This window comes from Rattus norvegicus, chromosome 7 (genome assembly GCF_021556685.1).
Source record: "Rattus norvegicus strain SHRSP/BbbUtx chromosome 7, alternate assembly SHRSP_T2T, whole genome shotgun sequence".
NCBI lineage: Eukaryota > Metazoa > Chordata > Mammalia > Rodentia > Muridae > Rattus > Rattus norvegicus.
This window is the reverse complement of record NC_141540.1, coordinates 21,850,641-21,922,729: the sequence shown is the minus strand read 5'-3', so window position 1 is coordinate 21,922,729 and position 72,089 is coordinate 21,850,641. Positions and strand designations below refer to the sequence as shown.

The 72,089-nt window shown below is 44.4% G+C and overlaps 1 long non-coding RNA gene and 2 pseudogenes across 2 annotated transcripts; all 3 read right to left on the bottom strand.

Moving 5' to 3' along the window:
- Positions 1-16,681: 16,681 nt before the first annotated feature.
- On the bottom strand, positions 16,682-17,477 carry LOC148004511 (uncharacterized). The gene is made up of 2 exons (XR_015624454.1): positions 17,354-17,477; positions 16,682-17,190 (listed from the first exon to the last, which is right to left on the bottom strand). It is a non-coding gene; the product is annotated as an uncharacterized LOC148004511 (long non-coding RNA).
- A 4,462-nt stretch (positions 17,478-21,939) lies between these two features.
- LOC148004510 (putative sperm motility kinase W pseudogene) lies at positions 21,940-35,013 on the bottom strand (annotated as a pseudogene). Its single transcript, XR_015624453.1, has 9 exons — positions 33,416-35,013; positions 26,889-29,576; positions 26,610-26,750; positions 26,133-26,350; positions 25,776-25,904; positions 25,574-25,688; positions 24,606-24,759; positions 23,286-23,323; positions 21,940-22,656 (listed from the first exon to the last, which is right to left on the bottom strand). The product of XR_015624453.1 is annotated as a putative sperm motility kinase W pseudogene (transcript).
- A 708-nt stretch (positions 35,014-35,721) lies between these two features.
- Positions 35,722-37,880, bottom strand: LOC148004509 (nucleolar RNA helicase 2 pseudogene; annotated as a pseudogene).
- Between the last annotated feature and the right edge of the window lie 34,209 nt (positions 37,881-72,089).

Below are 72,089 nucleotides of genomic sequence, written 5' to 3'. Positions count from 1 at the left end.
TGTTTCTCTGCCATTCGGCATTCCTCAGCTGTGAATTCTTTGTTTAGCTCTGAGCCCCATTTTTTAATAGGGTTATTTGTCTCCCTGCGGTCTAACTTCTTGAGTTCTTTGTATATTTTGGATATAAGGCCTCTATCTGTTGTAGGATTGGTAAAGATCTTTTGCCAATCTGTTGGTTGCCATTTTGTCCTAACCACAGTGTCCTTTGCCTTACAGAAGCTTTGCAGTTTTATGAGATCCCATTTGTCGATTCTTGATCTTAGAGCATAAGCCATTGGTGTTTTGTTCAGGAATTTTTTTCCAGTGCCCATGTGTTCCAGATGCTTCCCTAGTTTTTCTTCTATTAGTTTGAGTGTTTCTGGTTTGATGTGGAGGTCCTTGATCCACTTGCACTTAAGCTTTGTACAGGGTGATAAGCATGGATCGATCTGCATTCTTCTACATGTTGACCTCCAGTTGAACCAGCACCATTTGTTGAAAATGCTATCTTTTTTGCATTGGATGGTTTTGGCTCCTTTGTCAAAAATCAAGTGACCATAGGTTTGTGGGTTCATTTCTAGGTCTTCAATTCTATTCCATTGGTCTATCTGTCTGTCTCCGTACCAATACCATGTAGTTTTTATCACTATTGCTCTGTAATACTGCTTGAGTTCAGGGATAGTGATTCCCCCTAAAGTCCTTTTATTGTTGAGGATAGTTTTAGCTATCCTGGGTTTTTTGTTATTCCAGATGAATTTGCAAATTGTTCTGTCTAACTCTTTGAAGAATTAGATTGGTATGTTGATGGGGATTGCATTGAATCTGTAGATCACTTTTGGTAAAATGGCCATTTTTACTATATTAATCCTGCCAATCCATGAGCATGGGAGATCTTTCCATCTTCTGAGGTCTTCTTCAATTTCTTTCTTCAGAGTCTTGAAGTTCTTATTGTACAGATCTTTTACTTGTTTGGTTAAAGTTACACCAAGGTACTTTATATTGTTTGGGTCTATTATGAAGGTTGTCGTTTCCCTAATTTCTTTCTCGGCTTGTTTCTCTTTTGTGTAGAGGAAGGCTACTGATTCATTTGAGTTAATTTTATACCCAGGCACTTTGCTGAAGTTGTTTATCAGCTTTAGTAGTTCTCTGGTGGAACTTTTGGGATCACTTAAATATACTATCATATCATCTGCAAATAGTGATATTTTGACTTCTTCTTTTCTGATCTGTATCCCCTTGACCTCCTTTTGTTGTCTGATTGCTCTGGCTAGAACTTCAAGAACTATATTGAATAAGTAGGGAGAGAGCGGGCAGCCTTGTCTAGTCCCTGATTTTAGTGGGATTGCTTCAAGTTGTTCTCCATTTAGTTTAATGTTAGCAACTGGTTTGCTGTATATGGCTTTTACTATGTTTAGGTATGGGCCTTGAATTCCTATTCTTTCCAGGACTTTTATCATGAAGGGGTGTTGAATTTTGTCAAATGCTTTCTCATCATCTAATGAAATGATCATGTGGTTTTGTTCTTTCAGTTTGTTTATATAATGAATCACGTTGTTGGTTTTCTGCATATTAAACCATCCCTGCATGCCTGGGATGAAGCCTACTTGATCATGTTGGATGATTGTTTTGATGTGCTCTTGGATTCGTTTTGCCAGAATTTTATTGAGTATTTTTGCGTCGATATTCATAAGGGAAATTGGTCTGAAGTTCTCTTTCTTTGTTGGGTCTTTGTGTGGTTTAGGTATAAGCGTAATTGTGGCTTCATAGAAGGAATTCGGTAGTGCTCCATCTCTTTCAATTTTGTGGAATAGTTTGGATAATATTGGTATGAGGTCTTCTATGAAGGTCTGATAGAATTCTGCACTAAACCCGTCTGGACCTGGCCTCTTTTGGGTTGGGAGACCTTTAATGACTGCTTCTATTTCCTTAGGAATTATGGGGTTGTTTAACTGGTTTATCTGTTCCTGATTTAACTTCAGTACCTGGTATCTGTCTAGGAAATTGTCCATTTCCTGCAGATTTTCAAGTTTTGTTGAATATAGGCTTTTATAGTAAGATCTGATGATTTTTTGAATTTCCTCTGATTCTGTAGTTATGTCTCCCTTTTCATTGCTGATGTTGTTAATTTGGACACACTCTCTGTGTCCTCTCGTTAGTCTGGCTAAGGGTTTATCTATCTTGTTGATTTTCTCAAAGAACCAACTTTTGGTTCTGTTGATTCTTTCTATGGTCCTTTTTGTTTCTACTTGGTTGATTTCAGCTCTGAGTTTGATTATTTCCTGCCTTCTACTCCTCCTGGGTGTATTTGCTTCTTTTTGTTCTAGAGCTTTTAGGTGTGCTGTCAAGCTGCTGACATATGCTCTTTCCTGTTTCCTTCTGCAGGCACTCAGCGCTATGAGTTTTCCTCTTAGCACAGCTTTCATTGTGTCCCATAAGTTTGGGTATGTTGTACCTTCATTTTCATTAAATTCTAAGAAGTCTTTAATTTCTTTCTTTATTTCTTCCTTGACCAGGTTATCATTGAGTAGGGCATTGTTCAATTTCCACGTATATGTGGGCATTCTTCCCTTATTGTTATTGAAGACCAGTTTTAGGCCGTGGTGGTCTGATAGCATGCATGGGATTATTTCTATCTTTCTGTACCTGTTGAGGCCCGTTTTTTGACCAATTATATGGTCAGTTTTGGAGAAAGTACCATGAGGAGCTGAGAAGAAGGTATATCCTTTTGCTTTAGGATAGAATGTTCTATAAATATCTGTTAAGTCCATTTGGCTCATGACTTCTCTTAGTCCGTCTACGTCTCTGTTTAATTTCTGTTTCCATGATCTGTCCATTGATGAGATTGGGGTGTTGAAATCTCCTACTATTATTGTGTGAGGTGCAATGTGTGTTTTGAGCTGTAGTAAGGTTTCTTTTACGTATGAAGGTGCCCTTGTATTTGCGGCATAGATATTTAGGATTGAGAGTTCATCGTGGTGGATTTTTCCTTTGATGAATATGAAGTGTCCTTCCTTATCTTTTTTGATGACTTTTAGGTGAAAATTGATTTTATTTGATATTAGAATGGCTACTCCAGCTTGCTTCTTCCGACCATTTGCTTGGAAATTTGATTTCCAGCCTTTCACTCTGAGGTAGTGTCTGTCTTCGTCTCTGAGGTGTGTTTCCTGTAGGCAGCAGAATACAGGGTCCTCGTTGTGTATCCAGTTTGTTAATCTATGTCTTTTTATTGGGGAGTTGAGGCCATTGATATTCAGAGATATTAAGGAATAGTCATTATTGCTTCCTGTTATATTCATATTTGGATGTGAGGTTATGTTTTTGTGCTTTTCTTCTCTTTGTTTTGTTGCCGAGACGATTAGTTTCTTGCTTCTTCTTGGGTATAGCTTGCCTCCTTATGTTGGCATTTACCATTTATTATCCTTTGTAGTGCTGGATTTGTAGAAAGATATTGTGTAAATTTGGTTTTGTCATGGAATATATTGGTTTCTCCATCTATGTTAATTGAGAGTTTTGCAGGATACAGTAACCTGGGCTGGCATTTGTGTTCTCTTAGGGTCTGTATGACATCAGGACAGGATCTTCTGGCCTTCATAGTTTTTGGTGAAAAGTCTGGTGTGATTCTGATAGGTCTGCCTTTATATGTTACTTGACCTTTTTCCCTTACTGCTTTTAATATTCTTTCTTTATTTTGTGCGTTTGGTGTTTTGACTATCATGTGACAGGAGGTGTTTCTTTTCTGGTCCAATCTATTTGGAGTTCTGTAGGCTTCTTTTATGCCTATGGGTATCTCTTTTTTTAGGTTAGGGAAGTTTTCTTCTATGATTTTGTTGAAGATATTTACTGGTCCTTTGAGCTGGGAGTCTTCACTCTTCTATACCTATTATCCTTAGGTTTGATCTTCTCATTGAGTCCTGGATTTCCTGTATGTTTTGGACCAGTAGCTTTTTCTGCTTTACATTATCTTTGACAGTTGAGTCAATGATTTCTATGGAATCTTCTGCTCCTGAGATTCTCTCTTCCATCTCTTGTATTCTGTTGGTGAAGCTTGTATCTACAGCTCCTCGTCTCTTCTTTTGGTTTTCTATATCCAGGGTTGCTTCCATGTGTTCTTTCTTGATTGCTTCTATTTCCACTTTTAATTCCTTCAACTGTTTGATTGTGTTTTCCTGGAATTCTTTCAGGGATTTTTGTGATTCCTCTCTGTAGGCTTCTTCATGTTCTCTAAGGGAGTTCTTCACGTCTTTCTTGAAATCCTCCAGCATCTTGATCAAATATGATTTTGAAACTAGATCTTGCTTTTCTGGTGTGTTTGGATATTCCATGTTTGTTTTGGTGGGAGAATTGGGCTCCGGTGATGCCATGTAGTCTCGGTTTCTGTTGCTTGGGTTCCTGCGCTTGCCTCTTGCCATCAGATTATCTCTAGTGTTACTTTGTTCTGCTATTACTGACAGTGGCTAGACTGTCCTATAAGCCTCTGTGTCAGGAGTGCTGTAGACCTGTTTTCCTGTTTTCTTTCAGCCAGTTATGGGGACAAAGTGTTCTGCTTTTGGGCGTGTAGTTTTTCCTCTCTACAGGTCTTCAGCTATTCCTGTGGGCCTGTGTCTTGAGTTCACCAGGCAGGTCACTTGCAGCAGAAAAGTTGGTCTTACCTGTGGTCCCGAGGCTCAAGTTTGCTCGTGGGGTGTTGCTTATGAGCTCTCCACGGCGGGAGCAACCAGGAAGATCTGCGCTGCCCTTTCCGGGTGCTTCCGTGCACCAGGGTTCCAGATGGCGTTTGGTGTTGTCCTCTGGAATCAGTAATGTGTGTAGAGTGCAGTCTCTTCTGGTTTCCCAGGCGTGTCTGCCTCTCTGAAGGTTTAGCTCACCCTCCCACGGGATTTGGGTGCAGAGAACTGTTTATCCGGTCTGTTCCTTCAGATTATGGCGGTGTCTCAGGCGTAGCGGTCCTCCTGCTCCTGGGCCCTCCTCTGTGGGAACCCAGTTTCCGTTTGGGCCTGGGATGTGGGCAGGGGTGGGCACTGTTGGTGGTCTCTTCCGCTCTGCAGCCTCAGGAGTGCCCACCTGACCAGGCGGTGAGGTATCTCTCCCATGGTGTCTGGGAGCAGAAAGCTGCTGCCGGCCGGGATCCGCGGGTTTGGGGTTCCCGGTAAACACAGGCAGTGCCCGGTCCTAGAAGAATTCTGCCTCTGTGTGTCCCGAGTTCACCAGGCAGGTCTCTTGTAGCAGAAAAGTTGGTCTTACCTGCTGTCCCGAGGCTCAAGTTCGCTCGCGGGGTGCTGCCCACGAGCTCTCTGTGGCGGGAGCAACCAGGAAGTAAGTTATTTATTTATTTATTTATTTATTTAGTATACATCATACAGCTTTCTGCCTATATGTATGCCTGCAGGCCAGAAGAGGGCACCAGACCTGATTATAGATGGTTGTGAGCCACCATGTGGTTGATGGGAATTGAACTCAGGACCTCTGGAAGAGCAGACAGTGCTCTTAACCACTGAGCTATCTCTCCAGCCCCAGAGCTAGGAACTTTTTACATTTGGTGTTTTCCTTTACTAATCTATCATTTCTTTCTTTCTTTTCTTTTTTGCACATCACTCCTTTATTATACTGATCTGGAAAGAGAGTTAGTTGTTATGCCCAAACGAGTTCTGAACCCACACATCCTCCTGGTATGCATAGGAAACTGTGGACTGGGACTTTGTGCACTGCTTATAGCTGCAGGTGCAGAGGTTAGAGGTCATTCACTGGGAATCAGTTCTCTCCTTTTGTCTGAGACCTGGGAATTGAAGTCATGTCTTCAGGCTTTGTAAGAAGTGAATGTCTTTATGTGATGAACCATCTTATTAATCCAAGTATTTTAGGGTTTGGTGATGTTGTTTTCTGGTACTGGAAACTGAATTTAAGGCCTCATATATATTAAGCAAGCCGCCTACCACCAATCTATGTTCCTAGCTCTGTATCCTTTATATTCCTTTGAGTTTGCATAATAAATCTATAAGAAGTGCGACTACAAGTCAAACTCCAAAAATTCTGGACAAATTTTTTTTTTAAAAAAGAAAAAGAAATAAAGAAGAAAAGGTTTATTTTTCTTACAATGCAAGTTAGAAAATATAAAAACTGTCCCCACACTATAGTTTTTAAGTATTGCCTCCTTTGTGTGTGTGTGTGTGTGTGTGTGTGTGTGTGTGTGTGTGTCAGGAGAGCAGTGTGAGCATCACAGAACATAGCCCTCAGACTGCCAGGCCAACAGTGTTCCCCAACCTTCATAGGGCAGCACTGTCTACTTCCATTCCTGTTAGGAGCTTCTTTCATTGTCTACCCTCCTACTCCCTCTTAAAGTTCATCCCAACCGTTATCTAAAACTGTGGTGAGTCATATTGTGTATCTATGCAGGGGAATGATGTCACCAGGGACTGAATGTGTCTCGTTGAATCCTCTGAGGTTGAACTTAGCACATGAAAACGCTGGAAGAGAGTACATGCTTGGGGTGTATGCCCCTGTACTCGTGTACTCAGTCTTCTTCCTTGTATCCAGAAAATCTTTCTCTTTCAATAGGACCCTTGTCTACCTCTTTCTTCTCCACGAAATTGCAGGGTTTCATGCATCATTGTAGTGTGGAATAAGAGTATTGACATGATTTTTCCAATGGATATTATCAGAATAGATGGACAATTATACAAGACACCATCTAATAGCAAGTAGATCTACAGAAATGATGCCTCCTCTCGGGAAAATAAAATTTATGCTTTTTTCAATGGTCTGTTTTGGTGCTATTGTATACCAGATAACATTCTAAGCAGTTTTTCTCAACTTCACTTTTAATAAACAAAACCTCCTTGTAAAATTATTTATAATATTCTGGTTCTTCAATGTGGCATTTCAGGCTTGGAGCTCTTACATAACAATTAGTTAATTTTTTAATTGATGTAATAAAATCCCTGACAAAAGAAAACTCAGGGTTTCTTTGGGTTTACAACATTACTATACATTTTATATCTCAGGGAAGGATATGTTGGCCAGACAAGGAGGTAGTTGCTTCTACTGTGTCTGCAGTCAGGAAGCAGAAAGATAAATCTATTCACTTTCCCCTTTCCTTCAGTCTGGGACCCTGTTCCATGGAATGGTGCCTTTGCATTCTATCTGGATGTTTCTATTTCAGGCAAACACTTTTGAACACAAATTCACGAATATGTTCAGAGGTCAGTCTCTGACTCAGTTACTTTAGCATTGTTATAATATGGCACTATGACCTTGGCAATTTAAAGAATAAGGAGTTTCTTTGTGGCTAATAGTTTTGGAAAGTAGTACCTGACCATCTTGTCAGGGTGTATGGCTACAGGAAGGCAGTTATGGTATGTCAACAGTAGCTAACAAATTATTTCTTGAAGCACAAGCTAACTGGGAAAGATTTAGGCTTTAAAATCTTTTCAGGGGAGGGTGGGGAGGGGAACACCCATAAGGAAGGGGATGGGGAGGGGGATGTTTGTCCGGAAACCGGGAAAGGTAATAACACTCGAAATGTATATAAGAAATACTCAAGTTAATAAAAAAAAACTTTTCAACTGGCTCTTAATGACATACCTCCTCCAACAAGGTCACCCTTCTGATTTAATCCTAAACAGTTCTACTCCCTGGAGACCAACTATTCAAACATGTGAGCCTTTATGGGCTGTTCTCATTCAAATGACTACAGCTACTATTTTATCTGAAACTCAAATAACTCAAATAACTCATCTCAAATAACTTTTCCCAAATGACTCAGATGAGTGTTGGAACTAGAATTTCCATTTAGACCATGAATGAACCTGTCTTATTAACCAGTACAAAATACCTACAGTATTAATCCATGTAGTATATTGATTATATCAAAATAGTGGTTACAATATCTTGTGACTAAGCTGACTCTTTATAATCTAGAAATGATAGCCAAGCAAGACGAGAAACATGGTAGCTGACATATGACAAGAATAGTGCTGAAACCAGATTCCACTCCACATACTTTGATCTTAAACGATAGGAGAGTTGGAGAATTTCATTAAGATGACAAAGGAAATCCTGTCTGCCTATATGGAGATTTCCTTCATTCTTTTTCCCCCCAGAAATAGGTCCAGCTCTCTTAGTTGATTCTCATTTTTAGACTCCCACTATATGACATCACGTAATGTCAAATAGTCTTGTTATCCCTCAAAATGTCTCAGTGAGGGTCCTCAGCATATGAATAGGGTCACCAAAGCTTAGAACTGTCAGTAACTTTTTATGATTATGTAGATAATAGGCATTAGAATCCAAATGATTATTGAAGGGATCTTAGAGAAAACATACATCAAAAGAGAGTCCCTTGGAAAGGCTTACAAGGATTAGTGCCATAAATATGGATGTGCATGATTAAATATATGTCATAACTTTTCTTTTCCAAAGATACTTCTCATGACTGCTTTAATGGGTGTACCAGAGCTGTGAAGCGAATGAAACATTTCCTTCTGTGAACTCTGGGTATTCTTCCCCTAAAATATACCACCCAGACAGGATGATATCGACCAGATTACACAGGTACACAGAGAATGCTTGACATGCTCACTTTGAGTGAATCACCTTTCTCTGGATGGCAGAATTAGGCAGGATCAAATCCAATAAGCATTGAAAGTCAAGAAAGAATTCTGACGTGTGTAATGAGGTCAGACAGGTTCAATGCCTAGGGCAACTTGGATCTGTTTCTCCTTTAATTAACCTTGAGACTTTATCTTATATTATAATGGTAGTAAATTAACAAAAATGCAGGAAGTAGGAAACAATAATAACATAAGGGGGAATATTTCTTGTAGTAGAGCTTAAATGATTGCCTTATTTCTTCATTTACCCTGTCTTAAGAACTATAACAAAAATGCCATTGTCTTCCAGGTATAGCCAGTGTGTCCCTGCATGATGTCAATCATGCAATCATTTTTCAGGCAGATGAGCTCAAGAACTTGATTCATGGCTTCAAATGTGGCTCTGTGGATGCAATTCTCTCTCATAAACGCTAGCATTTCTGTAGGAAAATGCTTTCTTTTGTTTATCGGTATTCATTTTGTTCATAAGTATAAATTGCTTTGCTAGTTAATAGGCTTATAGATCTCATTGGTCCCTAAATATTTTGATTTGTTTATCTTACTAGTTCCTGCCAGTCATATCGGCATCTTCAGAAACTTGGACAGACTCCACCAGCCTTAAGAAAGTTTCCTTTTTCCCCTTTAGTGAAAATTGTAAAGATCTGTTTCTTCAAGATATGAAAACAGGGACTGGAGAGGTGGACAAATGCTGAGAGCACTGACTGCTCTTCCAGAGTTCCCTAGTTCAATTGCCAGCAACCACATTGAGGCTCACAACCATCTGTTATGGAACCCGACACCTTATTCTGTTATGTCTTAAAACGTCAGCATACATTGTTCTTTCATGAAACAAATATATATATATATACATATATATATATATATATATATATATATATATAGAGAGAGAGAGAGAGAGAGAGAGGTTTTTGTAAAAAAAATGTAAAGACGCATCTTGTCTCAAGACATACATGCATGTGTGCTCCCCTCACATCAACTTAACAATCAAAAATTCTTAAACAGCATACCAGAAGTCACCCAAGAAAAGTCCCCAGAACAGGGTCAGGAACCTCCCATATAAACAAGAATTTCCCTAGAGTCACAACATAATTTAACAGATTTAGGACTTGTTCCCATCATGCCACATAATTTCCATGATCTTTTCCCAAACAGTAACAAGATATGTGGACTTCTTCCCATGTGGGTATCCAATGAACAGAACTGTTTCTCCTGCTGTTTCATTATATCAAATGTCTCTCATGTGGATTCCAATAACAAGGCTACTTCCTATACGGGTAAATGTTCATCTACAACATGCAGGAATTTCTGGTATGTGGATTTGTGATATCTAGGAGTATCACAAACACACACACACTCACACACACACACACACACAATATAAACAACTTCTTCCTATTCAAGTAGCAAACATCCAAGACTGCTTTTTATGTGGGTCCCTGATATGCAAGAATTCTTTCCATGTGGGAATATGATATCCAGTGCCTCTTACCATGAAGGTATAGTATTTCCAGGACTTCTTTCACTGTGGGTGAGTGAGATCCAAGACTTAATTTCATGCAAGTAAAATATATACAGGACTTTATCATTTTGGGTTTGAAGTAAACAGGTTTGTGCCCCACCTTTTTGGATGATATCTATTGCTTCCGTCCATGAGAGTACCATATCCAGGATTGTTTTTTTACATATGTGGATAATATACACGGCCTTTCCTATGTAGGACCGTGATATCCAGAGTTTTTATCCATATACGTTCCAAATTTCCAAGACCTCTTTTCCTTCCATTGCAGGTACATGATACATAGTATTGCATGAATTCTTCCCATGCACTCCTTACCATGCATGTACGAATATTGAGGAATGATTCTCACACAGTAACATGATATCTGCAATTACATCCCATGTGAGTGCATAAATTTAAGGACAGCTTGCCTTATTAGTCCAACATATCCAGAGCTGGTTCTTATGAACGTATATGATATCCATGACTGTTTCCAATGCTTATACAAGACATATAGATCATTGTCCTATGCAGTTGTGTAACATCCTGGACTTCTGAACATACCCATACACTATAAGCTCTCAGAGGCCAGCCCTGATGATGACCAGGTCCCACAGAGGAGGTAAGGAGTCAGAGAGAAAGAAGTGAGTCAGTCATGGTGGTTTGGAGGAATCTTGCAGCCTGACTGATTGGCAGTCTGGTTGCTTCTTTATTTATAGAGAACTCAGTAGGCAAGGATAGATTCACGTTCCAAAACATAGAAAATATCATTTTTATACCCAAACACGTTTAATCTCTATTGGCCAGAAGTTAGGCAACATTCATAAATCATGACAGAGCAGAGTTATTTTTTACAATTATTGTCCCTCCTTAACCCCAGAACCCAACAGTTAGGATATTGTGGATTCCAGAGCACTGGACAGAACAACATCGATGCCGGCCTGGGTGTCATGTCCTGAGCAGTGGAGCAGGGTGCTAATCGTCATTAGGCCCAAGAAAAACTTTGAGCCAAAGCTAATACAATTATTATTCAATTTCCAACATAGTACGATGTTTATATTTATTTATTTGTAGAATTTATTCATATGTACAATCTTGTTCTTTGGACATAGGACACCACTTCATGAGAAAACTTTTCTAAGAAATGGAGGTCTTGACACCTCAGTATCCTATCATTTTTTTCAAACCATCCTCTGTTTGTCAGAAGAAGCTGGAGATGACTCCAGGCCATCTAACTTTCTTGCTGTATCTTTTCCTGCAGAGTCTTGGTATATGTGGCCACCAATCTTTTATGCCACATGAGTGCCTGAGGCTATAGTAGTGAGAGGCTTTTGCCTGTTCTGCTGCTAAATTTTCTAGTCCACTGAATCTTGTTCACCTTTTTAAGTTTAGTTTGCTCTGATTACCTTGCTGCTGAGTAAGTACAGGGCAGATGTTCCAAGAATATCTATGAGCCAGAGACCCACTACGTGATCTCTGGTGTCTTTGAGTTACAACCTTCAGAGTGCAAGGATATCTTTCGAGTAGGGCCAGAAAGGCTAGCTCCCTAAAAACAGTAGTAATATGCTCAGGACTGTTGTGGGAAATCTTAGAAACAACTGAGATATCCCTCAACAGAGGAATGGATACAGAAAATGCAGTACATTTACACAATGGAGTACTATTCAGCTATTAAAAACAATGACAATGAAAGTTGCAGGCAAATGGAAGGCACCAGAAAATATCATCCTATGTGAGATAAACCAGTCACAAAAGATCAAATGCGTGCACAGTAAGTGTATATTAGGAGAAAAAGCTTAGAATACCAAAGATACAGCTACCAGACCATGTGAAGCTCAAAAGGAAGGGGGATTAAAGTATGGATTCTTCATTCCTACATAGAAGGGATAACAAAATAATCACAGGAGGTAGAGAGAGGTAGACACATGGAAGCGAAAGGGAGGGGGTGGGGAAAAGGGGAGCAGGATCAGGTGTGAGAAGAGACAGAGAAATACAGAGGAACAGAAAATTACAAGAATGTGTGCAGCAATGCGGAGTGGGGAACTAGGGTAGCCACCAGAAAGTTGAGATTCTAGCAAAGCAAGCGGCTCCCAGGACACATGGGGATCACATTAGTTGAAATACCCAACAGTGGGTTTCGAGATCCTGTAGAGATCATATCCAGAGGTTAGGCATGGTTCACCCCTCGGGTATGGGGCCACCCACTCATCTCAAAAATATTAACACGGAATTAATTGTTCCTACCTGAAGGAAATGCAGGGACAAGAATGGAGCAGAACCCTTGTTCCTTAAGTACCTTGCAGGGATCCCTGCCCCTAGTTGAGAACACTGTCCTGTATCAAGGCTGAACTGCAGAAACATGCCACACAGCTATTCCACCTAAGTCTGGGGTACTCATCCAGTGGGTTCACAGGAGCTCCATGCTGAAGTATGCACATGGAGTCAATTATGGGAAGGAGTGACTCAAGGGCTGCTGATGTCCAAATGTCTGACTCAGCTCTGGCTTCACCTTACAAAATCTGTATTTCTGGAGCCTCAGGTAACCCGATATTAGCCATGCTGGTCATTGTTTTGGCTCATAGGCATCTCAGATGGCTGGGACTATGCATTGCCTCTCTCTTCAACTACCTACTGTTCATCAGTCTGAAATGAGATGATAAACTCAACAGCAAAGGACACTGAAGTACCTATAGGCTTTGACTCAATGAGTAAATGTCAGCCTGCTTGATCCATGAAAGCAAGAGCTTCTAGTTCTGCATCTTCCTTTCCTTTGCTCCTTAAGACTCCATGACCAAGGCAACAAATTTATAAAAGATAGTGTGTGATGCAGACTCACGTTTACAGAAAAAGTACATTGTGCACAGCAAGGGCATAGTGAGAGGAACAGTTGAGAGCTCTCTGGACCACAAGCGGGAGGCACATTGGGAATCACTGGGAATGACTTGGGCTTTTGAAATCTATAAAACGAACCCTAGGGACACAGCTCTTCCCCAAAAAGCACTGCCTTATCCTTCTGAAACAGGTTTACCCACTAGGAACCAAATACTGTATCACATGGTTCTATGGGCACCAAACCCCTAAAGAGATCCTTAGCATCATCAGAAGGAAGGAAAAGGCCCTGACGCAAAAGTCTAGACCAACACTGTGGAGATGTGCTGAGGGCACTGTCCATTTCATGTTCACATGGAGCATTTTTGCAGAAGTTATAAGGGAAAAAGGAACACCATGTATATAAGTCTGTAGTCTGGGTTGGGATTTCATCCCTATTGTCCAGAGAGCTGTTTTTTGCATCCAAAGGACTCCTATGTACCAGTCTTGGTTTAATTTCTAGTCTATGTGTCAGGATTTTCCCTGGACCTGTCAGCAGAGGCCAAGGAAAATACTCAACCTCGCTGCATGGCCAGCCTCTTCAGAAGGACAAACCTCAGGAGTAATCATAGCTCCCTGGGCTTTACATTGTAACATTAGCCTGTCCTGGCCTTGCAGGGACCTGACAGGCATAATCCTACCACCCTGGAAACACAGAGGAGCATCAGTACAACATTTGTCTCGATATTGCTGTTCTCCAAAAGTAAGAGCATCCAAATTTAATGTTCACATTCCACGCCGTGATGACATCTGTATTTTATTTTAATCTTTGATGGCTCCTCCTGGGAAAACATTCTTGCCACGTCTGTGAAGAACATGACCAGAAAGTATCTGAACAGAACCTAACATCAAATAATGCCCCCAAATAAAGCCCAAACCACTTATTAAATGCAGGAAACACTGGACACTTACTAGAGCAGTAAGGAGTGGACCAGTTCTGAGAGGGGAAGACAAGAGATATAGTGGCCAAAATCAGTAGGCATAGTGTCTAATGTTTATGACCCAAGGTTAGAGTGAGGAATGGATGGAGACCCACAAAACAGTGTCAGGAAAATAAACAGGCCATGGGTAAGAGAAAGCAAATAAGACACATTGCATGCACAAGTGCATTCACAGAAGCTTGCACATACACGCATACACACACACACACACACAGAGAGAGAGAGAGAGAGAGAGAGAGAGAGAGAGAGAGAGAGAGAGAGAGAGAGAGAAAGAGAGACTGACTCTACAGGACATGGTGACACGTATGGTGTGTCATCCTGGCTGGTTCCTTTTCTGAGCTATAGTGAACAATGCAACAATGATGCTGGATGTCTGAGGATCCCTGCATCACATCGATGGATCAGACAGCTGTCCTATTTTACTCCTTCTGAGGGACAAAATAGCTGGCAGCCAGTTGGGTGGCCCCAGTTTCATTTCCCACTATCAATGTGTAAGCCACCATGATTCTCCCTGTCCTACCCGTTGTTTGTTGACCTTGGTTTCCTTGTTACCTGTCATGGTGGACAGGGCACAGGTCACATAAAGCACTTTAAATTCCTCTTCCAGGATGATGAGGATGGGGAACACTTGTTTATGTATCTACATTTGAGGGTCTGCTTTGGAGGACCATGTCTTTAGTTTTCTAGCCCCTGTATTCATTTGATGACAGGGTTGGTGTGTGTGTGTGTGTGTGTGTGTGTGTGTGTGTGTGTGTGTGTGTGTGTGCATGTGTGTGTGTGTGTCCACATGCGCACTCACGTGTGTAGCTTTATGTGGGTCAGTGGTGTCTGCCACAAGACAGAAGAGCTGGCACGGATGAAATAGGTTTAAAAAATTCCAGGAATTCTCCTAATTGAAAAGTGTAGGCATTAGTTACAACTCAGGCCTACTGGTCTCAGAACAAGTGACATGACATTTCACCAGGATGATGATGTCACTTAGGGACAACACCTGAGATCCTCCCCCCTGCAAATGAAGCATCCTAACTTCTCAGATTGAGCCAAAGGGCAGCCTTCTTCCCTGTATCTCACCTCACCTCACCCCATGATGTTTTGAAGTTCCCTGTTCACAAGGAAAAAGGTCCATGAGTTATTTCACCGAGAATCGTGAGAGCATCCATTTACTGGGCTGCAATTCTCCCAGGAAGAGTTTTCTCTTAGGAAGTGTTCCTTACTGGATCTTGGCACCATCCAGCAGGCTGGGTTTGAGGTTTCTCTGCAGGTTCTTAGCTTGCTACCGAAGATTCTGTTGGCTATTAATTGCACACTATATCCTGCCCCTGACGTTGTAACTCTGGCTCTGGTCCTGGGGATCCATATAATGTGTAAAACACTCACTGGACAAGCACTGTCGAGTCAGGAACCAAATTCCTGGCCTGTGTCAGCTTTGATAGATTTTTCTTTGTGGTGTAACCCGTGTGGTCCTCTTGAGCAACTCTCAGGTCAGTCTTAAGTGCATCTCAGGGTGTGAACTCAGCATGCAGGCTTAGGGTGACTTTGAGGTCCATGCTTAGCACCAGGAAATAGGCAGCAGAAGGGTTGAGTAAGAGGCCTGGCTTAGATGAATCCCAGAGTATCATTCTTGATAAGACTCCCGGACTGACAGGTTTATTTTGGCCTCTAAGAGCAGGAAATCCAAGGTTAAATATTTCCCTGATACACTATGGGAATGGTCAGAAGTCCAGGCCTAGGGATCTGGTCTCCTGTCCCTAGTCCAGCACATAGGTAGGAGGAGAATACATTCTTGCATGCTCTGCCTTTAACGTGAACAAAGACCATGTGATTTCGGGAACCAAGGCAGTTGTTTCATGATGCTGTGAGTTGCAAGAGAAAGAAGCAGCTAGAGCCAAGGTACAGGTAGAGGCTGAGGCAGGCCATGCTTTGGTTCTGCTTCAGAGCAAGAAAGCCCATCAGGCCAGCTGTGTAGCTACATACATAGCTCATGACACCTGGCACTTGATCTCAGTGTGTCCTATACTTCTGCTGGCTTGTCAGCCATCCTGTGTGGTACTCAACCTATCCTGTATATTCCAGAGATTTCCCCTATGCCCTTGGTGTGCCAGTTCCTATAAGGACAAGCTATCTTGTGGCTGTTCTGGTGTAGTGCAAGATGTCATGTAAAGCACTTTCCTCTTGTGAGCATTGACCCTTTGTTCCCGGTCACATTCCTGACCTGAATCCTCCATACAGAGGCAGATGTGCCCTTCCAGACTGATAGCTGACACCTAGGCTGCTTTGGGCCAAGAATACAATCACACACTCCCTCCCGTGTTCCTCTTCCTTTAATTCTAGATGTAGAGGGTGGTGTCATGTCAATATCTCCTGGAACCACCCATGACACCACCCTAGGACCACTGTACTGCTCTGCTGCCCTGCACTAGTATTCTACTAATGGTGACATCCTATGGAGTTTGACAGAGAGCATGGCAGTCACAGCACTATGGGTCATGGAGGCCATGATATGTCAATAAGAGTCTCCAATGGTCATTTCAGTGAATGGCAGCTCCCAAATTCTAATGTTGGAATCCCTGAATGATTCCACGTAGGTGTAGTGTTGGTGAGTCCTGGACCTTTAAATAAATCTGTAAGATTCTCATGTCAGACACCTTGTCCTTGGATTCATTTCTGAGTGTTATCTGTACTGCTTTGAGCTGTGGGTATCTGAATTTGTAGGGGTGAATCTTGGAAATATCAGGCTCTGAGCCTTGTTCCCAGTCAAACAAGTTTTAAAAGGGCCAATAACCACAAAGGACAGAACTTCAGTTTTAATGGTAACTGTGAGTCCAGTCTATTTCCAGCCCCTTCAAGGGGTAAAAATCTTTCTTGGACTATATGTCAAGTGAGATAGCATAAGGACCCAACACTTCCAAAGTCAGGACTTGCAAAGTTATACCAAGGAATGTATGAAAAAAGGCCTGTGGATACCTGGGCACAAGATTCGTGAATCTGTTATCCACAGACACAAGTTTCACAATCATAGTCCTGGTTGCAACAGCATCAGCCACAGGCTTCTCCTGTGGAGTGGGGCCTTCTTCATGATCTAGGCTTCAGACGTAACCTTTGACCTGAGTCTGTCAGAACCTCTGAATGCTGGAAAGTCTGAGGAGACTTTGGTCCTTGCACCTTTATCCTGTGCACACATGCTTTCAAATATTTCTTAAAGATGTGACTTGGCCTTAGATGGGCCAGGCTTCTTGGATGTAGTCCATCTTCTAGGCCTGGGCTCATCAGGTAGAACAATCTCTTCAGTATCAAGAAGCTGAATGTGGAGAACAAAAGGAAGGAGATTGTGTAAATGGAGGGAATATTTTTTTCAGAAGATATGTTCCCAGCTCTTTCCCAATAGTTTTTGAACATACCAGACATTCTACCACTCTACCAATGAATAAGAAAACCCTCATTGCCATTCCTGTCCCTCTAACCTGATGTCTGAAGGATCAGAAGCTCTGAAATGTTAGCCAAGGAGACATGCAGGAGCTGAGGGAGTCCGACAGGGAGCTTGTGTGTGCTCTATCCACTGTGTCATCAGCAGCCTTTTTTTTTTTTGTTTTTTTTTTTTTTTTTTTTGGAAAGAGTTGATTTCTGCCATGCTGCCTGTCCAGAGGCTTGCTAGACATCCTGTAGAAAATGACAGGGTTTGAGCACTCAGAAATTCTGCTATTGGTTGCCCAGTTTTCTTCTGTATGGCCTGTACTATGGAACAACATGACATCTCCAGGTCTTTGTTCTCCTCCCTACAATGGGGTAAAAACTGGAAGCAACCTGTCAGGGGTGTCCTCAAGTACACATCAAATGCCTGGTCACTTGTGGACAGACCATCACTGGGGATCAAGTTTTACAAAACTTTGAGAATGGGGTGAGCACAGAGAACATGAAGATCCTGGGTACTGAGGGAGAGAGACACAACTACACCTTCAGGGACCTACGCCGAGTTATAGAAAGCATCACCTGTGCTATCAATGTACAGAAGACAGTCAAGGAGACCCACTGCACATCCTGCAGTAACATAACCAAGATTCCCCCTGGAGACTCAAAAGCTCAAGTTCTGTGACACAAATATAAACACATCCAGAGGTGAAGATGATGGCCAAAGGGTTTTTCTCCATAGCTGAAAAATGTTCAAATGGTATTTCTGAAGAATGACCACTCTACTGTGCACAGCCCAACAGTCATACAACAGAGTTTATATTTTAATGTGATTGTGTGCTCTCTCTTTTTCCTGGTCTCATAGGAGCATCGTGAAGATGTAGGGACACATTGCAGATATGCCACTGTCCAGAGTTTTCTTCGCAGAGCAGTACCTTGCTAAAGACGCAAGCAGGGCTCTAATGACCCAAAAGACTTCTATAGACTTCTTACGCCTTTTGTGCAAATGTGGGTGAGGAGGGTAAAATAAACTTTCTGAGCACTTACTTAACAAACAAAGGGTCTAGATCAACTTAGTACATTTGATAAAAGTCGCCTGGAATCTGCTCATCACGAACCAGAAGAGACTCTTTCCTCCAATGACGGACAGATCTCTATCCTCCACCAGGATTGGCTTATGAGGGCACAAAGATGTCATTGCCATCCAACAATGATCTACTTTCTGGAAAATGAATTCTCAGAGATGGATGGAAGGTTTATACATGATGATAAATGTTGGGAAGAAGTCTGGAGGGATCACATGACTTGGTGATGCCAAAGGCATGGCTCAAAATGGAGGCACACAATGGTCTACAAAACAGTATCCGTTGAGAATCCTAACTCATCAACCAACCCATAGAGAGAAACTTATAACACACTAGACTGTGCCTTGATCAGAATCAGTGTGGTCCAAGATGAAAACCTGTGAGAGAGTAGTGAGGAGCAAGCCAGCTAAGCGTCCAGTTCTCGTTCTGTACTGCCACCCACAGTAGAGCAGTGTACATATAAAGCTTGACCAGATTCCAGACTGTGGGTACTTGTCCTGCCTCACTCTACTCAGGTACCTTGAACTCAGGAAATCCCCACAACTCAATCAGCTTCTATTTAGGGCATATGCCAGCCGACCCCTCATTGCAACATCATCCAAACTTTGTAATGTTCCAGATTATGGGAAGGCTGGTACTTCAAAGAAGGGAACATGACATAGTCTTAGAGACAGCAAGGACACATGACAGATTAGGTGATAAAACCCTAAAAGATGACAGTTACCTACAATAAAAGGATCATTTGTGACATCCAGTAGGACCATCTGTCTTTACACAGTTCTGGGAATGCCAAAGACTTTTAGTAGATTTGTCTTTCAGTACTGGAGAACAACTGTTTGGACTCTGCCTGGCTATGCCTGAGCCTAGCCTTTTAAAAAGGACTATTTAGGCTCCACACTAACAAATGAGTTCTCCAAATCTTAAGCACCATCTTGAGCATCACACATTTGAACACATCACTGGGAATTTGATAGAATTTCACAGTTTTTTTTCTTTACTCACGTCGGTCTCATGTCTACGAGTTTCCTTAACAATTAAGCCCATGACACAACATTACAAGTGGTCTTTTCAACTGCTTCTTGCAAGCTATGTTATACTGACTGCACATCAGACAATACAAGTGAGAGGGCCTTCACAACAACCATCTGAGAAAAAGGACATAGTCTGCCTGCCTAAAGCAGCAGGGTCATTGCTAGGAACCAGGAGGAGACATCCCCAGGAAACACTGGCCAGATGCGACAGAGCCAATCTTGGGGGTTTGATAACTCATAGGGATGGAGCAGTGGTTCAGGAGTATAATGGCTTAGAAAAACAGCATTTACAGTTTTTGAATACATCTTGTATGTAGAGTTTTGTGTTGATTTTCATGAATGCTCATATGTACCAAACAATAGTAAAAGCATTTAATGGCATTATGAAGAGCACATGGCATTTCAGGATGCAACCTCCAAAAAAAGTGGTAGTACCAAGCCAGATTGAGTCCACCTTTGAGACTGGGAAAGCTTAGAGTACAGCGTAGCATTCTGTGAACCCAGAGAGCATGGTTGCAATGTAGCCACAATGTGCAGCAAATGGAGGCACAGCAACATTAGAGACCACACTGACCTGTATCCCAGTGGCTGCCTATGTTAAACTCAGAGGATCCTGGGATTTCCAGGGACCAGAAAGAAACAGATATGTGATCCACGGATCTGTCGTGAGCCAGAAGAAATTGACAACCCTGCTCACATCTATAGGAGAAGGAGCCCACCTCTCCCCCGAGTTTTAAATAGACAGAAGCCTCTGCTATGAAGAGTATGGGGCATTGCCCCTTTAGAGACATCCCAATGTCATTGCTTCATGTCCCGAGAGGATATGTTGCTCACAAAGGTCAGCTTGCAGTCATGGTCTCCCTCTATTTTGGTCTTAATAGCTAAATTCTCTGAGGATCATCATGAGAGGATCTGTCACCTCTGCATTCCCTTCAAGTGCCAGCTCATAATCTGGACCTCAGAGAATTGAGAGATGGATTAAGTGCTCTAAATAGTTTGGAGGTGAGATCTGGGCCATGTCTGGAAAGAATGGGGTGTGAGTTACTGCCTTTTGCAATGGATGGAATTGCGGCTTTGGCTCACCTCAAAAGGCCAAGGACATGATGGAGAAGCTGTGAAGACTTACATGGTGGAGGGATATCCTGAGATATCATTCCCTTGTCTACTATACATGGAAACCATACAGAAGGAAGAAGATGTCCACACGGCTCACAGTACAGCCTGCTGTGACAGGCCTAGTTGAAGTGAAGTGGGCTCATTCTAGCGTTGTTAGGACACTGGGCATGGCCGACATCTGCCCATGTTACACAAGAACGAAGCCTGCTGTGACAAGTCTAAATGTGCAGTAAAGCAGGCTTACTCTAGAATTGTTAGGACACTTGGCATGACCAAGAACTTTCCCTGTTACACAAAGAGGGTGGTATGAGTTGGAAGATATCGAGACTGTGTCAAAGTGATGGCTGTGAGAATGACTGAAATGGCTGTGTCTGGGGAGGAGACTGTTTTCAAAATAAGCCAGGAGGGAAGGAAAGATCCTGAGTCTGTGGCCTGTCAAGCAGGGACTCAAATGTGGCCCTTTCCTGTGAGACTTGATGAGTTTCACTGTTGTTGGGGCAGTCACTGTCAGGAGAGACCTCAGAAGGGCCTTGGTTTCCCCTTCACACAAGGACACAGTGTATTACTTAACTCAGTCATGGACAGACATGGGTACATTTACCAAGACACAACCAATACCCTGTCCTTCCATATATCAATAATTTAGAATCATTGAGTTGTTATTCTAGTCAGTATCTAACTCACACCTGCATCACATAGGATAAAGATGTACAGGGAACATCCCTTACAACAGTTGCAGGGAGAGTGGTGGCTCTTGTCATTTGCAACAATGTTTCCAACCTCACTTGCTTAAGATGTGGTACAATCAAAGACTCAGCTCTAATTACAGGGACCTCAGACTGCTTGTAACAGTTTCTTTTTACATGAAATAGATACATGTCCTCCATGCCTCCTGAGAACAGAACCTCAGGACATCAGCTATGTGTGGTATGAGAGGCAGGACTGAGCTCCACTATGTACCCTCTCCTCTCAGAGTTGTTTGGAATCCCAGTATCTCAGCAGCAAAGACTAGGTTTCCTAAGATGATCATCTTACCTGCATCTAATAGATGAGGTCCATAGTGATGGTCAATTCTGATTGCAAGGGGAGACTATGGAAAGACCATATGAATGGCAATCTCAATCTTGTCCTTCCGATTTGTGGTGAACCTCTGAGAGCCTCATGTCAACAATCATCCTAACTGTAACACCTTCACTCATCTTCTGGGAGGTAGGACTATATAGATTTGTTAGTGATGCCTAGAAGACAGAGTTGGAAGCATTACGGTGTTAGCCCTCAGACCCGTTTCCTTCTGAGGATTCCCTTCTACCTTGTTGTCCTCATGTCAGAGGCACATTGATCCTTGAACAGGTTGTTGGTTATTTACAGGAGATGGAGGTCCCAGCGAGAAGTCACGTGTTTTTCAAAGCATCATTTGTCCATCTCAAACTCTCTGTCACAGTCAGAGCTTGGCCTTCACTCTTTTGACACTTGCTCCAACTTCGTCACTGAGTGCAGCACACTAGAATAGGCATGACCTTTGGAGAGATGTGGTATATTAAATGTTAAAGGTGGAGATGGAAGACAGAAAACCCAACATGGGTCAAGATCATGTGAGAAAGTCCCGCCCTTTGCTTTCTGGACTCCCAACTTCTACAGAAGTTGTGAATGATACTAACAAGAAAGGAATGAAAACAAGTCCTGTTCTAAGTTTTAAGTTCCTTCTCACCACTGAGTTAAGATTGGGGTTACTGGCTTGGACTTCTCAGGTAAATAAGAGTACATTGTGTATGGGCTCTGGGTACCCTCGTGTGGGCTTACACATCATAAAGTGTTATAGATGGAATAACTTACCCATAGAAAATTCTGGAAAAATTAAGGTAGAAAGAACAGTGGCAAATAAAGTACTATGCTAAGAGTCGACATGACTTAACATTAGAGAACTAAGCTGAGAGATTGAGGATCTCCAAATCTACAACCAAGACAACTCCAGTAGACAGAGAAGATTGTGTTGTTGCGACGGGTATCCAAAGGAGAACAGCACATCTGTGGGCCAATGCCTAGGCTCCTACTCCCGAGTCCAGTCAAGTATTTCTCCAGCATGTACTGGCATAGCCTCAGATCCTTCGGGTTCTTCACCTACAAAAGCTTTTCCAATAATAGGTAGTAGAGTTCAGTTACTAGGTCCTTTATGGGTCTGAGAAAGACCTCACTTGAGTTAAACTTTGACCTCCACAGGCTCTCCAGGAAATATACATGCTACCTGCCCCCACATGCATTCACACACACACACACACACACACACACACACACACACACACACACGCAGAGAGAGAGAGAGAGAGGGGGGGGGGAGAGATAGAGAGGGGGTAGGGAGAGGGAGAGGAAGAGAGAGAAAGAGAAAGAGAGACAGAGATAGAGCAAGGGAGAGAGAGATAGACAAAGAGGCAGCTAGGCAGGAAAAAAGAGAACGGAGAGAGTCAGAAACTGATGCCAAGAATGAGAAAAAGACAGAACAAAAGATATAAAAACCAGAGAAGAGAGAGAAGAGACAGACTACAGACAGGATGTAGGGGAGAGTGAATAGGTAAATGAGAAAATATGTAAATAATTTAAAATGCTTTGCAGGGCTACATGTTCTCAGTGCCCACACCATCTGTTTAAATTAGGGTAAGGTGTATAAGCATCATACATACCTAGTAGCACTGATTTGGACTTACTATAAGAAGCACAATCTAGCTGCCATAAATGCCATGAAAGCCCAACAAGTTGCTAACCTTTATTGGTGGGAGGGGCTCCACAACTGTCAAATGACCTGGCAGAGGAAACAGAAAAAGAAAAAGATCAACCTGAAGGCCAACAAGTCTGCTGTGAAATTTTTATCTCTGCCTAGAAAGTACTAGTCAATGACACAGTACATACATCATAGTGTTGAGCTGATGGCTGAATGGAAACACTGTCAGGTATCATATGGGGAGAAACTGAGAGGGCCAGAAAGGACACTCTACAAGATGTCAGCTTTGACCCTAGGTAAAATGAGAAGCTAAAGCCTCTAGTCACAAGTCTGACAGTTTTCAATGTTGAGCGGCGAGGTGGCCACTGGGAGAAATTTATGATCTTTATTTATAACTGTCAATTAGTACAGGAAACGTGACCTGGAGGGAGACTCTTCACAAAGGAATTCTCTAGATGATGTTCTCCTGTGAGCAAGTCTGTAGAGAATCAATTTCATGATCTTAAATGACATGGGAAGTAACAAGAACTTTAGCAGTGCCATTCCCTAGGCTTAGGGAAAGACTTCATAAGAGCAGAGGCCTTTAGATGAGCACTAGCAAGCAAGCCTACATGCATGCATTAATTTCTCTACACTCCTGCCTGTGGATAGAACATGGGTAGCCCCTTTGTAGTGCCTTGGCTACACTGTGCTAATGCAGTATACCAGGAAGTGTTAAGTCACTGGATTGAAATGAAACTAAGAATATTTTGTTTCAGATAATCACACTGACACTTAAAAACAACAACTCAGACAACAGTGGAAGTTATCTGGTGGTTCTCTTAGTCAGTCAAATTTATCAAACGGTAGCTCCCAACTCCTGCTCGGTGGGACCAGGTGGGCATGGCTTCTCTCCCTATGAATGTCTGATCTCCATTCATATTCTAAGAACCGCATTCAGGGTGTCCTCTCAAGGGTTAGAGAGACTGTCAGTGCCTGTCATATGTCAGACGACAGCAGAGAGGAGTTGTCAGAACTCTGAACATCTCTCCACTAATGACCTTCTAGGAAGTACCAATAATGTCAAGAGGCATTCTGATACTAAGCTCATTGCTTCCTGTGTGCCACCATGTTGCTGAGAGACAATTAGTGAGCAGCATCCTTCCTAAAGCATGGGGGAAGAGCAAGAGAAGAAGGCACTCTGCAACAGTTGGATACACAGATTTCCCACATTTAAGGAATAACCAAAAACAGAAAACACCATCACATTTGCACTTGGACCTTTCCCAAGCCCTAACCAGCAGAGGAATTCTAAATCTTGGCACTGAAATGGATGACCTATATGATACTTGATGGTGGCAACCAGGGAAGGGAGGGGCCATACCATGTTGATCATATATCCACACTGCAGATGCTTGTGACGATGCAAATGAGGTTGCTTGACACATTGTTGGTGCCCTCCTGTCTGCAGACACAGGCTTATGTTTGTCCTGCCTGGTAGCCACATTGAGCAACTTCTTGTGGGAAAGCACCAGGATCTGCAAGGGACAATTGAGAGTATGGAATACCATGGGATGATAAGGACAGCGTCCCCACTACTTCTTCACATAATGACACTGTACTGAGACTCTGGAGAGAAGATGTGTAAATAGACGAGAGGGTGAGCATCCCAGGAAGACAGTCACAGGGATCAAGTGCCCAGAAGTAGAGGACAGCAGAGGGTGTGTATATGGTAGAACATTAGAGGATATTCCCATGTTCCTACACAATCAGGTCAGTTCTGGTATTGAGTATTTAGTTCTAGTATTTAGAAAAGAATCAGAAAAGATTTAATCAAAGAAAAGTGGTTTTCTGTGCTGATAACTAATCACAAATTCTATGGTGCTGAAGGATACAGGGATGACTGTGTCCAGTGGCCCCATCTTGTGCTGCTTCTAGGCATCACAGAAGACCAGCTATTCAACACACTGTGTTAGTCAGATTCCTGTTTTACAGCACTAAGCACCCTCTATAGAAAAGGAAGCTGGATCCCAGAAGTCAATCAGAGTGGGAGAACTTTCCTGAAGTGCTAGGCAGGACTGCAAACTGACCAGTGAATATCGGAGTGTTCAGGGAGAGCATTCATAACCTATGATGTTCAAAGAGTGAGGAGAAATCTGCCCACACCAAAGATCCTGAAGGGTCTGTTCATGGGACACGCCACCCAGGGAGCCCTCAGTCTCTATCAGCACTTCAGGGCTCTATTCATGCTAGGCCTACTAATTTGATGCTGTAACTAAAGGATCTTTGGGAAGTGGGTTGAGATCAATCACATAGTGAGAAATCCACATGGGACCTCCCCATCTTCCTCACCTGGTCTTTCCTTTGAAGTGTAGACACGGTCCTCTCTGAGACAGAATGTTCCAGGAGATTGTAAAGTGTATTTTTCCCATATTGAACTAGATTTTTAAATCAATAGCAGCAGTACCTACAATTGCAGTTCAAAATCAGAGGTCAAGTGGTTTTGCCTTCACTGAGAGATCAGGTCCAGACTTTCAGGTCAGACTCTGCTCACCAGTGACAAATAGGGAAAGACTTTGGTGCACAGCCTCGGGATTTGGGCTCCAGGCTGTGTTGCTTCAGTCAGAAAAGCATCATGGCCCTCGACTGCTTCATTGGATGTCAGAGTCATAGTTGGTGATATCTAAAAAGAGGACAGGGACAGAATGTAAGAGAACAGAGGATTCGGCTAGGTCATTCGACCTGTAACAACCCAGTGTGTTATTTGTAGAGGTAAGAAAATTCCTGGACAGTAAGAGGGTGTGCTGAGGGAGACTGAGTGTCTGCATGGGAGATAAAGCCAACTACAGTGCTGGTGTACAACCAAGGTTCAGGATTACCTCTGGTGACAGTTTTTATCTGCACTCCTTACCGGCTTAGAAACTGACATGCAAAATCAACGATGGTTAGCCACATGCAGCAACATGGGCTGTTGTTTCTGGGATTCCTACACTGTCTCTATCAGGATGGCCTCCTCATCTTCTGACAATCCCACCACCAGCACAGCAGTAGTGCACACTTCAGGCCTTTGGCAGGTAGCAATACCCAACACTCCCAGGGTCTGTGCTCTGCGTGGAGAACATCATTTCACTAAGAGATGAAACACAATAAATTTCCTTTTAGGGTGTCCATAAATATCTATCACAGTATCACAGACACTCGTCAGGTCCAGTCATTCATGATGGCTGCCTGTCACATGGCTGCCATTGCCTTCCTTCTCATGCCTTCTTTCTCTCCAGGCTCAGTTCGACAGAGCTGTCTTCTCAGGGACAGTGTTTCCCAACAACCTGTACAAGGATGGGAACTGACAGTTTCATTACTGTTTTTACCTGTTTTGATGCAGACTTACCTCACCACCTCTGTCTTCCTGGATGTCCTGGACTCTGCCAGAGTGTCAGCAACTTGGGCACAGTTTGTTTGTCACACTAATGCCACTGGGATCTGGCTTCTCCTGAGAGCCTTACACGTCACAATGCTTACTGAATGGCAACTGACAAAAGGACAGATGACACCAATTCACATAGACAGTTTACAAGCTGTACTCACATCTAGAGTGAATCTACATCCTTACTCCTTGGGGGTAAGAATGACAGGACTGTGGAGAGAGTAATGGCTTCCATGATAGTACCTGAGGACTGGAGCCGGCAAAGTCCAGGATGTGAGGAACAGGTTGCATAGCAAAACGTGGAACCCAGCTTTCTCAGACATCCCACAATTTGAACACCATCCCAAGTAAAAGCAGTGGTAGTGGTCAATGGTCCAGAGCCAGTGACTGACCTACAGAGGCCCTCCTCTGTGCTCTTCAAGTCTCAGGACTGGGAAGCAAGGCTGGGGAAGAGTCAGGGAGAAGTTGTCATTCGCTAGCAGGGCTGTCACTAGGAAGACACCAGAATAGAATGAAGGTCTGAACAGGGCCTCAGGGATTGTACCATGTAGCTTCCAGGTACATTTTTGGCCCCGCATCACTTTTGCCTGCAGCCTCCCACGGTCGCATTCCTCCTCTGCTTTCTGTTTCCTTGGTGACAGAAGGCTAGGTCTCCTACATGCACAACCATCATATGAGCTTGAAGGGCAGAACAACCTTGTCAAGGATACATGGGCTTTAAGAGGAGATGGTGACAACATTGCAGCTTGAACTGAAGGCAAACAGATCCAGCTACACTGTTCATGTCGAAATTCACTCATACAGGCATTAGAGTGTTCAGCAGCCTCCCTTGTCTTCGGGCTCCACATCATGGCACCCTGTGTTCTATATGTACTCGGGCGTTCCTCTTGTATCTTTTTGTCCTAATGAGGACAAACTTCATTCCTTAGACCCCAGAGTCCATCCAACGTACTCACATTCTCGCACACTGAAGTCCTCCAGAGCTGGATTCTGGACAGAATTCCTGGAGAGGCCTCAGAAATCTCTGTACAGTCTTGGCTTCTGATCACCAGAATATTAATTTGATTGGATCAGAGTTCCAAATATCTGTTTTCTTCTCTTGACTCAGTTGAAGAGTACAGGAAACAGAATTAGCAGAGTGTTCCAGGCAGTTTAAGAAGTCTGTAGGAGCTAACCTGTTCAAGCTCCCTTAAAAGACAATGACAATGGGAAGGAGGAGGCCTCCTTGGCTTTCCTGTCTGCAGGGTTTCTCAACAGGGTTTCTCAGGAGTGACCTTCACTGATAAAGGTTATGTTTGGTTTAGCAGGAGGTGACCCTCAGGGCTCCTGATGGGGTTACAGGTCATCAGAACACCTGTCTCTTTATCCATCATAACTTTTGGCCTCTAGTGGTTTGGCAGTGTCCCTTGCTCTCAGGAAGTGTTCTAGTACTTGCAGACAGCATGTTTCACAGTGATTCAGGCCTTTGATGTTCTCTTTCAAACTGGGTGCCCTTCAAGAGTTCAACATATGTACATGCTCTGGGCCTCTTTCTTCCTGATAAAATTCTCCACTCAGGAAAGATTCTGGTACAGGCAGACATCCTATTTCACAGTCTTTCGAGCTCAGAGGTTCTCTCAGAAAAAGCATGACTTTTAAGTGGTCAGGATATATACACTATTTTTCTCATGTGGACCGATGTCCACATAGACAAGACTATTTCATTTCCTGGGTAATTACACAGAGTGAGGGATCTTTCTGTGCACCCCAGAAACTTACTACTCCCCTCTTCTGGTCAGATGCATCGTCCATCCAAACCTGGTGGATTCCTGCATGCTGGTTTGATTCATATCCAGAAGGAACACTCAGCTCTCACCCTTGCAGTCCACCTCCTTTGAGGCCTGAGCATCTTAGTCAGTATTAAAGGGAACTCATTGTTTTTTTGCACCCAGCATCCTACTCTCATAGTCCTCATGTCCTTAGTGTTCCCGCAGCGACATTAGCACAGTGTTGAGGTAGGCAGGTTGGTTCACATGGAGACAGGGGAATCCTCACTTCATTGTTAAGGGCAGGATGGCACTGTTAGGTAGTCTATTGGCTCAAGTGCTTCTGCCGTAGATATGGACAAACACAGCTGCTCAGCCCATCCTGCAGCTGTCACAGGATCTTCCAGAGACTGTCCATCCTGAAGGTCCATACGGACAATGAGGACATGGAAGTTCAGATCGACTTTTCAAATGTGTTCCATGAATTGCGGAACAAGATTCGATCAGAGCATGGGAAGGAAAGGTCTTCATGCGGATAGGAGATAGAAGGAATTGGGGAATGAAGATAAACGAGGACCAGCTCATGTATCCTATCAGAATGAGTGTTATTTGGTCTTGAGGTACAGGGATCGAAGGCTACTGCTCACGTCTTCTTGCCTGATTTCAGATGGTTTGGGTGGCTACCAAAGAGGCCCTGTTCTTGTAAATCAAGTTTGTGTGGAGAATCCTCTATCATTATGTACATACCTCATTAGGGGATAGGATGTTGTTTTACTGTTTGGGCGTGCAGAACTAAAGTGTGGGAACCAGTCTCTCCCTGGTCTACTGATGCTGGTGTCCATTCTTGGCAGATGCTCCACAGTGATACAGGAATCACAGAGCTCTGGACATTGGTGTTCTTCTGAGATGCAGGGAGACTTTGAGGGGGCCCATTAGATAGTTGACCATTGTTCCTCTGCCAGGCATAGATCATCACTATAGATTCCATATGGACACTTGTCCCTGAAAACAGCAGTCTCTCATTTTTTCTGCATACCTTGCTCAGGTAGGAGGATTTTAGTTTGTGTTTGCAGTCCAGTGTTGCTAATTTGAGTTGGGATCCTTAGCAACAATGAGCCACTTTCCTTGTACTCAGGAATCCATGAATGTCCTGGCCTCAAATGCACCATTATCTGCAGGAGGGAAGCTGAAGGAGGGAAAGAAATTAGTTGTGAGGGGGACTTAAACCCAGGTGCCCAGGACAATGGCAGAATCATCCTTTCTCAGAACCTCCGACTGAATGAGACCTCCCTTTGTAGATTATAACTAGGGGAACTGTGAAAGCACTCAGGAGGGAAGGACACTAGAGCAAGTACAGAGAATGGAGAAGTTATGGATCCTTTCCCTTTTCCTGAATGACTAAAGACTGTATTTGAGAGGGCCAGTGGCCATTAAGAACTGCTAAGGCCATTGACTGCTGGATGTCAGCATGTTGTGTATCAGGAAGCTAATGGATCAGCATGTCCTTTAGGGTGAGAGGGAAGAGTCCACATGTGTTGTTGGGCTTTGTCTCATGCTGACTCTGGGATACAGAGAGTGCAGACACGCTATGTACTGTCTGAATTTAGGTTCCAGAGGGACTCTATTGACCATCATCTGCAGATAAACACAGCAGCTACAAATCCTAGAACTTAAACAAATGGAGGATAGAATTGATGAGGAGATGGTGAGTGGCTGAGACACCTAATAGATACCTGAGTGAAAGTGTGACAAAAGACAAATTCAAGTTTTCCACAGATCCAAGTGACAGGACAAGTGCACACCCTGACGTGACTGGCATGCAAGAAAGGGATTGCCCCTCCCCACATGGGTTGGACACTTTCCTGGAAATTTGGTCAACTTTAGGCCATTTGAGATTTAAATGTTTGTTTACATTATGCCACTGTCAGATTGTCCACTGCATTTATAGTACATTTTCATGATTAATAACTAAGTGTTTAGGGAAGTTATGGATGGTAGCTCATCTGGCAATAGGAAAGAAGTCAAGGAAATCATTGTGAAGAAGCCAGTAAAGAGCACAGGTCATGACCTCTATTCTTGTTTCTGCCTCTAAATATCTACTTTCAGTTACTATGACTTCCCTCATAATAGTTACATACATCAGTTTTAAATTACACAACAGTTTCCTCCACAGCCAAGCAAGACCCACTGCTCTCTCTGTTCCTGGCAGCAATGAAGACAAAAACATTTGGTGAACACTTGTTGGACTGTGGCTCCAGCTTAGGGCAACCTAATCCCAGAAGACTCATAGTAGCTTCCTAACTTATTGAAAATTCTCAGCTGGAGAAATCTAAGAAGACCAGGGATAGATGGTGAAACATGAGAGAAAAAGCCAAGTCAGTATAGCTGGGCTGCTTTTCAGCTATACTTTAGAGTAGAAAGATATTCCTGTAACACTGAAAATGTTGTCTCGAGGTTATGGAGCCTTTGATTTGGATAGGAAGGGTGCGCGCGCACGCGCGCACACACACACACACACACACACACACACACACACACACACATCCATAGATGTACCTGGTGACACTTTTTACTTAGAACCACCACTGAGTTTGAAACACCTACAGGTGCATGTGAAGGAAGGTTGGGGCCTCTAGACTCTGGGATGCCACCATGAGCCCCATTTCTATTTGACTCTGTTCTTTCCCACTGTTCTCTTCACTATCTTGTCCTTTCCAATCCTCAGGACTCAGGAGAGTGCACCCCTCAGGTCTTTTCCATGTGTGGACCTTCAAGACTGAGAGAGCCTGAAAGTCAAGAGGAATTTCAGGAGTTTTCACCTAAAGGAGAAACTTGCAGTTTATTCTTAAGTGACTCAAAACACCGCACTATCAGAAAAAGACACCGTCATATGCATCATATACAGAGATTGATGCTGGCTGTATGTCACACAGCTTCCTCCATGGCCCTCTGTGCCTTCTATTAGTTTCTTCCAGGGTCTCTCCTGCTGTAACTCTCACAAAAGTGTCTCTTCTGATGCCCTGGACTACCATGCATGCTCTTTGGTCTCTTACCAAGTTAGTTGTTTTCATGCAGAACTACACCATCATTTTTGTCTTCCTGATTTTCCTGTACTCTGCCAGGTTGTCTGCTGCTTGGGGACAGATAGGTCGTCAGGCCTAAAGATCCCTGGACTCAGCAGTGAGTGAAGGCTTGGGACAGAGCACATTTTTATTCAATGACTTCTGACTGGATAACTGATCATAGCATGACACAGAGTAAACCTAGAGCACAGGATTGAATCTCAGATCTCATTTTGACACTGGAAGACTTGTTCCAGTTAGGAAAGAATGACGTGAGGCCTATGAAAGAAGACTTAACTCTAGCAATGAACTGGACACACAGATGCTGTAGGAGAAGAACTTGAACAGGCTCCGCCCAGAATGCAAAGATCAAGCTGGATGGCTAGGACACTGAACCCTAACCATGACGAAGAGCCCACACCCCATGGAGCCAAAATCCCATGGAAATGCAGGGACATATGTCATGAGGCTAACCTCTGACAAATGAGGAGAGTCCCAGCTCCAGGCTCTTCAGATGTGGAAGAGGACTGAGTGTCAGAAAGATGGCAAATGCTTAGGGAGCAACCCTTCTAGTTTCCCAGGCTTAGCCGCTTTGAGGTTCACTCACAAGTTTTGCATCTTTCTTGGACACAGTGAGAGAGATGCGCTGGGTGCCTACTCTTATCCTTCTCACAGGAGAGCAGGTCACACAGGCTGAGTGATCTCCATGATAGAAGCACTGTGTTTTGTTCTCTAAACCTCAGTGTGGCATCCTTCAGCCCAGTACTGAGACTCACACCAGACATGGTAGACAGAAGCCTGGACTTTCCAAAGCTGGAGCATTTTTGGAATGTGGTGCACGATCACATCCTGGAGGCACTTAAGCTCTCACACCTGAAGTCCACTTCCTATGTCCCTCAAGTCTGCTGCTGTATGCTTCATGCAGTCACCAAGCCTACCACAGTAGATTCTCAAGGGGATGGCTATTTCAAAGAAATTCGAGCTTTAGAGTGAGACCGCAGTGAGCTTGGTTTGTATGAGATACTGGGAAGGTGTGTCCTAGGTATGTAGCACATGTGGGAATGTGAATAGATGTCACTTTGAATGCCCAGTGGCCTGACCAGGAGCTGACCAAGCCAGCACTTGCACTGAATGCCTAGCAAAAGCAGTAAGAACAGAGCTATGGAGGGAAACTTCCCATTTCTGCTCCTTGTGAATTCTGGAGCAGGCATTTGCTGTACTCACAGGGAACATAGGTCTCCTTGTTGGTAGCATACCAAATGATGGGAGGAAAAGAAACCTAGGAGCCCTCAGGTCTGTGTCCCGGGACATTCAGTTTGAGGTTTAGTTGCCTGGACCCTTGTAGCAAGGAAGATCCCCTACCAGCTATTCAGCCCTGGTTAGCAGATGGTAAGAAAGACTAGCACGACTGTACGACCAGTCTCTGAATGCCAGATTGGAACTTCTGGTGACACTGACCCCTCTCTGCTGCATGCAGGATACATAAGAACTGGGTATCCACAGCTGAATCCCAATGTATTCATTCAAGCAGCATTGTCAGACCTCACAGGACTCAGTACACTCTGCCTGTCCAGTTCAATTGTAGGGAGACATGGAGGTGGCCCCTTAGTACTTTGACCACTGTCACTCTGCCAGGCACTAGGTCCCTAAGCAGAGTCTCTATCTGAATATGTTCCCCATAGAGAACAGGCTAATATGCCCCCTTTCAGACTGGCTGTACCCACAATCACTTGCTGATTATAGCTAGTTCGTTTACATCAGACACCACCTAGGCATTCTCCAAAAATATTTCTTCCTCAGATGGTATGGAAATGAGCAGGGTTTTATCCAGCTGGAGTAGACATACTTCTCCCTAACCCAAGAGACCCCAGGTATACTCTCTGATATTTCCAGTGAGAATACATGAATAAAGACAGAGAAAATAAAATTCAGAGTGGAGGTGCACCCTCCCACATTAGCTTACCTTTTATATGGTACTGCTTGCTGCCTTTTTCAGGGGGGCCACTCTCTTGGAGGATCTATGCTGGGGTTTTTTCTTTGGAGCCCGAGGGAGGCAGCAAAGTCTTGAAATGCAGTCTCTGATTCCTTTGCGGAGTCTCTTAAACCATCCCATCGTCTGAGGGGGAGATGACGTATTCATCTCAATGTCCTGCTTAGGTGGCAGGATTATTTCAACTCCCGACATGTTGTTGTAGACACATGGGGAGGCCACAGGTGTTGAGTGGAGGGCACGGGTAGAAGTGCTTCTCTCCTTCTTAGGATAGTATACCGAAATGGGAGGCATGGAGACACACCTGCTCATCTTGAGTCCTGATAGAATCAGGTCAAGAGGATTCTGTTCTCTTGAGGGAGGTCTGTGGTGGCCAAAGATGGGTTCACTGGCCCTTCTCCTGAGAGGAAGGACAAAGACAGAGGGATGTGCTGGTGATGGGGGTGGCGGAGGGCACGGATCCCCAGGCTTGGCTGGAGTGATATATCCAAGATCATACCCTTTGCTTACATGATCTTTTAAGCTCAAATATGCCCCCATTGGTTCATCGTATCTTTTCTTTTGGAGGGATTCCAAGATGTCATTGGCATTATACCCCATCGCACAGAGCATTTCTATAATTTTGTAATCTGGGTCAGTCATTGTCGGGATTTTAAACTCGCATTTCTTGATCCATGGGTGATTTTCAATTTCCTCTATAGAGGGCCTCATCTCTGGGGAAACCATGAGGATTTGATGTATCAGGTTTTCGAGTTGCCCAGACAGGTGATGTGGAACGGTATAGGTCCCCGTTGTAATCTTTTGCTCAATCTCATTGATGGTGTTTCCTCTGAAGGGAAAGTAGCCAGTGGTGATGAAATATAGGAGTACGCCCAAACTCCACACATCAGAACTCTTGCCATCATATGGCTGCTGTAATACCAGTTCAGGGGCATTAAAGCCCCTGGTTCCACAGTGCCTACTCAGTAATGTACCAGGTCTGCATTTGACTGCCAGGCCAAAGTCGATCAGCTTAACATTGCCCTCTCCATCTATCAGTATATTCTGTGGCTTGATGTCACGATGGACAATGTCCAGACTATGGCAATATCTTATGGCAGATACGATCTGTCCGAACATTTTCTTCGCCTTTTCTTCTGGCAGCGGGCCCTCCTCACTTATTAGTTCTACTAAGTTGCCTCCTGGAGCATATTGTAAAATAAAATGAATCTGGTTCGCTGTAACCAGGATCTGGAAGAGGGAAATTATATTTGGATGGTGCAGTAACTCCAAAGTGGTCATTTCGGACAGGATTGCCCTGATGGTCTTCTTACAGATCTCTACCGTTTTGATGGCAACCAGGGCCTTTGTTCTCCGGTGCCAGGCCAATCTCACCCTGCCATATGAACCCTGTCCAAGAAAGAAAACCACCCTATACTGACTGCCCAAAGTCTTCTTAATAGAAGTGATGTCCATCCCTGTGATCTGGTGAACACAAGTTGTGAGGTACAATAACCCGTCAACTAACAAAATACACAGCTATCAAGGAGTCCCACAGGTCAACATTAACCGGCTCCCCGGTCCTTATGGACAAATTCAACAGGCTGGTCCACTGTCTTATACAGAGGACACTCATTCTTACATCCAAGTGGTTCTTTGTGAGGTCACAGCATGAAATGTACCAAACAGACAAGGCTGTAAACCATAGTGGCTGTCTCCACTCTGGGCCTCAGGGAACTTTCCATTCTTGTGAAAAGGAAACTAGCCTCTCTGAGCTTCTTCTTCAGCAGATCAAAGAGACAGATATTTACTGTTTAGCAATTACAGGCAGTACTGTGCTGCACAGGGAAGTGCATTAAAGCTGCAACCTGAGAGAGATTTGATCACCTCCCCAGCTGCTCTATTGGCTCCTGAGACTCCAGTTAGAGGAGCAGCACCTGGGAAGTGCATTGAGGGCCCAATATCAGATCGATTACTTTGTCGTCCTCACATTATGCATTCATTCATTCATTCACTCATTCATCCATCCATTCCTATTTCTTTCCAAAAGGAAGACAGAATGACGGTTACTCAGACAGGTCAGAAACCTCTCTGCAAGGAAGGGGAGCTGGTAAATCATCTAAAAGGAATGAAGCACTGGGGACTTTGAGAGCAGGAGGGACCCTGGGGTGCCCATTGTGAAGAGTTTCTTCTTGGCTCTACTCATTGACCAAATACTTTACTATAAACTCCACTTCTGGCCTTTGATTGTGGATCTGGTACCTTTTGTTGTCACCTCTTGGTCATTGTCCTCGGAAGTTTCTACTTCCTCCTTGCTGTCCCTGCCCTGATCCAGGAAGTTCCTGCTTCCACCCTGCTGTCCCATGAAATCACCATGGCTGCCATCTGCTGCCCCTGCCCCCTTGATATCTTTCTGAGGGTCCTTTCAACTCTGGCTCCTCAGTGGCCATGGTGAGCTGCCAGCATCTCCAACCATGCCACTTCACCTGTGTTTCTGTGTCTGCTTCAGTGCAGACATCAAAACAAACTCCTGGTTTTCCTTTGAGGAAGACCATCCCCTTCATTTTGGCATCGATGCTCTTGCCTAGCTACTCCTCGAGTTCCTTCCAAGCATAGCTCAGTTGGACATCTCAACAAAGCACTGCAGTATCACGGTCTCAAAGGCTGCTGGGCAGTGGATCAGGGAGCACTGGTCGACCGATGTGGCCCCTGATCCATGGAGATAGAGCAGCTGCCAAGGTCTCTACAGCTCCTTTCTCCTCAGTCAGCGTCTCAGCTGACCGCTTGAAATGGCCAACAGCAGTGGGGACACAGTGTCCAATAGTCTGATGGCATCTTTGCTGGAGGCTTTCATTATTTGTTTCAGAAGGAAGACCTATCCACTCAAATTTAGTGCTGGGTTTCCACTCCACCTGGGGTAACTGGTACTCTTCTTTGGTAAAAGCAGTTCAAACCCCTATCCTTCCAGCTCTGCCTCTTCTTCTTGAAAGATCAAAGACTCCACTTCCATTGGTGTACAGCTGTGACCAACCAGGTCAACCTCGGGGATGTCTAACCCACTTGCAGCCAGTAAACCCACGAAATTGCCATTTCAGCACGTTTCAGGGTGATTTCCTTTTGCTTCTGCAGAATGTCCCCATGTAAGGACTGGGCATTCCTGCTTTATGCATGTTTTTTGTGACAGCTCCTGCCACTGTTCTTGGTTTCACAGAAGTTGAACATGTCCCCTTGATGACCACTGTAGCCTCGGAACACATCCCCACTCACCACTGTCCTCTCTGTCTCCTGTGCTCCACAGTTAAGGCTGCTTTCTGAGTCTTTTTCCAATCAGGTCCACCGGTTCATATGTTGGTTTTGTGTATTTCTTAGCAACATTAAATACTCAATGAGAGCAGATTACAGAGAAAAAGCAATGTTTGCGGGTTGCCTTCAGAATCGTTCTTGTATGCTATACATAAAATTTCTTCCACTTGATCTTCAAACCAATATCTAACATCTGGTCATCTTCATCTAGGACAACATGTTAAAGGTTGGTGAGATCTAGCTTGCCATTCCACAAGTGATCCTCAATACGAGCTGGGGTCCCAACCAGGATATCAATCCCACTCTGCACTTGTTCTTGTTGACCACCATAGGGAGTTTCACCATAAAAAACACTGATACTTTTATTGATGTCACTGAAGTCTTTGCTCATTTGATTTGCTAATTCTCTTGTAGGTGCAGCACTAGTATCTGATTGGCTTGGCCTCTCTTCCTCTCTTGAAGTCCACCTTTAAGTTACCCAGTCAAAGGGATGGCAAAGGAGAAGGTCTTCCTGCTTACTGTCCATGCCTGGGCAATGAAGTCTGTCTCACTGTATACATGATGGAATGTCTTGGCTTTTAGAAAAAACGGGTAGTTCACCCCTCAAGCTTTGAGCTTTGAGAAGCTTGACAGTCTCTTCGCGTATGGGAAAATTAGAGAGAATCCTTTCTTCTCCATGAGTATTTCCTTTTCTATCTCATTACTATTTTCTTCCCCAGGAGCATCCCTGGAGTTGGAGTTTGGTTCGGAATGGGAGAGGACATTCTTGAGCCTGGGCTCTTCTCTCCCATGTCTCATTAACTTCTTTCCCTTTCTTCTCCTTGGGCTTGGGCATGTCTGCCTCTGCTTCAGAAACTTCCTGGTTTTTGTCTCTGTTTTATTTTTTTCCCATTGGCTGTTTTCTTCTCAAGGGACTCCTTTTCTTCTGGGATGTTTTGCTTTTACAAGCATTGTGGTCTTGAGGCTCATCCTCCTTCTTGGCCTTGTTGGATTTAGCAGAACACACATCAACTTCAGAAGGCCCTTTCTCTTTCACTGCTTTTGCTTTGGAGGAACAAGTCTTTTCCATTCCTTTCGTTGCTTCTTCTGTCTTCGATTTTGGCTTCTCCTTTCTACTTTTCCTCCTGCTTGCGTTGGCAGCATCTCCTTGCTCTCCTCAGCCCTGTCTTCTCCCTACTTGGATGCACTGGGGAGTTTCCTGGTATTTTTCAGTGTGAGCTATGCAGGTCTGACAGTCCTTCAACTGTGTGCAAAGGAGAGAGAGCGACACAGCAGCCTTCTACTTGTGATCCACTCTGCATCTCTCAATAATTTCTTCCCTTGGAAAGAGATGATGCTTACTTCCCCTGCAATTTCTGTTAGAATTTCTACTACTCTGAAAACACACCATGACAAAGGTAATATATTACTGCCTTGTCATGTACAATATTTTCTTGTGGCTGGCTCAATGTTTGTGAGTTTCTGTCCAAATCATTATGGTGGGAAGTTACGCAACTTCTAGACAGGCAGCGCAGTTGAGGCGCTGAGTGTTGTACATCATGCTCCAAAGGCAAACGGAAAACTCCTTCCAGGCAGATAGGAGGAGAATCTCCAAACACACGCATACAGTGACACACGTATTCCAACAAGCACACACCTCCAATAGTGCCCCTCCATTTGCCACGCAAGTACAAACAAACACACGCAATTTCCAAGCTCTGTGCTCTGTGTCCTCCCAGCTCCTTTTTTGGTCAGCATTTGTCTTGATCAAACAATAAACTTTCTGAACGTAAAGTACTTCTTTCTATGGGCTCCTTAGCTTCCCAGAAATCAACCTTCTTGGTGACTGTGACAGGCGCTTAGGTGCAAACATTTGGGCAAGTATCTGTGTTTTTGAGATGTTTTTCTCTAAGGAACATAAGGTCCACCCTGCATGATTTTTGGAACATTTCCTTGGGGTTTATTTCCAGCTGCATCAAACTGGGAAAGCAACAAGATTCTCAAGCATCTGCTGCCTGGGATTCCTGACCATGAACACCGGGAAATCAGTTGCTTTTTCTCCTAATACCCTGCTTTTCCCACCTTGAGATACTATATCATCATTATATCTGAGCCAGGACAAACCATTCCTTAAGTTATTCATTATTTAAGGCTTCATTATTTTCTCACAGAAGGAGAAATGGAAGTCACAGAATTCCCTATCAGCTCTAGAGTCATTCCATTAGTCATGTGTCTACTCTCCTTTCCAAGTCACATAAGTATTACCAATGCCTGCCACACTTTTCAGAGAAAGCAAGTCTTTCAGACCACAGACTCTTCCAGTGATTTTTGTCCCCTCCCCCATCTCCTTCAACTGAATCTAAGGTAAATCAGCTCCGGGTCCTGACTAGAGCCTCAGTGGTGGAGGTGACCTGTGAATCTACATCTCTAGGTGGATTCCCCTACCAGACACTGTGCTAACTGGGTGTGATGGTCTCTGCACCTGTGGTTGAGCATCTTACAAGTTCTGATCCTCTAAGTATGGATAAAAGCTGAACCACTGGGAACAAGAATTACACACAGCTAGTGTGGTTTCCTTCTTCTGCAATCAAATATTTCCTAGTGAGACATTACATATGGATCACAGTCATGATGCAGATGAAGACATAATGCTAGGCACACTGCAAAGCTGAAAACACTCAACCTGTCATCAACGAGCTCTATTAAATCACAGCCGTGAATGCAGTTCTGAGAAACGATGAACCCTTCTTCAGTGATGGGAGTCCTCAAATGCCCCTTAGTCCCTTATTAACCCCATGTGTGCCCTATCAGTCACAGCCCTTGGGGATCCAGGAGTCAGAAGATGTAGAAAACAGGGCTCCATCTGAGTATAGGTAATGGCACTGTGCCTCTGAAAGTGTCCTAGGGAAGCATCAAGAACAAAACTAGTCAACAGAGGTTGGTTTGTCCAGACTGAAGACCAGTCTCACTCTCCTTTTCATCCCCTCTGATCCTCCTCCTCTTCTTCAACCTCTCCCTCTCCCTCCCTTCCCTGTTTTGCTCCTCCTCTGCCTCCCCTTCCCTTTCCCCCTCCCTCCTCCTCTCCCTTTACCTTCATATCTCTCGATCAGGTCCAGTTTTTGTTACCCAACTAATCTCAGTCATGAAGTGTGAGTTGGAGAATCATTGACCTCTCAGGGTTTGGCATCAAAAACAGCCTTTCCCTCTCCCAGCAGCTGTCAAGTGCCAATGGTCTCTCACTTTGTAGTTGGATTTCCAGTCCTTATCCCCACTTCCTTGTTCATAAGATTCCCTCTGGTATGAGCTTGCTTACTCTCATGCATACGCTGACAATCACTGTGAGTTTGTATTTCAAACAACACCGCCATTTCTCAGACATTGACTAGTTAACTACCACTTTGGCTTTAAAGATCTTTCTAGTGCTTAACATTATTCAATTTCGCCTGCTCACTTGTCAGTGTGCTCTCTCTCTCTCTCTCTCTCTCTCTCTCTCTCTCTCTCTCTCTCTCTCTCTGTGTGTGTGTTTGTGTGTGTGTATATATTTCCCTTCACAAGACACAATCTCACTATCTCCCTCTCCTCTCCTCTCCTGTCCGTACTTACCCCATGCCATCTTCCCCAATAATAGTGGAAAATGATTGTTGTGGAAGCTATACTATGTCACCATGGCATTCACACCTTCTCATCTGCAAATTTTCATTATGGTGGTTGTTTGGTGTGGTATGAGGCTTCAGCTACTCTATCAACACTGGAATTTCAATGGACCTCTTCTCAGACATTTTGTTGTCATGGTGGTTATCTGTATCATAGACATTCTGGACTTTTAGATCTATAAAACTGGCCCTGCATGCACTCCAGAAGTTCACCAATAGCTAGATATTGGTGTCAATTAAAAGTCCTGGATTTGTGCCTGAGAAGTATCTTGTCAGGCTGATGGCTTTAGCACCCTTCAAGGAGACTGCTTAACTTGTAGTACCTGAAAACATGGCCAGAGACACCCTACTCTTCAGGTGAAGCGCCAGTTCCTGTCTCTTGAGTATTGCAGCGAGTGAGGACATGGCCAGGTCTGTTACACATGAGCACAGGGCCAGCTCTCCTGCCTGCCACAGACATCATGATGAATAAGGGGAGAGGGGTTTCTCCATCATCCTCACCACTGCCTAGCAGACAAGAGACAGAACCCTTGGGGCCTTTTCATACACAGCCCATTTATCCAGGGCTAGATCTATTGTGCTGCCCAAGCAAGGTTAAGGACCTGAACTCCTGAGTGTTCTAGCAGGTGAATGACAGGGGCTGCTCTCCTGTTCTAGTCACACCAGAGTCAAGTGTCATGCATGCCATAGGTGGTGAGGTACAAGGGCAGAGGAGGGTGTCTTTTTCTTGTCCACACCACTGAATGGGCAACAGGTGGCAGTGCCAGGCAATGTTGGGCAGTGTCTGACATGCCTCATGGGAGTTTTACTGGAGAGCATGCTTATGTTGTCTCTTTTTTAGCATGAAAACCTCCAGAGCACGTCTGAAATACAGTGTCCTTGTTTTGGAGTCAGGTAGCCAACTAATGGTCCCAGTGCTTTGGAATCTGGTGACTAAGATAACCCAGCTGCACTGACCACTTTTCCTGTGTTGAGGAGCAGCTTTCTTGTGCAAGACAACTCACACCTGCACTGAACACAGCTGACTAAATATTTGCCCCTCTTTCAGGGCACTGGTAATTTTGGATTGCTCATACCACTCATGAAAAACAAAACCAGTATCTGTGTTTTCAGCCCCACTCTATAAATCTGACCTTTGTCCCTCCTCTATGGTGAGCTCTGGTTCCCAGTTATTATTATTTGGTTGCTGTCTTGTTTTAGACAAGAAAGTCAAGCTCAAAAATATACCTACACCTTTCTCCAGACCTATTTCCTTCTAAACTGGTTAGGTACCAACACTTACTAGGACCATGAGGCCCTCGACAGTGTTTGCCAAGCTCATGGTAGAATTCATGGGACCTAGTAGGAAACTTTGCTGTTGTTTGCTATTTCCTCAGATCTTGGAAAAGAATCTAAAAATGGTTAAAAGATGTGAGTTTAGAAGTAGTACCTGATTACTGGAGACTGCTCAAAAGGGTTTAAAATAACCATGACTATGTAAGAGAAATGCTACTAAAATTACGAGAGACCCTAGAGTGGAAGCCAGAGACACCAGGAGAGGAACAGGGATGAATGATGTCTGGTCCTATGTTAGTAAGATTACAGAGAAGGTCCATGTTCCATGCTGTATTGGCCTTTCTCTGGGGCAACAGAGGTGGAAGTACAAAGCTCAAATAATTAGGCAGTTATCCTGGACTAGCACCACATTCAATACGGTTAATTTCAATGCTGCCAGCCTGCTGCCTGACTCTACGCCAACAGAGCCTCTTTCAGAGAGCAGAGAAGTTGTGGTCATGACTCTCTCTCAATCTAGATGGAGGGACAATAGGATTTGACATGGTGATGCTGCAGTGGATGCAGACAAGATGTCTAGCCATGAACCAACGTGAGGACAAGGTACATTCTAGGTTCTTTCCTTGGTCGTATCTCTTATGGACATTGGAGCTCAGCTCATCCAGATGGACACTAGGAGTTCGGCTTCAGCTTGTAGTGGGTCCACAGGACCTCTGAGTGAATATCTCATTTGTGGTTGCAGGTGGAAGGACCCTTTTATTTGTACCTCATGGAACATAGGATCTGAAGAGGTAGAATGCTTCCTCCCCTAGGTATATGCACACTGGTACAAGACTGACATATCCTGTTTGTCAAGGAAAAGGTGTGTGTGCCTCTGCCTGTTTAGGAAGACAGTGCTTCTGGTAGCTTTTCCCAGGGTTCCTCTAACTTGTTAACTCTGCATAATTTGAATCAGGGGCTCAGTGGAATGGGCTCTACCTGCTAAGGCATCCATAGGGTCAGTAACCATATGAACTGCTTGGAGTCTGTCTTCTTTTGCTAGATTATTTGCAATACCTCTCCATCTGTCTGTGTATATAGAGAAGTACGAAGCCATGATTTGTTTTGTATTCTGGTCTTCACCCTTGCTTGGACCTTTAATCTAAAGCAACCATTCCAAGTGGTAACTCCATAGGGAGATCCAGGGGGCCATGAAAGTTGGACAAGGGATGGGACACAGATTAGTGGTGAGAATGTATTCTCAGAAAGCAAGAGGAAAACTCGTACCCCAAGACTGATTCTTAGCATAGTGCCTAGCTCCGGTTTAGCTTTCTGTCTGGATACAAGATGCTGTACAAGCAGGAACTTTGTGACTCTACTGAGGTAAGGCCCACCTGCCTTGTGGGGAGAAATTTTGCCTTCTTTTATGAATGCCTGACTGTCTGCTAGAGTCAATCAGACCGGGGTCTACCAGCAGATTTCCTGATTTGCTGCTTCATGGAAGGTTATGAGGGACACACTTGAAGCTCATGTTAATGGGATCAATGTTTGTTGATCTTAAAGGAAGGAACTGGAAGAAAAAGAGAGGCCTCCATATGCTTAGAGATACTGAATACATATCAGTCATCATCTCTGTGGGCTGGGGACTTTGATTCCCATGATACTATAAACTATTGTCAAGTCCAGGAGAACCTTGAGACTCGTGCGGTACGGACTCAACAGCCCTGGCCATTGCTTTTCTTTGTTTCATTTCTTTTATTTAGTAAGCATTCCATTCATTCACATTTCAAATGCTATCTCACTTCCAGGTTACCCCTCCACAACCCCTGTCCCACATCTGCCCTCACACCCCTCTGCCATGTCTATATGAAGGTGCTTGCCCACCCTCCCATCCTCTCCCACTTCTCCAGTTTCTCCCTATGCTGGGGAAATCAAACCTCTACAGGACCAAGGGGATATCCTCCCCTTGCTATCAGGAAAATATTTTCTTCGACAAATAGGTACTTGTAGCCATGGATCCCTCCCTGTACACTCCTTATTTGGTGGCCTAGATTCTGGGACCACTGGGTTGTTTGTTAGGCCAATGTTTTTCTTCCTATTGGGTTGCAATAACCTGTCCTTCTCTACTCCCTGTGACAGCTGCTCCACCAGGGTCCCTGAGTTCAGTCTGATGGTTAGCTCCAAGCATCCACATGTGCATTGCTCAATTGCTAACCAGGCCTCCCAAGAATCAGTCAAACCAGGTTCCTGTTAGCAAGTACTTCATGACAAAGACAACAGTTTCAGGTTTGGTGTCTGCACACAGTGTGGATTCCCAGGTAGGAAAGTTCCTTGAGGACCCTTCCTTCAGTCTCTGCTCCATTTTTTTGTCCTTGTTCTTCCTGTGGACAGGAACATTTCTGGGTAAAATACTTTGAGATGGGCAAGCTCAGCCCTCCATTGGGGACTGTGCCTATATACTGGAGGTGGTCTCTTCAGGATCTATCTCCCTGTTCTCTGCATATTTAGGCTAAAGCCATTCTCAGTGGTCCTAGGAGCCTCTCATTTCCTGGTCTGTAGGACCCTCTGGTGGCCATCTCCAGTTCATCATGCCTATTACCTATTTTTATCCATTTCCTAAACCTCTCTTCCTCTTTACCATCTCCTCCACTATCTTATATTGCCCCTTTATTTCCTCCTCCTCCTGTCTCCCTCCCTGGTCCCCTTATTCCTCCACTTCCTGCAATAATCCTGTAACCTCCTCAATGCAGAACTGAAGCATCCACACCCTGGTCTTCCTTCCTCCTTAGCTCCATATGGTCTGTGGGTTTTATCATGGGTATTGTGAGCTTTTTGGCTAATATCCTCTTTTCAGTGAGTACAAAGTGTGTGGGTTTTTTTTTGTGTGACTGGGTTACCTCACTCAGCATATTTTCTAGCTCCATCCATTTGCCTGAGAATTTTATGAAGTCATATTATTTAATAGCTGACTAGTATTCCACTGTGTAAATGAATCATTTTTTTTGCATCCATTTTTCTACTGAGGGACTTTTGGTTTGTTTCCAGCTTCTGGGTTTTATAAATAAGGGTGTTATCAACATAATGGAGCATGTATCCTTGCTGTATGTAGGGGAATTTTTGTGCATATGCCCAGTATTGATAAACTTTGTTTCTGAGTCTTTATTTTCTCTCTTTCCAATAATCCCCTCTCCCCACCTAGAAGACTACTGGACGTTTTGCCAGACAGACCCACATACTCTGCTCTCCTTTTTAGGGGTAGTTAGGTTTTATTGTCTTTTCACTCTCATCACAGACACAGATGTCCCAATTTCAAGTTTATTTCCTGTCCCAGTCCAGGAGGATTTGGATCTTTCTTGCATGAACTCTGTTCTCTCCTCAATTAACCATGTCCTGTTTCTTCAGCCAGCTGAGAAGATGCCAGAGCCACTACATGTACCCTAGCCTTAGCAGACAGGCCTTGCCATACTTTCAGAGTCCTCTGCCTATCACAAAGTCACTTGCTGTTGTTGTTGTTGTTGTTGTTGCTGTTGTTGTTGTAGTTGTTGTTGTTGTTGTTGTTGTTGTTGAGAAATATCCCTAGCTCACCTGTTGTTGTCCTCCCTCAGTCACCTTCTCTTCACTGTGACCGAAATGGCAGGAGGAAAGTAAACACTCTGCTGAGCCATCTGTGTCTGTCCACCAAGTTTACCCTTCTATTCCTAATGGGTGAGGTCTGCAGTTGCCATTCTTTACTGTTGTGTCTCTCCGTTCTCAGTTCTAACAAGGCTACATAAAGTACACTGGGGTGGAGTAGGTAAGGCAGTAACCTGAGACGTGGAGCTGAGATACTGTGGCCTCAGCTCATGCTCCATAAAGGATGCAGCCACTTGGCCCCATGGAGAACAGGAGCACTAGATGTTGCCTTGTCCAGCAACCCCTCAAGCCTATTTCTGCTGGAGTAAGGGAGGCCCCAGCCTGCCTATGTGGGATGTGGTTCAAAATGAACATCTTTTATATTATGGTTCCATAAAGAGTCGGTTCATATATTCACATGTTTGGAAATGAGTGGTCAGAATTGTCAGCTCAAGTTACTCAATACATTTTGAGTCCCTTAAACTTAGGCAAGGAAAATCAGACCTGTATATTCCCTGAGGTCTTCAGGGGTCCCAGTGTCTGTCTAATGGAAAACATTCTACAGGAACATGGAAGGATTTCTAGAGAAGGTTATGTATATTAGGAGGGTTAATTTAGGAATATCTGAATACAGAGGGCACTTAACTACTAAAATTGGGAGTAAGTCTTCTACTATGTGGCAGTTCTCTCCGCAGGTATTTTCCCATCTCCTTGGTTGATGCCTCCATTAGTGAGACAAACTTAGCGACAATCCAAGTGTCAACTCTAGACATTTGTGAGAAGAGCTGCGGAACATCCAAAATTGACACCAACTGCCATCTCATCTGTACATTGGCATTTCTCTCCAAATGCCTTTTTATTGTACAGTGAGCATCTCTTTCCAACTGCCTACCTCCATGTACATATGAAATCTGTTTTCAACTGCCTTTCTTTTTTGTAAATAGACTGTCTATCTCCAATTACGTTCCTGTCCAAATAGAGGGCATCCCTCGCAAACTACCTTTCTCCCAGAATGTAGAATACCTCTGGGCAAGTGCTTCCCTGACTTCCTCTAAAATTCTTAACTGGAAGAAAAATATTCTTGGGGCCCAGAACCAATATCTCAAAATTGACATCTCTCAAAACCATTCAGATGAACTGTGAGAACAGTAGAAGATAGGAAAATTCAGTATAATTATATCAGGGTAGAATTATCCCCAGTTTCTTATAAAGTTAGGTAAGGGTATGTCAGGTAGTGTCTTGGAGATATTTGTGTAGATATGGGAGTATCTGATGGAATCTAAGTTATGTCGAGTTCTGAGCGACCCTGTCTGACAAACGAGCAAAGTTCAATGATGAGAACATACATAATTGAAAAATTAATAGATCAGGAAGAAGGTGGGGATGCAAGCCTTAAATTGTGTAAAGTACTGTCAGGAACCATCCAAGAAACCTAGCCTTAGGGCCAGCACCACAGGAAAAAAAAACAACTCAGGAATCATTACATGATACTTTTCCCAAATGACCAGCATGCATTTGAGACCATGAATCCAGCCTGCAACACAAAACCACAGGCCTTAGTGATCATAAAACTGTAGAGGTCATGAAATATCTCATTGGAAGGATCCAGCCACAAATACCAACAGTGGAAACACTATACCATTCTAATATCAAGAGCTTCTAATAGGTTCTAGGAACATCAGAGAAGATCCATTTACTTTCTGAGAATGCTCCAGAAGGAAACGTCTTTGACCAAATAGTGGAGGGGGGCATGTTGCAGAAGGAAGATCATAGAAAATACTTGGTCACTTATGGGCATCAATAAAGTACTGCCACAAAAATTGAACTTGTCCATCCAGGCATAAAATTCGAGAATACCCAAAAAGATGCAGTGGATTATGTAAAATCATAGACGTCACCAGCCCATCACCGCATACACTGCCCCTCACTGAAATGGCAGCATAGGACCAAGGATTTTATGCTCCAGAACTGATACTACGGGAACCACAGGATGGCAAGGAGGCAGAAGGGTAGAGTGTGGACATGCTACTCCATTATATCACCACAGGGTCCCCTTTCTTCAGTGGAAGGACCACGAAAGAGATCAGAAATAGATTGTCACAGAGACCTATGACATTGCAACTCACTTCTGGCAACCAGAAACCTAATCCACCAAATCCTTACAGTTTACCCAGAAATAAGGCCCTCCATTGAGAACATTGAGACATTTTTGTGTAATGAGAGGAAATGTGAAGTACTTAGCTCGACTGTCACCTATCCAGATTCTCAAACTGTAGACATGCTCTGAGGTATGGAATTTTATAGTTGCAAGAAATTAAATCCTTGAACAAGTAAAACTACAGCAAAATGATGGGGGACATATTTAAATTTAAAAGAACAGGAACAGAGGGCACTTGAGCATGGGTCTAAGACTTTTGTCATTACTGGGCTTACATGCCCTATGCCACCCAAATCATGAGCACATCCCTTTATTCTCTTCCTCCACCAAAGAGAAAGGGGAGGAACCCCAACTTTGGCCTCATCCATATCCAGCCCTAGGAGAGCATTGGCCTGCTGCCCTGACACAATAAGGCCAGTAGTGGCAAGAAGTGCTTCCATGCCTGCCACTACATTACAGTGTCCCAAGAGAAGGAACACAGAGACTGCCATTCTGGAGATTTGTCTACCCACTGAGTCCACATCAGCATACCAGAAGAGTAAATGCCCCTGCGATCTAAGGAATTCTTAGACAAGGAGCTCTAAGTAAACCCTCAGAGGATTGAGTGCTTCAAGGGACTAGACAAGAGTATCAGGGTTTTCCTGTCAAGAATCTGTTGTGTTAAGGAGTCTCTGAAGATGAAAGCCTACTATATAACTTTCAAAAATATGGGTCCTATGAAAGAAGCAGGACCCGAACCCCATGAGTTTCTAGGCAAGTACGGGATGGTGCATCACTTCTTGACCTTCTTCACTATACCATGCTACACCAATTAGCCTCTTCTAGGACCTAGTAATGCCAAAGTGGGTCCATGTAGATACTGAGTGTGCTCCAGCAGGGGACATCCTGACCTAAAAATGGAGAAGGACCCAAGCAGGAAAAAGAGGCAAAGAAATATTTCTGCAAATAGTTGAAGCCATTACGTACTGCCAGAACCTTGACATCCAGATATAAAGCATCAGATTGTCCTCAGAGATTCAGAGCTTGATTCGAAATAAAACAGGCATGTCCTGAACCTCGTTGCAGACTGCACATCTTACTGAAAAGGCAGCACGGGACCAAGGCATTTTATGCTTCAGAGTTCACATTAGGTGAGACATGTAATGGCAAGGAGGCAGATGGGTAAAGTCTAAGCGTGCTCCTTTATTTTATCACCACAGGGACCCATCCCTTTGCTGGAGTCACCATGAAAGAGATGGAGAAGACGATTGTCACAGGAGTCTATAACATTAAACCTCACTTCTACTGGCAACTTGAAATCTGAATCACCAGATCCTCACAGTTTGGAAAAAGATGAGGCCCTCCATTCAAAGCATTAAGAAAGATTCTTGTGTAATTAAATGAAATGTGAAGTAAGTATCTCGACTGTGATCTATCCAGAATCTCACATTGTACACATGCACTGAGGCATGGAGTTTTCTATTTCCATGAAATTGGTATCCTTGAAAAAATAAAACTATACCAAAGATGGGGACAAATTCAAATATACAAGAACAGGTACAGGAGGTACTTGATCATGGATCTAATACTTCTATCATGACTGGGGATCCATGCCCTATGCCACACCTATCATGAGCACATCTTTTTATTCTCTTCTTCCAGCAAAGAGTGACCCCAAATTTGGCCTCTTCCATAACCAGCCCTTGGAGAACATGGGCCTGCTTCCCTGACACATTGAGGCCACAGTGTGGGAAGAAGTGCTTCCATGCCTGCCATTGCTTTACATTGTCCCAAGATGAGCAGAGATACTGCCTGTGCCCTTCATGCACAACAGAGGTCTGCCCCATGTGTCTGCACACCAGAGGAGGAAGTGCCCCTGCCATCTAAAGAATACTTGCACAAAGAACCCTTATTAACACCTACAGAATGGGGTGATTCAAGGGACTGGGCAAGAAAAGGAGGGATTTCCTGTCAAGGATCTGTTACATCAAGGAATCTCTGAGACCAAACCCTGCTATATAACTTTCAAGAATATGGGTCCTGTGAAAGAGGCAGGATACAGAACCCCATGAATGGGTAAGAAAGTATGGGAGTGAGCACCGCATTGTTCACATTCTTCCCTATACCATCGTAACAGCATTAGCCTCTTCTAGGGCCTACTAACATCAAAGGGGTCCATGAAGATACTGAGTGTGCCCCAGCAGGGGACTCCTTGACCTAATAATGGAGAAGGGTCCAACCAGGAAAAAGAGGCAAAGAAAATATTTTCAGCAATTGTGGCAGCCATAAAGTAGTACCATGCCCTTGACCTTCTCCATTCAGATATAAAATGCAAGAATATCTGAAAAGATGGAGATGATAATGTGAAATTTATAGCATCTCACCTGACCATCAAGGCAGACCCCGCCCCTTACTGAAGTTGCAGCATGAGACCTAGGATTTCATGCCTCAGAGCTCACATTAGGTGAACCAGGAGGCACATGTGGCGAGTCTGTGCAGGTTACTTTATTTTATCACCACAGGGTCCCACCACTTCAGAGCAAGCAGCATGAAAGGAATGGAGAAATAGATTGTCACAGCGACCTATGACATTGCAACTCACTTCTGTTAACCAATGAAAACTTAATTCTGCAGACCCACAGCGTTTCTGTAAAAGAAGCCCTCCATTCAAAATATTGACATTTTTGGGTAAAAGAAATGTGAGTAATTATCTCGACTGTGACCTATCCAGATTCTCACATTATAGCCAGGTTCTGAGGATGGAATTCTATATTTTCAAGGCATTGCATTCCATAAAAAAGAAAAATTTAGCAAAATGATGTGGACAAATAAAAATTCACAAGAAAAGGGACAGAAGACATTTGAGCGTGGATCTAAGACTTCCGTCAGCCCTGAGATTCGTGACCTATGCCACACCTATCATGAATACACCCCTTTATTCTCTTCTTCCACCAAAGAGACTGGAGAGTGACCCCAACTTTGGCCTCCTCCATATCCAGCCCTAGGATAGCATAGGACTTCTGCCCTGACACTGTCAGGCCAAAAGGGGGCAATAAGTGCTTCCATGCCTGACCTTGCTTTGCATTGTCTCAAGAAGAAGAGCAGAGATACAGCCTATGCCCTCCATTCTCAAGATGTGTCTGCACCTTGTGTCTGCATCAGCACACCAGAAATGACAATGTCCCTGCCATCTAAGGAATCCTTGCACAAGGAACCCTCATGAACCATTCAGCGAATTTGGTGCTTCAAGGACTGGGCAAGATATCGGTGATTTCCTGTTCCTCTCTGAAGGAGTCTCTGAGGACAAAACCCTACTACATATGTCTCAAGAATATGGGTCCTCTGACAAGGCAGGACAAAGAACCCATGAGTTTCTAGGCAAGTACCGGATGGTGCATCACTTCCTTGACCTTCTTCACTATACCATGCTATAATCATTAGCCTCTTTTAGGACCTACTAATGACAAAGGGGGTCCATGTAAATACTGAGTGTGCTCCAGCAGGGGACTTCTTGAACCAATAATGGAGGAGGCCCCAAGCAGGAAGAAGGGGCAAAAATATTTGTGCAAATAGTGACAGCCATAAATTACTGACATAGCCTTAACTTGGTCTGTGCAGACATAAACACCAGAATATCCTCAGCAAGTCAGAGGTTGATGAGAAATAGACAGAGATGACCTGAACCTCAATGCAGACTTTGCATCTTCCTGAAAAGGCAGCATGGGTCCAAGGGAATTATGCTCTAGACCTCACACTAGATGAGCCATTTGATGGCAAAAAAGGCAGATGTGGACAGTTTGGGCATGCTCTTATATTACCTGACCACATGTTCACAGGCACTGAGAGTAAACACCATGGAAGAGACAAATATTGTCACAGGGACCTATGACATTGCAACTCACTTCTCCTGGCAAATTGAAGTCTAAATCCCCAGATACAATTTCCCCAAAGTTGAGTTCCTCCATAGAAAACATTGAGGGACATTCATGGGTAATGAATGTGAAGTTAATATGTAAACTGTGACTTCTCCAGATTCTAACATTTTGGACAGGCTTTGAATCATGGAGTTTTATGTCAAGTAACTGGAATCCCCAGAAAAGTAAATGGAAAAAATGGGGCCCTAACTACTCTAGAAGAACAGACACAAGATGTGAGCATGGATCTAAGACTTCATCCAAGCCTGTGGATCCAGGTGCTCCACCACCCCGACTCCTGCACACCCCTTCATATCTTGTATTCCACCCAACGGAGGGGCCTGTGAGCCCAACAGTGTCCTCCTCCTTTACCAGCCCTCAGGAGAGCATGGACCTGCTGCCCTGACTCTGTCAGGACACAGGGGGCAAGAAGAGCTCCCATGCTTTCCATTGCTCTACACTGTCCCAAGAGGAGGAGCAGATACTGCCTGTGCCCTGTATTCTGTAGATGGGTCTGCCCCTGTGAACACATGAGCACATCAGAACAGGAAATTCCACTGTTGCCTAAGGAAGACTTGGATAAGGAAACCTTCATCACCCTCTCAGAAAATTGGGTGTCTCATCAGAATGGGCATAAGAGAGAGCTTCCCTGTTGTTTCCTGTTTCCTTTCTGTTATTTCAAAAGTCTCTGAAGAAAAGCCACAACCCCCCACCCCCCCATATCTTCCAAGAACCTAGGTCCTCTAAAACAGGCAGGAAGCATTAAGAAATGAAATGGTATGCTTGTATGGCAGTGTTCATCACAACATTGACCTTGTACATTACACCATCCTATTACAATTAATCTATACCAGGTCCTCGTTACATCAAAGCCTTTCCACCTAGATACTCAGTATGTTGCTGTAGGAAACTTCTTTGACCTCAGAATAGAGGAGGGCCTGCTGCAAGTGGAGGAGTCAAAGAAAACTATTTTCGCAGAGAGTGCCGGACATAAAGTATCGCCACTATCTTGACATTGTTTATTGAGACATTAAACATCAATACATTTTGCAAATTGCAGACTGACATATGAAGCTAATAGAGCATGATAACTAGGATCTAAATGAAATATTCTTATCAATATTCCTGTATCTTTTTTCTTTAAAGCATTATATGTGCACCAAGGTGGCATTGCCTGAGAAGACGTAAACAAATACCTGTGTAACCCAGATGTGGAATTAGCAAAGACCACAGAATTAGTCTACCTGAGTCTATCTTATTCAACATTGACTTCACAGGTGCTCCATGCTCAGGAGAGCGTGTGGGGTCACTTAGAAGAAAGGGTTACTTGGGCAGTTGTTCTCTATTTGCTTCAGCCAGCACTGGCTTCAGCTTGGATAAGCTGCATTTCTGAAGCCTCTGATAGCAGGATCACCGCTCATGTTTGTCATGGTTGAGATTTATAAGTACTCCAAGTGTCCAGGACAGTGGATCGCCCTTCCCTTCAATAACATGCCTTTAGCATTCACAAATATATATTAATGACTCGACAGCAAAGGGCACTAAAATATCCACTGGCTTTGACTTTTGAACAAGTAAATTTCAGTGCATTGGATCCACTAAAGCAATAGCTACTAAGGTCTGCATGTTCCTTACATTCGCTGCAAAAAGACACCAGGACCCCGGCAGCAAACGTATAAAAGTGAATGTGTGCTTTAAACTCATTTACAAGTTGAGTATCTACTGGGATCCTCAAAACCATTGTGAACAGAACAGCTGAGAGCTCACTTGGACCACACTTGGGAGGCAGAGACAGAATCAATTGGAATGGCCTGGGCTTTGAGACCTGTAAACCCAGCCCCAGTGACACTGCTCTTCCCCAGACTATACTGCCTAATTCTTCCTAAACTGTTGTCCCAACTAGGAATTGTATTGAAGCACGTGACCCTAGGGGGACCAACCTAATTCAATCTCCTACATAGGTGCTGATCATTGTCACTAGGAAGAAAAAGGCTCTGAAGGCAACAGTCAAGACAGGCACTGTGCTGAGGTATTGAGAGGGACACTCTCCACCTCTCCAGGTCCTGTTCTCATGGATCATTCATGAGGGAAGTATAAGTGAAAAAAAAGGAAAACACCGTGTGGTTATGTTTGTGCTTTGGACTGGGGTTTGGTTCCTATAGTCCAGGGAGATGTGGTTTTTTTCCCCTGTAAAACGAAATGACTCTTATGTACCTATCTTGTCTCAATTTCACCTCCATATGGTGGGATTTTTCCTGTATATCTCAGCAGAGGTCAAGGAAAATTCTCAACCTCAATTAATGGCCAATCTCTTCAGAAAGAAGAACCTGGGCATTCAGTACATGCTGCTTTCCTGTATAGCTGTGAAGGCTTGACTCTGTAAATTATCCTACCATGGCCTTGCAGGGACCTGAAAAGCATATAGTGGCAAGGAAGGCACAGAGAAGCTTCTTACTACATTGTTTTGATATTGATGTTCTCCAGCATCTGAATTCAACTTTCAAGGGTTGTGCCATGAGAATATCTGTTTTCTTAAAGAAAAGTAACTGAATATTAATCCTGGCAGAAGAACCTTGCTAACTGTGTGAAGAAAGGGAACAGAAACTATCTGAAGAGACCGCAGTGGCATTCAATACTACCCCCAACCCCCAAACAAAGCCCAAACCAGCTGCTTATGCAGACAGCAGCATCAAGTGTTTGACTTTGTTCTTCTCAAAGGCTAGAGCCGTAACTTGTGAACCTGAACCCTTTTGGTCCCCAGACCTTGTCCTGAGGGAGTCATGCAATGGTAATGTTGAGTGCAGTCTGGGCAGGAAGCTGTCTGGGATAAGAGAACAGGGCACATCCTCTGTATAGGGAACACACAGGGTGAGCTGCAGGACAACATCCTAACAGGAACCCACAAAGTTCCATGTCCCTTACCTTGCCAGATAATCCCCCTCATGTACCAATTTTTGACCAGTTGCCCCAGAGAGGCCTCTGCTAGAAGATATTGAGAAAGCAAAGATGAGTGAGGAAAAGTCACAGACTATTCCAAGTGAGAACTATGCAGGCCAAATCACCTCAGCCCTCCATGTGCTGTGACTTCTATTACACACATATCATATGTGCAGAAGTGACAGTATGAGAAAATAATGAAGACATACTTAATACTACTGGATCATGCCATAAATGTGGGCTTGGCTGAAGGCCTTCACAAAGACTTGGTCCATGGCCATATATTTTTCTATCCTCAAAATTCCTTTTCCTTCAATTTTTCCCAATAATTTAAGAAGCACTGATTCTGTTCATGCCTGTTCAGGCTGCTGTGTTTAGAACCACACCTATCTGAAGAAATGTCATGGGGAAAACTGTCTCCATGCTTAACATTTTCTTCTGCTGTCCCATGAATGAGAGCCCCAGATACAGTGAGGCTTCCCAGTGTCACTCTGTGGCTGTCCTTTATGCGAGCTGCAGCAAAGTTCAGGAGCAGATCCCTTGCCATTTTGGTAATAAGGTGCTTGCAATCTGTTTGCAAACTGCAGAGGATAGAATGAAGGCAGGACTCTCAGGGTTGTTTTACCTCTTGCAGTTCAAAAGAGTTCCATCTTGATTCTTCCAAAGATTGAAATGGCAAACCGTTTCACACCTAGGAATTGTGTTTAGAGACAGGCCTCCTGTCTGTAGCTTGTGAGTTTAGCATGCACTGAAGTGCTGATAGAATGAAGCCTCCGTCATATGAAAAGCAAGAGAAGGACAGCCTCTGTAGTTCAGGGATGGATGTCCCTGGGCATCGGCTCATGTGTCACCTGATGAGTACTAATTGCAAATGCATTTTCCTCTGGTCCAAGGAGAAAACCTGAGGATGTAAGCCCAGGACACATAAAAGGAAAAAGAGGCCTGAACAATCCCCATCCACACTCAGAAGCAAGCAGTCCTTTAGAGAAAAAAAAAGAATGCTTGAGTCTACAAAACTAGCCTACCACAGACAAAGTGATTTCTATTGTGGACATAAGTCAGACTCTGGAGAGGGAAAAGTACATATTCTCTATGAAATGCCAATATTCCCAGGCTTATATCCTAGGCATATCACTCGTCACAACTGATTAAGATAGCATTTCAAATTACATCCATTTCATGCTGGAGTATGAAGCAGTCTACTGGACGCAGTGGACAATATGAAACAGAGATTTGTCTGGAAACAATGTGTAGTCTTTAAAAAAGAATTGCGAAGATGCAATGGGAGGAATAATTGATTCAGGAGATCAAAGGTGGCAGCAGGCTGCTGAAAGAGGAGACACAGAAATCTCATTTGTTGTGTGACCTCTACCCAGACACTGATTTGAACCTACACTCCTTAGAATGTACATTGCTCTTCAAAAATGCTTGCTTTTCCTCCTGTGGAATTCGTAGGGCAATGTCACTGAACTCGTTATGGTGGACTATTAACATAAAAGTCAGAGAATGTCTCTGAGTATCTGTATTTATACTCAAACCCAGAAGTTGAAGTGCCCAGCTCAGTCCTAAACACTCACTGACTCTAAGTAATCCCTCCTCCCTCTTGTCCTACAAGTGCTAAGAGACAGCATTTCGGGGCAGGCTTCCTCCCTTTATTTTCAGTGTAACCCTGTACTTCTTCCTGAGTGTCCCTATGTCATCCTCTATGAGGGCTAAACCTGGACCCATGTCAAAGGATTCTCAGGGACTAATATCACTACTCTTGGGCACACCCTGAGTATAGTGGGATCTTTGACCTTGGTATCTTCCTAGGTGTCCACAAGGAGGCCGTGCTCTTCTGCCCTTGCAATACAGCTTGAGTCTCCTCATGTCTAGAGAGGGCAATCTGCAAGAAATTCTTGGCTGCTTTCCTGAGGCGTCCCAGCTATTCCAAGCTCTCAAGTTCTCAGTAATATGTGAAGACTCACTTAGCTATTCTTCCAGGGTCTTTGTATAGCGCAATAGGACCTTAGTGAATATAAGATGTCTATGGCTCACTTAAACAGGATCATCTGGATTTTGGAGTTGATTAGGAGAAACAATGCACAACTGTAGAATAGGGATCCCAACAAAAGAAACAAACCCATGACCACCCAAGTGCAGAAGAAGTAAATATACTGCATGTCAGTTGGGTGCTCTGGGAGGCAGCAGTCTGCCAACGTTTCTGTGACTGCCATGACACAGAGAATTGAGGTCAAAGAACTAAATCCAAAAGAATCCTGCTATTGTAGGCTGAAAGCACAAACTGTGTTATTTGGAAAACTGGTTCGTGGGTAGGGGACACTAGGGACATTGTAGGCACATTTTACTTCAGTGAAGAGGGAAGGACAAAGGTGTGAGAGAAACAGGAAGAGAATGACTAACTGAATGAATGAATGAATGAATGAATGAATGAATGAATGAATTTTTGCTGTGGGACATATGATGAACTGGAGGTCTGACCCTAAGTCAGTGCTCTCTCATTCCTTCAGTGGCATTGCCATATCCCTTTATAGAAAGTACTTTTGGAAAGTTATAGGAGAAGTCCCAGAGGATGTTTAAAGTCTTTCTCTCTCTCTTCTTCCAAATGGGAAGCATCCTGCCTTGATGATTAATTGTTCTCCTGACGGAGAAACCTATCATGGAACTCATGATGAGAAACCTATTTCTCTTTAGATGTAACAGATCCTCACCACATTCTTTGGAAGCAAAAGCCCATTAGGAAAACCCACCTTCCTCTCATTCCTTGAGATACTCCTCCCTGCCTCTATAGGCCCAGCAGACTTAGGATACCACCAGCATCACAGCCCCCAGAAGGTTTCACACATTTTTGGGGTCTGGTTGTAAGCCTCTGCCTCCAGGAAGGGTGGATTTTTATGACCCATGCATGGTACAGGAAAAAGGCAGTTCTGGATACTTGGAGAGGGCCAAATAAGACAGAATTTTAGTTTTATTAAGGACTACCAAGACGCCAGCATCAAATTCATATTCACAGAACAGACATCCTAAATGTCTTCCTTGTACCTGGAGGTATGTTGATCCTGCTGTCCTGAGGACTGTGCTATCTTTCCCTAACCCTCTGAGGTCAGTGTAATTGTCCTAGGTCTGTGCTTGCATATGGCCTCCCATACAGCAGAGTGTGTTCGCTGTTGGATTCAGCTAGGTCAGTCCTCCCTTGGACAGAGGTATCACATTCTCAGAGCCATGGAGCTATGCAGCAACTAAAACTATGGTCACTATAAATGTCTCACTCACACCTGTAATTCTGGACGATAGGACAGTACACCTATTCTAGCGTTCTTTCACTAGACCTTACAGCAGTACTTTCTAGTGTCTGATGCCAAAGGCCTGATGTTGTTTCCCCTGTGTGTTGTCTGTGACTGGCATGTTGACACCTGGCATAGAGGCCACCTTCTGTCCAGGCTCCTAGTGAAATTTCATTATTTGGTACACTCAGTTTCCATCATCTAAATCATAGGAGACAGGAATGTCTCCAGAGTCCTGTTTCAGTTTTGTTGACGGCCTTCTAGAAAGGTCAAGTGCACTCCTAGATCTGCCTCCTCAGGACACCTTCATATTCCTTCCCAAGTTATTCTCAGTGACTGTTATCCAGTGCAGGACCTTCATCATGGGCCAGGTCAACTGCAGCCTCAGTCCTTCCTGCCTCTTCACTGTTCAACTGTGGAGGCCAATAGGCTGGGGCCTGCACACAGAATATGGAGCCATTAGGATTTAACTCCAAAAAGAATCCAAACATGGTTGATTCCCTTCCCACTTCCCTCAAACCAAGGGGGTTATGTCTATCTGTGCTTTTAGGATTTAACTCCAAAAGGAATCCAAACATGGCTGATTCCCTTCCCACTTCCCTCAAACCAAGGGGGTTATGGCTATCTGTGCTGCCTATTTAATGTGCTACGGGCAAAAGAATCCTTTGCTCTGAACACCTTAGGGGAGATTGCTGTAGAAAGACCATCACCCTGCTGTGTAGAGTGTCTAAATGTATTCCTCCTGCCCCTCTGAACTTTGTTCCCTTGGGCTACTGGGCCTGCTTCCCATTAGCTGCTATCCCTGTGCCTGGTGCCTGGGGATGGTCACTAGACCCTCCACATTTGGTAGTTGAATGATTACAAATGCCTTGAGGAAGCCTTGTGGTGGAGGTGCACACCTTTACTTCCAGCAACATAGGCAGGTGGATCCATGAGTTACTTGCCAGCCTGGTGTACTGAGGGAATTCCAGGATAGTCAGGGCTACACAGAGAAACCCTGACTTGGGACCTCCATGCTCCAAAGTGAGAAACCTCTTGTGGAGATAAAGGCAGAGTATCTGAGTACCTCATCTCTGGCAGTAAAGTAGGCAATGTAAGTTAAACTACAGTTTCTGACAGTTATGCTTGCCCATCCCCCAAGGTTCTGCCCAACAATACCCTTTCTAAAAGTGGGGGGAGGGTCTATCAGCCTCCCTTCCTTCTTGCTCTGCCACAAAACAACCACTGCCTGATGTGGACCAGTGTACAAAAATGTGTGTCTGGCATAAGTTACTTTGCATTGATTTGACAGACACTATTACCAAAAGCAACAAGGAGCACAAATGATTTAATGTGGCTCCTATATCCTGACCATTGTCAAGATTTAATGTGGCTCCTATTTCCTGACCATTGTCCATCTATGACGAGAAGCCAAGGCAGAAACTCAGACGAGGCATGATCCTGTAGGCAGGGAGTGAAAGAGAGCTGGCAGAGTGGCAGAGGAGAGCTGCTGACTGGCATGCTGACCTGACTTTCCTGCTCAGATAATGATGCCTTCTATTGGCACATCTCCAGATGGGACACCATGCTCCCATAGTAGTCATTGATGAAGAAACTCCCTATATACCATCCTATAGGATATTAATGCAGGAGTTAACTCATTAACATTTTCCTCCATTCAGATTTCTTGTGCTATTGATGTTGACCAGTTGACTATCGCACATGAGCACCATACAAATAAAAAGTGCAGTGCTACGGTCAAGTGAAATGTCATCAGAGACAGAAAATGACCTAGAATGTTTAAGCATTAGATGCAGCTGGCTGTTCCTCTTATCTTGCTGTTTTAAGATCTATTTGAAGCAGAAGGGAGGGCCTGCAGGTGTGGAGGACTGCAGGCTGGAATTCAGTGTTCACTAGGTGGAGGGGATCTGTCTGTCACAGTTCTGAGAAGAAGCTTATGGCTCTGACCTTCCCACTCTAGAGAGCCATAATCAGAGACAGGTCGTGACTGGAACTCACTCCTGTCAGTGAAATGGTCACTAACCAGCCTTTTGGTGGGCATGGAGAAAAAGAATTGCTCAGAAAACGTCCACCATAATGTTCTGCCCTGGATATTTGTAGCCGGAAGACTGCTCCCCTACAGAGAGTACTCCTACCAAGACTAGCTAAACCTGTCTGCTTGATACAGCCATGACCCAGAAACCATGCTACCTTGATCTGTGTACAATAGCCCAGTCCTTGTTCAGCTGAATGCAGTCACCCTGCCTCTCTTCAACTCTATACTGAACACACTGAGCTTCCAGGGTGCTGAGGTTTCTCCAGCAGTGAGTCTGGACCACATTATCACAGCTTTCTGTCCATGTGCCCATCTGTCTGTCTTCCGTCCTTCACCATTCTTGTCAAGTCTAAGTCCCCAAACCATGCAAGGACTTGGCAGTGAGCAATGCAAAGGAGACAGACAGAGCACCACAGAAAATATATGTGCACCAAGGTTTCTCCAGAGAGACGGTCTATGTTGGCAATAAGTAAGAAAGCCCGGCTATTTTTCTGGGAAATATCACAGAGATTCCTGTTAAATGTCCACAAGACTGGTCGTGTTAAATACCGAGAAAGATTCGGGGCAGGTAAGCTAGAGTAACCTACCAGAGGAACGTGAGATGGCCTGACAGACTAGGAAACACTTGACACCTTTTAAAAGTTTTTTTTAAAGACTTATTTTTAGGAGCCTGTCTGTGTGACTGTGTGTGTGTGTGTGTGTGTGTGTGTGTGTGTGTGTGTGTGTGTGTGTGTGTGTGTGTGTGTTTGTGAATGCTCATGTGAGTACAGCTGCCCTAGCTGACCAGATTTTCCTGATACTGGCATTAGAAGCAACAGGGATTCACCATACTTGAGAGCTTGGGGACCAAACTCAGGTCCCAGGGAAGAGCAAGAAGCACTCTCAGCTGCAGGGCCATCTCTGTGAGCCCCTATTTAGCAACTTCTTAAACCAGCACTTTCCCTATGCCCCAGGCCTGCTACTATATATACATTTATAAAAGAGAAACAAAAGTGCATGTCCATATGAAGACATGTATATGACTGTCTATAAAAGTCTCACTTTGTAGCACAGTGGGGTGACACATGCCTGTAATCCCAATTCTGAGGAAGTAGAAGGAGAATCAGGAGTCAAGGTCATCCTTGGTTACATTTGGAGCTGAGATCAGCCTGGGCATCGTGAGATCCCGTCTCAATACATAAGGGTTTGAGAGAAGGAGAGGTGGGTTAAGAACACAGTTTGCTTTTGTAGATGACCCAGTTTCTGTTCCTAGCACCCATGTGACACAACCATCTGTAACTCTAGTCCTAGGGCATCCGGAGTCTTTTTATGGTCTTTTAGGCCATCAGGTACACATGGTGCAGGACATACAGGCAGACAAAAACAACCATACACATAAAAGAAATAATAAACATTTAAAAATAATAAATAAACATTTGAAAGTCTGATTTGTAATAACTCCAAATCCGAACGTCCATGAACACTTAAAAAGGAGTTATGTAGCTATACAACACAGTGCTTTTTAAGCAGTGAAGGCAAATGAACGTTCATGTATGCAATACCAAGATTAACCTCAAAATGATGATGGTAACTAAAGCCAGCGTGACTCCACAACGTTCCTCACAGCAGGATTCTATTAGATAAATAAATGTAAACAGATTAGTAGTGATAAGAAACAGGTCAGAGATTGGGCAGTAAGGGTGACAGGGGAGGGACTAAACAAATTCAGAAGAAAACTTTGACTAGGGATAAGTGTGCTCACTTCCTTGACAGCAGTGACAGATTCACGATGTGTACAGATCCCGAACACTATTGAGCTGCTTACTATAAACATGTGCATTTTAAGGCATGTTCTACCCCTAAGAGGGCAAGAGTGTTGTCTCAAGATATCTAAGAATTACAATAAGCTAAGGGCCTTATAAAAATAGTTTAGAATTAAATCTCCATTTATAATACAATTTAGACTTAAGATTTCTTAGACCGCGCCTCAATTTTACTCAACACTCAAAGATATTAGGAGCTGGAGAGATGAGTCAGTGGTTAAAAGCACTTGCTGCTCTTATAGAGAACCTGGGGTTCAGCTCCTAGCATCCAGATTGGGTGGCTCACTGTGTCTTGTAACTCCAGCACCAGGGCATCAGATTTTCTTTTCTGGCTTCTACAGGCACCTGTATGCCCATATTGCATATAAACACATTCTCTCTTCCTCTTCCTCTTCCTCTTCCCCTTCTTCCTCCTCCTCCTTCTTCTTCCTCTTCCTCCTCCTTCTTTTCCTCTCAACACACACACATACACATGCCCCAATCTTCAAAAGAATCTCTCTCTCTCTCTCTCTCTCTCTCTCTCTCTCTCTCTCTCTCTCTCTCTCTGTGTGTGTGTGTGTGTGTGTGTGTGAGTGTGTGTGTGTGGGGGGGGGTCTGTGTGTATGCTCACACTTGTAGAGGCCAAAGGTCAAAAGTAAGTACCTTCCTCATCACTCTCTACGTTTTTAGAACAATTATTACATTTGTTTATTTGGGGAAGGGATATTCACACCATGATGCTGGTGTGGAAGTTGGAGGACAATTTTTGGGAGTTGATTCTTTTCTTTTACCATGTGGGTCACAGGGATCACATGCTGGTTTGGCAACAAGAGCATTTACCCACCTTCATTCAGTGAGCAGAAAGCTCATAGAATAACTGGCCAATCTTGGGATCTTGGGATCCTCTACCCAGTACCTCCAATACTGAGATCACAGCTGTACTTGTTGTTGTTGTTGTTGCTGTTGTTGTTGTTGTTGTTGTTTAATGTGAATATGGAGAACTCAAGTCCTCAGACTTCTGTGGTGAGCATTTTACCCACTAAGCCATTTCCCCTAAATTCTCTCTATTTTGAATAAGAAGAAAGCTCATCAGATCATAGAAATCAGATCCAAAATCTATAACAACAAAAATGGCACTGTAAATCTTTAAATAGTTTTTTAGATCTATCTTAATTTTAACAGGGGAGGTGGTGTGTGTAATGAATTCTGGAGCCCACAGAGACATAAAGGTCCTTTGTAGCTGGAGTCATAGGTGGATGTGAGTCAGGGCTGTAAAGAGAATATAATATATAATATATGATGTATGATACATGAATATATATATATATATATATATATATATATATATATATATAATCTAGATTTTACAATCTCTTTGGAATATGGTGATGACCTTTTTCACCAAAATTTGAAGCAAAGGATGTATAATTGGTTATGGAGTCTAAATAGGATACAGAAGCATATTTGTTTGTTTTTCTGTTTTTTGAGACATCGTTTCTCTATAACAGCCATGGCTGTCCTGAAACTTGATTTGTAGACCAAGCTGGCCTCAAGCTCACAGGGATCCTCTTGCCTCTGCCTCCTGAGTGCTAGGATTAAACGTGTTCTCCACCCTGCCTGTCCCTAGAAGGAATGTTTTTAATTAAATGTAAGTAGTTACTTTGACTATATGTTTATGATGATAAGGATTGGACCAGGAGCTTCATGCATGCTGAACATATATTGTGCCACTAACTGGTAGCCCCAGCTCCCTAAAATTTCTTAGACATTCTATCCAGTGGTAAAATAAATAATGTAAATGTCCAAATTCTCATTCAAGGCAATGCATTAAACTTGATGCATCCTAGAAATGGAAGTTCAGGGAATGAGATGTCATTCTGCAGTTATTAGGGAGAAAAAAATTAACACCAGCAGCAGCTACTGTAGTAGAGTGCTTGTGTTTATGTTGAGAGCAGTAGGATCCAGTCCAATCTGCTTGAAAGCAATATAGTAACATCAACTAACAGTAACGAATAATGAGAAACTCTGCGTCATACCTTCCACCCTACCTTCCCCTCATCTGTGGTAGGACTTTGTGCAGCTTAGGTCAACCTGTGTGGCCTACTGACAGCAGAGTTCCAGAGCCTTACTTCCTCCCCCAGTTTGACAGCTAGAGGCCTGCTTTGTACTGTAGCAACTTCAGCAGGCAACTAAGTTTTCTTTCCTAACTAAGCAGATAACCTCCGTCTTCCCATTAAAGGGAGCACCAAGTACTAATTCTAAACAATTGTTCCCGGAATAGTGTTCATAATCCTGGAAAATGGGTGTACAATGAATCTACTTGGATTGATGTGCTGACCCAGTTAGGAAGATTGGGCTTCAGAGAGCGGCAGTTAGCATTTCTTCCCCAGGCACAATGAGCTTGTGTCAGTTCTTGTCTGGGTCTGTTCCCTGGTCAAGGTTACTTGGGATCCTCTCAGACAGCTGGAAACTCAGTGAGCAGCCTGTGATTCTCTTTTGTCTGCGACCTTGGTGCTAGGTCCTGAGGAACATTTTGGAGGCCTGTGTTTCTGCCTTTGTGTGACAGAGTAGCTGAGGGCTGGGTATTCCTCGGAGGTCCCTTTCAGACATCAGTGCAGAGTACAGTTAAGTGTAAACTATTTTAAAACTTGCTTTTCTTCAAGAGTGGGGGCTGGGAGTAGAAGATGACTCAGCAGTTAAGAACTCCAGCTGCTGCTCTCCCAGAGGACAGAGGAGCCAGATTTGGTTCCCAGCACCTGCAGGGAAGTTCACAACTGTCTGTAACTCCAGTTCCTGGGGATCCGACACTGTCATCTGACCTCTGAAGCCTCCGGGCACACACGTGGTGCAACAGACCTACATGTGGACAAGACACTCATATGAAAGAACCTAGCGCGAGTCTCAGGATGGCTCGCCCCAGGAAACACAAGAGACCAGCTTGATGTAAAAGCAAGAGGCAGTTTATTATAATGAAGCTCCGGCTGACACGTGTCTCTTGCAGGAGACAGAGGAGTCGACCCTGAAACTCAAAAATCAGGGGTTTATATAGGGAAAGCTAGGGGGTTTGGCCCGGTTACACACAATTGGCTGTTTCAAACAGTGGCGGCTAATTTCCAGCGAGGCTGTAAGTGATTGGCTCATTCAAACATAGCAGTGAGATTACAACACAGCAAAAGAGTATGTGCTGACTGGGGCGTTCGGGATTTTAGAAGCCAGGTGTTTATCAGGCCTTGAAGGGCATATGGTTAAAGTGTGACTCTGAGTAAACTGGGGGAGATGGCCTCCTGCCAGATGGCTTATGGGTCAGTCCTGATAACTCGGGCTGGTTTCTGCATTCCTTTTCTTTATCTTTATGGTCTGTTAGTCCTGGCGGCAGGGCGGGCCGTGTCATGCTTGGACTTGCCTGGGCCTGCGTTTCACAGGTTTCTTAGCCCTGAGTCTGTGAATTTTGAAACTTACTCTTTACTTTAAATCTATATTCTTTCATTCCCCTCTTCTTCTTTTGACTCTTATTCTAATCATAGAATGTAAACACCAGTGTCCCCCAGTTCTGTCTCAAATTGGACTATAGGTTGGTATTGTCTCTGTATTACCATGAGCTTTACTGTGTCTATCCGGTTCTGAATAAACGCCATGCCCTTGTTAATTATGCAGGGACCAAAAATTAGAGCTAGGCAGACAAGGAGCACAGGTCCAGCCAGGGCTGAGTACAATGTGGTCATCCATGGCAACTGAGAATACCAGGACTCGAACCACCCTTTCTTAAGAGTCTCATTCTCGTCTTCAGTGTCCAAATCTTTCTCTCAATTTTTCATAGAGTCTCTGACCACCCTGGTATGGTCTGCGTAGAAACAACACTCTTCTTTTAGGGCGGCGCATAAGCCTCCCTCTTTTAAGAACAATAGGTCAAGGCCCCTTCTATTCTGTAGAACTACTTCTGATAAAGAAGTTAAGGATTTTTCTAAGGCATCTATAGACTTTTCTAGCAGCCTCAGGTCTTCATTAACAGCATCTTTGAGCGATTGAATTCCCTGTCTTCCCTCAACTAACGCTGCTATACCCGCCCCCATAAGCAATGCTAGGGTAAGGGTTATTGGTTCTCTTTTAAATCTGGTGTTGGTGTATTCTTCTTCGAGGCTATCACCGGGTTGGTAATGTACACGAGGTATAAGCTGGATCATAACACAAAAATCATAAGAAGAATTGAAAAAACTAGTTGATACACATGGGGTGAGTCCTGTGTTGCATGCCCACCATCCGACGGGGTTTGGTACAAGATAGTGACTGGAGTCTGTCTTAGCAATGGGATGGATTTGGCCACACAGGTGTTTGTGAGTGGGTGGTGGGGTCACTATACAGAGGCTGGGACTATCCCCCGAGACCTCAGTCAAGGTCAATTTTTTTCCTGTTCCTCAAGAGCAAGAAGCATGACTTGTGGTCATATTGTAGCTTCCATTGAAAGCTATCCCTTCGTAGTAAGGGGGCCCTGAGGATAGGCACAACCAGCAGTCAGTGGTAGCATCCGGGTCAGTCTCATTAAGGGCGGAATAAGCTCCTTGAATTAAATTAAACATTCTTTGGCCGGTTGTAGGAGCCTTGAATGGGAGCTCCTGAGGAGGAGTTTGGGATATACTTATAGTCCTTACAGCCGGTGGGGCGGTTTTTGGGACCGGCGGCTTGATTCTGATGGGGAGGCCCTGCTCAGGGAGGACCTTGTTGGGTCCTAAAGGTACTGGAAGGGTGCTCTCTACCGTCAGTTTAATTGTGAATATTAACCCAGGATCTTTTCCAGGAGCATCTACTCGCAGACCCCAAACATTTCCTCTGTGCCAGCTCCGGCACTCCTATTTCCCTTTATCAGTAAACTTTATAAGTATAGGATTACAATATTTATCTTTACAAGGTCCTTCTGGACCGTTGGTAGAAGGCACAGCACACCCTTTAAGATATCTGCTAATCTCTCTTTCGCCCTGGTTTTCTTCATCATGACTACTGTTTCTCTTTACAGTGATTAAATCCCACTTTGAGGAGGGATTCCAGTAAGCTTGCCCTGTTGTCTCACACAACCCCAAGCTGCGCAATAGAAGTCAGGCCTTCCCCCACACTGGTCCCGAAGCTTTCTGTGTTGTTCTTGTCCGGGACAGACGTAGATCCCTGCTGATCTGAGATTGGCTAGATAAAACCATCCTGAGCACCCGTATATATCTGAGGCCGCTAATGGGGATTGGACACATTGTTTTTCAGGGGGTGCATTAAGAAGGTCAAGATGGTCTGGGATATCCCAGGCAGGTGAGCCTGCTGCTAACTTACAAAGGTCAGGGGTGAGGTCTGGCCACCATGTCCATGGGGGCCGAACAGCGGTGGTTGACCACACGATGTCTCCCTCTCCATTTTGTACTTCCCACGTTTGTTGGATAGGGGTGTGTGGGTTGTTGTTACTTATTTCTAGGGCTGCGCCAGCGGCGTAAACGCAGTTTAAGAGGATTAGTAGTCTTTTCCAGCGTCCATCCATCTGGATCAGTTTCAGGGGTTGCTCTCTTAACGTGAGACTCGTGGACCCAAGTGGGAATTCCTTCAACTTTGACCACGGTGGGCATCGTCAGCAATACCAGATATGGTCCTTTCCACCTCAGCTCTAAGTTTCCTGCCCAATGTCTCCTCATCAGGACGTCGTCTCCCACTTCAACCTGGTGCGGCACTTGTGTGTCACCAGCAATATAGGTTTCTCTTAATTGTGTCCATATCTCTTTTCTTACTGTTTCTAAGGCCTTGAGCCGAATCGAGAGGTTGAAAGAGGGAGAGAAAAATACATCTGGGCTAGTTTTATCTTTTATAGACATATAAATGGATGGAGGGGCTCCAAACATCAATTCAAAAGGGGTCAAACCAAAAGGGCCCGGGGAGTTTCGAACCCTGAATAAAGCATAAGGGAGAAGGGCTGTCCAATCGTTTCCACTGGTCTCTAAGGCTAATTTTGTTAAGGTCTCTTTTAATGTTCTATTCATACTCTCTACCTGTCCTGAACTCTGGGGCCTGTATGCACAGTGTAATTTCCAATTAATCCCCAGTTGTCTGGCCACTCCCTGACTTACCTGGGAGACAAAAGCAGGTCTGTTGTCTGACCCAATTACCTTAGGTACCCCAAAACGGAGCAGGATTACTTCTAGTATCTTCTTGGTTACCACGTTGGCAGTTTCATTTTTTGTAGGGAATGCTTCAACCCAGCCTGTAAAGGTGTCTATAAAGACTAGAAGATATTTATTTCCATCCTGGGCAGGCTTTACCTCCATAAAATCGGTTTCCCAATAGGTTCCAGGTCTATCTCCTCTCAAACGCCTTCCTTCTAGGGGCCTGTTGGACCCAGCATTAGTGAATGCACAAGCGCGGCAGTTTTTGACTAGATTTTCGGCAGCCTTCTTTAATCCAGGAATAGAGTAAGGGGACCTATTAACCAATTCTAATAACTTTTTAGCCCCCAGATGGGTAAGGCAGTATATATCAGCCAAATATTCCTGCCCCTCTTCTTCTTTGAGAGTTCTGTTGTCTGTCTCCTTGGTCTCTGACTGGGATTTAGTTTTCATCATCAGAGTAATGGGTCCATGAGCTGCTTTCTTTGCCTCCTGATCTGCCATTTGACTTCCTTTGTCTATGGGTCCGGTCCCTTTTTGGTGTCCTGGGCAATGTATTATTGCCACTTTATGGGGCAAGTGAACAGCCTCTAGCAGGCTAAGGATCTCTTCTTTATTTTTAATATCTTTTCCAGCAGATGTTAAGAGTTCACGCTGTCGGTATATTGCCCCATGGATATGTGCTGTAGCAAAGGCATACCGGCTGTCTGTGTAAATATTGATAATCTTTCCTTTTGCCAGCTTTAGGGCCTGGATCAGTGCGATGAGCTCCACTCTTTGGGCAAATGTGCCCTCAGGCAGACTGCTGGCCCATATGACGGCCTTTCCATCTACCACCACTGCCCCGGCCCTCCTCTTACCTTCTACCACGAAGCTGCTTCTGTCGGTATACCAAGTCATTGCCCCTGGCCATGGTTGGTCTATGAGGTCTGACCGAACTCCGGTTTCTTCTGCCAACACTTCCTCACATTTGTGTATAGGGGCTTCATCAGCCTTAGGTAACAGGGTAGCAGGATTGAGGATACCCGGGGGGGGGGGGTTTACTCGTTCAGTCAGCAATAGACTCTGGTAGTGAGTCATCCGGGCGTTGGTCATCCAGCGGTCTGGTGGCTGTCAGATAATGCTCTCAAGCGAGTGTGGGGCCACTATCGTAACACTCTGGCCCATAGTCAGCTTGTCAGCGTCTTTGACCAGTATAGCCATTGCTGCTACGGCTCGCAAACAGGAAGGCCACCCACTAGCCACAGGGTCCAGTTTCTTTGATAGGTAGGCCACCGGTCGTTTCCAAGGCCCCAAGGCCTGAGTTAGGACTCCTCTGGCCACGCCATTTTTCTCATCAATATATAGGATAAAAGGTTTACTTAGATCTGATAGGGCTAGTGCCGGGGCCTGTAGCAGCGCCTTCTTGAGAGTCTCAAAAGCCAATTGATGGTCTTTAGTCCAGGTGAACTCTCCTTTTTCTTTAGTTAAGGGGTGTAGCGGGGCTGTCATAGTCTCGAACCCTGCGATCCAAAGCCTACAGAACCCCGCAGTGCCCAGAAATTCTCTCACCTGACGAGATGTGGTCGGGATTGGAATCTGCATTACCGTCTGCTTCCTGGCCTCCGTGAGCCATCTCTGTCCATCTCCTAGGGGGTATCCCAAGTAAGTTACTTTCTTTTGACATAACTGTGCTTTCTTGGCTGAGATCCGGTACCCCAGTTCGCCTAGCTCGACCAGGAGGGTTTGAGTCCCGATTTCACAGTCTTTGTGGGTTTCTGCGACCAATAGAAGGTCATCAACATATTGTAAGAGAACATATTGTATTTTTGGCCCGAAAAGGGGCCAAGTCACGGTGCAAAGCCTCATCGAACAGTGTGGGTGAGTTTTTGAATCCTTGGGGCAGTCTCGTCCAAGTCAGCTGTCTGACTTGCCCACTGTCGGGATCGCGCCATTCAAAGGCGAAAAAAGGTTGGCTGTTGGGATGTAATCTCAGACAAAAGAAAGCATCCTTGAGGTCTAAGACGGTGTACCAGATTCACTCAGATGGTAGCGTGCTGAGTAAGTTGTAGGGGTTTGGCACTGTAGGATGGATGTCTTAGACTCGCTTATTAACTTCTCTAAGATCTTGTACTGGGCGATAGTCATTAGTCCCTGGCTTTTTTACGGGGAGTAGGGGGGTGTTCCATGGAGACTTCCATGGAACCAGAATCCCTTGTTGAATGAGTCTGGTAATGTGAGGGCGTATGCCCTCCCTAGCTTCTCTACTCATGGGGTATTGTCGGACCCCAATGGGGGTGGCTCCAGACTTAAGCTCGATTACCACCGGGGGAACTTGCTTTGCCATTCCCATACCCCCCGTCTCGGCCCATACTTGAGGGAATCGGTCAAGCCAGTCTTGGATTCCCTCGGGAAGTCTCAGTTTATTTTGGTAGAGCTGGTATTATTCTCCTAATTGTAGAGATAAGGTCAGGGCCCGAGGCTCTCCTACTCCCCAGGATACCTCTGGTTGGTGAGAGGCAAAAGTTATGTGTGCCTTTAATTTGGTTAGCAAGTCTCTTCCTAGCAGGGGCATAGGACACTCCGGTATGACTAGGAACGAATGAGTCACTCTGTTCCGTCCTAGATCCACTGTCCGGGAGGTGGTCCATGGGTACGATTTTTGCCCGGTGGCCCCAATCACTACAGTCTTTTCACCCCTTTTTAATTTTCCCAAAGGCGTCCACAGAACGGAAAACGCAGCACCTGTGTCGACTAGGAAATGTACAGGAGTCCCCTCCACGTCTAAAGTTACCCTAGGCTCGGGGAGGGGGGCCAAGCCCCGTCTCCCCTAGTCTTCGTGATCTCCTAGGGACAATACTTTCACCTCCTGCTTCCTCTTGGGGCATTCACGAGCCCAGTGACCGGTATCTTTGCAGATTCTACACTGGTTTCTTTCCTGGTGAGGTGGATCTCCTCTGGGCCTCCTTGGCCCCTGCCTTTTTCCATCTCCCAGGTTCCCTAGCTGTCTAGTCCTGTCTCTCCTTTCTCTCTCTCCTACAGCAGCCAGAATCCTAGTCAAAACTTTCTCTTGCCTCTGGTCCCTTCTATCTTCGTCTTCTCTCTTTTCTCTTTTCTCTCTCTCTAACTTCTCTTCCTCTGTCTCTCTCTTATGATACACTTTCTCTGCCTCTCTCACCACAGCTCTTATGGTGTAGTCCTGTACCCCCTCGATCCGTTGTAACTTCTTTCTAATGTCTGGGGCTGACTGCCCAATACAAGCCATAATCACTGAAGTCCGTTGTCCCTCAGACGTAGGGTCAAATGGGGTATATCTACTATGTGCCTCTATAAGCCTCTCTAGAAAAACTGAAGGGGATTCTGTTGTTCCTTGCATGACCTCTCTTACCTTGGCCAGATTGGTGGGCCAACGTGCAGCACCTCTGAGACCTGCCACCTGAGCCCGGTGATAATTGGACAGTCGTTCCCTACCTTGTGCCGTGTTATAATCCCAATGGGGCCGGGTCAATGGGAATCCTTCCTCTATCTCGGACGGGGTCTGGACCGGTCGCCCGGCCTCGTCTCGGACATTTTTCTGAGCCTCGAGGAGAATCCTCTCCTTCTCCTCGGTGGTGAAAAGGGTTTGTAGGAGCTGTTGGCAGTCGTCCCACATTGGCTGATGGGAATACATCAGTGACTCAATTAGGCTCGTGAGCACTGCAGGGTTCTCAGAGAAAGAGAGGTGGTTAGTCTTCCAGTTATAAAGATCGGAGGAGGAAATAGGCCAATACTGTAAGAGCTGTAAATTGTTTTGGTCAGTAGGGGGAGCCCCGACCACTCGGAGAGGGAATGCTATGGTCAAATCTGCTGGTCCTTCTGGGGAGGCTCCTCGCCGACTCCTCATTCCGGCTGAGGGCCCTCCTCCCCCAATTCCCGGGGCTTGAGCCATAGGAGGGGCAGAGGGCAGAGCCATGGGAGCTGCCGGGAGATGGGGAGCTGGCGGGTAGGGAGGGAGCTGTTGGGAATCAGGCCACTCAGGAGGCTCTTCAATCTCGGGGTAGATCTTAGGGGTCGCGCAGGCAGTGGGCTGCACTCGCTCCCCTCCTCCTCCTCCTCCTGAGGTTTCGGTTTTGTTTTGTCCTTCACATCATCTTCCTCGGACCATCAGGATCTTAGTGCTGGGACGAAGGGGTGGGATGAATGGACGGACCCACTGGGGTGGGGGATCGTGCCAAATCTTCCCATACTACGATGTATGGCTGCTGATCTGGGTGGGATCCCGCTCCTTCCTGAAAAACAATAGCCTTGATGGTAGGTAAGTCAAAAGTCCCCTGGGAAGGCCATCCCACACCAAACGTGGGCCATTCCGAGGAACAATAATTCAACCAGGGTTATTTTTTGACTATCACTGATAGATTCCATCCTCTCGCCCTAACGTCCGTCCAATGGTCTTGAGTTAGAGGCAGAGGGGTTGTAACAGTCTGACCCATAATAAAGAACAAGTACAGGGACAACACAAAGACAGAGACAAAAATCACCAACACGTTCAGACACTCTCGCCCACATTCGGACTTATAGAGCCAGCCAAACGCTATCTCAGATGGGGTAGTATTCTGTGTCCACTCCCACCTGGGTAGAAGGAGCCCTCTGTCTCCTTGGTTCCAGAAACCCACAGCCAGGTCCTCCTGACTGCCCG